Below are 68995 nucleotides of genomic sequence, written 5' to 3' on the forward strand. Positions count from 1 at the left end.
AGAGACGTCAGAATGCAGCAGCCCAGGGCAGATGGTCAGCTGTGCTCACAGAGTCCCTGGGTTCCAGAAACCTCCTGTTCCCTCAGCAGTGGCCCCCAGGGTCACCATTCCAGCCAACGGTCAGGAATCGCCTTTTAAGCAAGTGATGGGCCATTTGCACTCGTCACTTCTCACATTTCTCTAGCAAGAACCCAAGCACAGGTCCCCACCGAAGGGAAGGTAGCCTCGTTCAGCGGCCACATGCCCCGCAGCCACACTGTGACAATGGAAGAAGGGAAGAATGACTAGGGTACCACCCACCATCCATGGCACACGATCCGATCTGGTAAACAAGAGCTCCGAGGAGCATGCAGGGAGGCTGAAGCTGTAGGTTGAGCCTGGGTGAATGTGAACTTAGGTGACCCGTGGGAGACTGTCACAAGCCCCAGGGAGAGCAGGGTAGCAGAGCAACCGGGCTCTGGAGGTGGAGGCTCGGTCCAGGCGAACTGTGTGACACACTGGCCGTGCAACCCGGGATGGGCTACATACTGTCCCTGAGCCAACGCCACCTCCTTTGTAAGCTGTGATAACTTTGTGATCGTTTTTATACCGAGTCCCAGTAAATGGCAGAAATTCCAGGCGTCAGGTCACCATGAGGGGGGCCCAGGTTGATTTCAGACCAGATCAGGACGTGAGTGGGTACAAACTCTGCTCACTTTATTTGCCAATTAAGTGAACCCTTTCAGCCCTTTTAAAATTCCCATTTAGCAGTTCAGACAGGTAAAGAAAGCAAGTGCCATTGATGGGAGTGGGCGAGACAGACACCGCTCCCCTGGAGACTCCGAGAGGGGTCCAGGCTGGCAAACCTCGGGACAGAGGTCGGGAGTGCACTTCATTTAACAAGCACTTAGCGGGCTGCTTCTAGCATCTGCTCGGTGCTGCGAAATGTTCAGAAGTATGACCCCTGACCTCAGGGAGCGCCCATTCTATTGGGAAGCCGGAAACCCATAACCATGATAAAAGCACAGGCGAAGGCTACAATCAAGGCTTGCGGGCAAGCAGAGAGGTTTGCAAACCCCAGAACTAGTTCCGGGCAGGGGGAAGTGAGCAGAAGAAGGACTCCAGGAGACAGTGCTCAGCCTGGGTTGGAGCCGCTCAGCCCCAGGGATGGGGGAGTCACCCTGCAGGCACTGCCCACTGCTGGCCTCGAGGGAAGGCGCCTTCTAGGGGGGGGGCAAGGGCGCAGCTTGTTCAGGGACTGGGCTGCCGAGCACCAAGGAAGAAGAAAGCTGGGGGAAAGGGGGCCAGGAGGAGGGGGAGTTTGGGCTTTTTCCTGAAGATGATGGAGCCACTGAAGGATTCTGGTCTAGAGGAGACATAAGTGCTACCCTCAAGTCCTTCGGGAAGAGGTTTGAAAGGAAGTGAAGCGGGAGGCAGACGAGGATGTATCCCTGGAATCCAGGGGGTGGGGTGCTTGGCACCAGACAGCAGAGCAGAGGCTCTGAGCGCTCTCAAAGGGGAGAAGTCACAGGCTGGGGGCTGGAATGTCACCAGCACCACTGGCTGCGCGTCTACTTCACAGATTCAGGAAGCAAAGGCGTCAGACGCATGCAGATGGGAGGCCCAGGCCAGACTTGGATTCTGGGCGGAGTGCAGGACCCCAGGCCTCCTGCTCCCCAGCCCCGTCTGCGTGCCAGAGGTGCCTTGATAAAGAGGGGCTCAGCCTCTCGCATCACAGTCACGAGCTGGTGCTTTCAGCGTGGCCTCCCGTGGGCAGGTGGGCAGTGGTCTCGCCGGGGAGCTGCTGGCGTTGCCCGGCCAGGCTCATCCCCAGGAGTGGAGGAGGTACTCGTAGCTGAGGAAGGTGACAGCGTTGACAGGAAAGGCGCGGGCACTGTTGATGGTGAGCCCCCGGAAGAAGACCCCCAGTCCTTCCTGCCGGGCGCTGCTCACAATGCAGTCCAGCAGCCCCCGGTACGCCCTCTGCTTCAGCCCCGCCATCTGCATCCGGGACTTGATCACGTCTAAGGGGGTGGCTGTGACCCAGGAGGTGATGCCGGCAAAGCCCCCTGCCACCAGCACTGTGCCTGAGCCTGGGGTAGAGGAAGCCGGGGGTGAGGGAGGGCAGACTGAGGAACAAAGCCTCCTCCCCCATCCGTAGGCTCCCTCCCCCTCCTCCAGGACGCGGGGCATCTCCCCTCCCCCACTCCTCTCTGTCCTCCACCCTCTCCTGCCACTTCACTTACTGGGGTTCTGGCCATGCGGTGTGAATTGGCGACACAGCCATTCATAGGTGACGAAATAGATTCCCACGGTGGGAGTGTCCCTCAGCGTCAGGGCCCAGGCTCCCCGGAACAGCCCCCGGGGCCCCTCGGCCTGGAAGATGGAGGTCGCACAGTGCACGGGCCCCCGGTACCGGGGTGGGGGGCTCCCCGGCTTCCCCCTGGGCTCTGTCTGGTTCTGTAGCCGGACTTTGATGAGGTCAAACGGAGCCAAGAAGTAGGCCTGTAGGGAAAGAAGCGTGAAGGGCCTGGGTGGAACTTTGGGCAGGAACAGTCCTTCCCTGTTCTGTTAACGGGAGGAAGGCAGTGGGCAGACCGGGCAGCGTCCTCCTGCAGGACCTCGACCGCTCTCAGCCTCTCCCACGTGCAGCGGGGGATGCGCCTGCCAGCAAGGGACACTACCGCCCTCCTCGGCCGAACTTGCTGGCATGCAGATGAGGCTACAGCTAAAGAAAGGAAGTTCCCTGGCGGTCCAGTGGGTAGGACTTGGCGCTTTCATTGCCATGACTCAGGATCACGGGTTAAAAAAAAAAAATAGATTTGGTCCTTGCCCACGAAAAAGCAGGGGGCTGACTCCTCCCCAGGGTTAAGGAAGTCACCTCACCTTCATAGATTCCCCCTCCCCCACATCCTGCAGGACACCTCTCAGAGGCCCCTCGGTAGGGAAGCACCTCTCGCAAACCCCCAAGCAACAGGGTCCCAACAGAAGGTGGGTGTCAGGGTGGGATCTGCGGGTCCTCAAACTTTATTACCTGGCTGAGGCGGACAGGACACAGACTCGGGGTAATATTGGTACTGGGTGTGCGGAGGGAGGCTGTGGGGAGGGGCCAAGGTGTGGGTCAAGGATGCAACTAGGTCAAGATCAGCTGTGAACGTTCAGGCGCGAATTGATGTCCAAGCAGAGGTTAGCATATCATTTACGGACTGTGTGGTTTTTGTTTCTTTCTTTTGTGGAAGGTCCACAAGCTGAGTTCCTCAGCCCTGGAGACGGCTGGTGGGCGGTGGAGTCTGGCTGTTGGCTCTGGTGATTTTTATAGGGTGGCAGTTTGCTTACTTCCTCCCCTGCAGGAAGGGCAGTGGGCTGGGGTCCCGCCCTGTGAGATGGCGCCCTGGCGGTACCCTCCCAGCTGAGCCTGCGGGCAGTGCTGAGCTGAGGGCGGCTCCGGGGGGATGGGCTCCTAGGGGTAAGGAAATGGCTGGGCCAAAGGCACGGTGGCAGGCAGGGGTGGGCTACGGCCTCTCCCCTCCCCATCCTGTGCCCACAGGGGCAGCAGGGGCTCCAGATGCTGCTGCTCTCTTCCACGACGTCAGCCTTAGCCGAGTCAAAAGCAACTTTTGTGCACAAAAGAGGTTGTCATTCCCTGCCCTGTGCTAACCAGAGTCTTCCTCCCCACCTCCACATACAAATTCATTTTCTGCTCCAAGACCTTGTTAACCAGAGCTGTGGGCTTGGTGGCAAACGGGGCTCCAGCTGGTCCCTGGACCCCGTCCCCATCAGTGACCAGACAGACCCCAGTTCTGCCATCTGTTCTGCTTTCCAAAGAGCTGGAGGGGAGGGGAATGGAAAAGCTGGGTCCAGCTGAGCCTAAATCAGGCCACTTGGCCTGGGGGCTCATCCTCTTTGATCTTTTTGTGGGGTGCAGGTCTCAGGGCTTGGGAAATATGCAGGCATGAACCCTGCACAAGGGGCAGAAGCAAAGCCAGGACCTTTTGGGTCTCATGAATTATTAATTCACTTAGTGAGCTCCGGACTCTGTCCTTTGTCCTGGCTGTCTGCCCTGGGACGTGTACAGAAGCATCAGGGCAGGTGTCGAGTAAAGAGTGACCTAGGGCACTGGCTGGGGTGTGGGATGGAGCCAGGCACACACGCTCTGCCTCTGAGCTCAGGCCCCCACTTAGCTGGGGATCCCCCTGGTGCCTGGAGGCCCCTCTTCCCTCCACCCCGCCCCTCGGAAGCCCAGTACTTAAGCCCTGAGGATGAAGACCTGAACCAAATGATTAGAGTCACTTAATGATTAACACCCTGAGCGTCTCCCAGCGAGATCTGTGGACCGGCCCCGGGTGAGGCTCACTGGTGGAAGCCGACCCCTCCAGAGGTGGGCGAGCCCTGCCAGCCGCACAGCGGGGCACCGACAGATCCTCCATCACATCGTCTAGGCCCTGTCTCCCCGCCCCGCGGCTCTCTCTACCTCTCACCCCCTCTGTTCTCCAGGACCCTCCCCGCCAGGTCTGCAGCCTGGAAGGCCAGAGCGCAGCCAGGCCAGGTCACAGGGAGCAGCCAGGAGCAGGCCATTTCCCCACAGCTCCTCGGATTCCACTTGGGAAGACCTGGGGTGTGCAGCTGTGGGTTGCCAGAGGGGGCTGGGAGGGAAAGGAGGGAACCGACCATCACTGTGCCTGTGTGTGCGTGTGCATCTGTGCGCGCGTGTGTGTGCTTGCCCCAGCGTTTGCTTTGCCCCCTCACCTGCAGGAACCCCCCGGTGCAGCCAGCTATGAAGACGTGCGTGTAGCTGGGTGGCTGGACCCGCCGCTCCTGGTGGGAGGTGGCTGTCAGTGCCCGCAGGGCATTGCTGTAGACCCCGAACAGCACAGAGTTGACCACAGCTATGCTGGCGATGGGGAAGCTCATTCCCTTGAAGAAGCCCAGGAGCTGCAGAGACACACAGGATGCTGGCTGGGTGGGGGCTCTGGGAGCCTCACCTTTGCCCTTTCCAGGGCAGGGCCTCCTGTGGCTGGAAATTGGTCCTGGGCCTGGCCACAGGGAGATGGAGGCAGGCTAAGGCTGGGGGCGGCCTCAGCTCCACTTTGAAGGCACAAGGCTACTGCCCGGCCCCCCAGGGACCCCAGATTTGGGTCTTCTTTCTCTCTTCCGAGGCAGAGCTCTGTGGGGAGGATGGAGGAGGAAGCTGGCACCGACTGCCCTGAGGCCTCCCACCCCAAAGCCCCCCGAAAAGCGGGCCACCCACCGACTCATGGCGGTAAGTCTTGACCATACAATCAACGATGCCCCGGTATGTGGTCTGGGTCTGCAGCCGCACCTGGACAGGGAGGACAGAGCAGGTGGGCAGGCCAGGCATCCAGCCCAGCTCATTCCTTGGCCCCTTTGAGCGGGACACCAGCAGGGCAGGAGAGAGCCAGCAGCCAGGCCCTGCTCTCTCCCTGACGTCTGGGTCAGGCGACATCTTTCATTCCATGGGTACCTCCCTGAGACTCACCTTTACAGTGTCAAAGGGGTGTCCCAGGACCAAGCCCAGAGCTCCTGTGGTAACAAGAAGGTTCTATGAGTGAGGCCTTGCAGATCAGGCCGAGGAAGCAAGTTTGTGCCCAGAGGCGAGCAGGATTTGGGCAGGAAGAAGGGGGACAGGGCCTTCCTGCCAGACTCCAAAGAAACGCCAGCTGCCCCCTTGCACCCTCCTCCACGCCACGCACTGGGCTAAGAAGACGTGGGGACAAGGCGATAGTGGAGAGAGCTCCAGCCCTGTCTGGAAGGCGCACAGGCGGTGGGGAGGAGCCAACCCCAGACGCACAGTGTCCTCGCCCAGACCTGACACCAAGCATCTTGCTGGCTTATCTAACTGGGAGCCTCCAGGGCTCCTGCCTCCCTGCCAGCTCCACTCCCTCCTTCTGCTGTTCAATGCTGGGCCCTGATACAGGCCCGGCCCTCCCAGCACTCTGCCCCGCAGCCGGCAGTGCAGAACCGGGGGCCCTTAGAGGGGTCTTGCTGGCACCAGGGGAGGGAGGAGGGCCCAGCCCCCAGCATCTCCCCACCTCCTGGTCCTGCCCTACATAGCGGATGCTGGCCCAGGAGCTCTGGCCAAGGTTGTAGCCCCTCCCCTCCAGGAGGCAGAATCGGATGTCTCTTTCTCCAAAGAGAAATGTCACCCAGACGCTGGACCAGGTCCACAGCACAACTGGCCTCAGGTCATGCAGCCCAGTGCCAGGTAGGGCAGAGGCCCACAGGAGAATGCAGGACAGCAGGTGAGGTCAAAGGTGAGCCCTGGAGAGTGGAGCTAGCGGTGCAGGTGCATCTGGGAGAGCGCTCACCGTGACTTCTGCTCTGGGCAGGTGTCCAGGTGGCAGGGTGGCGTGGGGGTGGGGCAGCCTTGGGACTGGGCAGCAGTACCCGTCCACCTGCACCTGCCTCTCTTCTCCCCTCCAGCAACTCCCAGGAGGCTCCGGGATGGCTGGCTCTGGGCGCTCCAAGGCCACCATGACTTTGGCTTCAGCTCCTCCTATGTCACCCACCTTCCCCAGGAAATGACCCGCAATTAGGATTGATAGGACAGAGGAAGAAAAGTGTCTCACCGGAGATCCAGCCGGCCACAAACTCCTCCACGGGCATTGTCTGGCAGGGGCGGGCACTGGTGGCTCCAGCAGCGGAGAGGCTGGTGAAAGTGTAATTCCACCCTCCCCCAGACCCTGGACTGATAATCCGCTACTAATATTTAACCCTGGGTGAGGGCCCAGTGCCAAAACCTCGGGGACCCGGACGGGGAGCAAGCCAACTCGGAGGGCCTGGCGGACTGAAGATGGGCAGGGTGTGAAATTTCAAGGGGCAGGGAGGATGGCCCATGGTGGCCTGGCCCCTCTGCTGGCCAGCGATGGCCTCACAGCGTGACCAGGCCCTGGTTGGGCCCCTCCAGGGTTGCCTCCCTCGACAAGGGTTTAAGGAGCCATCCTGGCCCAGCCCACACTCCCACCAGTCCCCAGGGCCCCACACAGCATGCTACCAGCTCACCCCAGGGCAGGGAGGCCAGCAGAGGTGGGGCCTGACCACCAGGAGGCAGGCCCAGAGGAGAGGAGTGACTCACCAGGGCCGGAATCCCTGGGTTGTTTACGACGGACTCCCCTGCACGTATCAGAAACAGCCTTCCTCGCCGCCTCCTCCCTGAGCCTCTTCCCAGGGGAAAGCCGGGGACTCGATGTATAAAGGGTGGTGTGTCTCTGTCTGGGGGTGACTGGGCTATGACTTCCTACCTCTCTTCGGACGACAACCCAAATGACGGGACAGGGACCTGAATCCCTCTCTTCCCCTCTGCTTCCTTAGACCAACTTCTTCTGTCTCCAGTTCATTAAACGTGCTAGAGCATGCAAGATTATTCCAGTCACCTTCCTGCTCTGTTATGAGCTGCACATGCTTAAATACACTCACTCTTTGCTGGTTTGTTTGTTTGTTATTGTTTTTTATAAATTTATTTATTTATTTTTGGCTGTGTTGGATCTTCATTGCTGTGCATGGGTTTTCTCTAGTTGCAGCGAGCGGGGGCTACTCTTCGTTGAGGTGTGCCGACTTCTCATCTTGGTGGCTTCTCTTGTTGCGGAGGACGGGCTCTAGGTGCACAGGCTTCAGTAGTTGTGGCTCATGGGCTCAGTAGTTGTGGCTCGCGGAAGCTAGAGCGCAGGCTCAGTAGCTGTGGCGCACGGGCTTTGTTGCTCTGAGGCATATGGGATCTTCCCGGACCAGGGCTCGAACTCATGTCCCCCGCATTCTTAACCACTGCAACACCAGGGAAGTACCACTCTTTGTTTTGAAAATGCCATTTTGTATCATTTAAACATTTGTTGCCACTTTGCTGTACACCAGAAACTAACACAACATTGTAAATCAACTTAAAAAAATTTGTTACCTCTTCTTATAAATCAGATGATTGCTCGTGTTTTCCATAAGTGTCTGGTACTTTTATCTTTCCTACTCTCTCATCTCTCTCTGCCCTAGAAAAGGGGCAGTGTACATGGAGTGGAAGCAGCACGGGCTTTGGCATCTTCTAAATCAGGTTCCAGACTCAGCAGCCCCCGCTGGCTGGGTGATCTGTGGCCAGTCCCACACTTTCTGAGGTTCTCTGCTCTCATATCATTTGGGAGGCCTGGGAGGTCATCAAAGGGGCTCTCCAGGTGTTGGTGCTGTCAACGAAAATAATCAATAAACAATCTATAATAGAAATTGGGACTTCCTTGGTGGCACAGTGGTTAAGTATCCACCTGCCAATGCAGGGGACACAGGTTCGAGCCCTGGTCTGGGAGGATCCCACATGCCTCAGAGCAATGAAACCCATGCACCACAACTACTGAGCCTGCGCTCTAGAGCCCAAGACCCACAACTACTGAAACCCACGCGCCTAGAGCCCATGCTCTACGATAAGAGAAGCCACCACAATGAGAAGCCTGTGCACCACAATGAAGAGTAGCCCCTGCTCACTGCAACTAGAGAAACCCCATGCTCAGCACAAAGACCCAATGCAGCTAGAAATAAATTAAAAAATTAATTAATTAAAAACATATATTAAAAGAACAACGGGGACTTCCTAGGTGGCGCAGTGGTTGAGAGTCTGCCTGCCAATGCAGGGGACATGGGTTTGAGTCTTGCCCCGGGACGATACCACGTGCTGCAGAGCCGCTGAGCCCCTATGCCACAACTGTTGAGCCCATGTGCCGCAACTACTGGGGCCCATGCACCTAGAGCACATGTTCTGCAACAAGAGAAGCCACCGCAATGAGGAGCCTGCACACCACAATGAAGAGTAGCCCCCTGCTCTCCACAACTAGAGAAAGCCCGTGTACAGCAACGAAGACCAGACACAGCCAATAAATAAATGATAAATTTATAAAAAACAAACAATAAAACAATCTATAATAGGAATTGAAAAGAGTTTTATTTCAACTAAACTGGGGAGTATAGCCTGGAAGACAGCCTCTCAGGTAACTCCAAGGAACTGCTCCAGAGAAGCATGGGTTTCAGCACAGTTTTATGTCTTGTGAGAACAAAGAACATCAAACAAGTCAGTGATACATTCCTTCAAGATTTCAGAAAAACAGATCATCACGTAGATAGTGAGTCAGCATGGTCTTGGCGCCTGGGAAGGGAGTCTTATCATCGAAGGAGCACCAGCACTGGCATCCCGGGAGGTGAGGCATTTAATCTTTATTTTTAACATAGACATTCTGTACTTCTCGTCAATGCACCTTTTTCTCTAATAATTAAAGCAGATGTACAGTGTATGTGTGTTAGGTCACAAACGGGCTGCTCTAGTTAGCATAAAATTCAAGTTAACTCAGGTATAAGCCAAAATGACTTCCCCACACTTCAATATGTGAACATTCCTTTTGTCAGTGTCCACATTCAGGACCACATCATCCAGGGCTGTGTTTCTGACTTTCTCTGTCAACCTCACGTGGATTCCTATGAGGTACGGCCTGGGAGACAGCAGTGGTGGGGATGCGGCGGCCAGGTGGGATGCCTGCATGCTAACAGGACATGGGGCAGAGCGTGGGGACAGATCCGTGGATGTAGACAAGGTGCGGACTGCAGGTTTGGCTGCAAACGAGGAGCGTGTGGTGGTGTACAGATGTAACATGTTCTTCACATGGACAGCCTTAAAATATTCTGTCAAATTTCTACTCTCAGGAATGCTAGGAAGTTGGGGCCTGACGGGGCAGGGGTTGAGGAGGAGGGAGGGGGTCTTTTCTCAAAGGCACGGAGGTCCAGGACTCAGGCGCCACTGCCCAGAGGAAGCTGTGAAGGCCCCAAATGCAGCACCAGCCCCTGGAGTCTCCTTGACGCCTACCTTTCTCTCAACGTCACCACCATTCCAGGAGGAAATTGCGTTCATGTTACCCTCCAAACAGATCCCGAATCCAACCCCTCTTCACCTCCTCCACTGATCCTGCCTTGGCCCGAAGCCACCATCACCTCCACTTGGATTTCTGCCTGTAGCTGGCCTCCCTTCCCCTGCCCCATCCCCTCCCCAGCCATTTCTCCTTCCAGTCTGTCCTCCATGGCAGTCAGAAGACACAGTCGCATTTGAAGTAGACCATGTCTCTCCCCTGCTCCGTACCCTGCAATGGCCCCGTCCTGCTCAGAGGCAACACCAGAGCCTTCCAGGGACTTCCCTGGCGGTCCAATGGTTAAGACACCGCGCTTCCACTGCAGGGGGCATGGGTTCCATCCCTGGTTGGGGAACTAAGACGCCACAAGACACGTGTCATGGTAACAAACAAACAAACAAAAACAAAGCCGTCCTAGGCTCTAGGTGCCCTTGAGGTGCCGTCCCTACTCTCTGACCTCCTCTTCCAACAGGCTTCCGTCTCCAGGCCTTCACGCTGGCTTCTCCCTCCTCCAGTTGGCCTCCTCTTGCCCGGGCTCAGACATCGCCTACACAGTGAGCCCGCCCTAACGGGCTCACTGAATACTACCATCAGCCCCACCTATCTAGTATTCTCGGCGCCTCTTCCCTGGCCCAACCTCTTCTTTCACTCATCACCTCTGACACACTATGCAATTAACTTGCTGTCTGTCTGGGCAGGGATCTCTGGCTGTTTTGTTCACTAATGTTATCATAAAGGCTTAGAACTATGTGTGGCACAGAGTAGGCAATGAAGGAGAAATGAACGTGTGGACAAGTCAGGGAACAGCATTAGTGGGCTGCCCTGAGGCCAGCCCTGGGTCTCCAATTCTCTCTCCCCATCTTCGAAGAGCCCCAAAGAATGTAAAGGCTTCCAAATACCCCCAACCTGCCCCTCCAGATCTCTTATAGTTCTCAGTTTCCCATCAGATGCCCAAGGGCCAGTCCTGCTGACCTTTCTTTTCTCCTGCTGCTGCCAAAGCAGAACGCATTCCCCCCACCACTTTCTCGTGGGCGGACAGGCTCTAGGGAGCAGGGTTCCATCTCTGATCTCCTCCTACCCTGGAGCTGCCCGCAAAGACCTTCCGAAGCACTGGCCTCTCACGGAAGGCTGGGCTATTATCCTAGTTCTGCAGCTCGTTGTCTCCTGCGGGCAGTCCCTCAGTAGGCCTTTATTGTTTGCAAAAGTGAGGGACCAGCTCAGCAGATTGCTGAGTCTAAGGCCTCTTGGCTCTAAAGGTCTTCAGGCTGCCCTGTCACTTCAGAATGGGCCCCACTCTCTTCTCTAATCCCACCACACCTCCCCAGTTCAAGTGAGGCCCATTGCCACTCCCCAGAGCCTGGCAGAAGGGCAGCCCCACCTCTGACTATCTCTTCTCCAGTCCTCCAGCAAGTTCCACCAGGTCAACCCTCTGCCTGGCAGAGCAGAGTGCTGATCTTGACACGCTCTAGCTCATAAACTCCAAGATGGCCTCACTGCCTGCCTGTCAAACCCACCACATCCCTACCCCTGGTGTTCATGCCACCTCCACCCCCACCAGATGTCACCCCACCTTCCCACCTGCTGTGCTCTCATTGCCCAGGGCTTCCCTGGTGTCCTAACCACGCTCCTGCAGCTCCCGTTACCTGGAATGCCTTCAGGAATCCCTTCCAGCACCCCTCCTCACCATCACCGCTCCTCATCACCACCCCACATACTGCCAGACGTCAGCTTTGTTACTGAACGTTTCTGATCCTGTTTTCTCATAAAATGTAAATATAACACTCACCACTTCATGTGTTATAAAGATTAAAGCACTTAGAAAAGGGTCTGGCACATTGTACGTGCCACACAAATCGCAGCTACTATTATTCTTATTCCCACTCACAGGGTCCATGAGGATGACACGAGGAAACACACTGGAAAGGTGTGTCTCTAGCTCATAGTGGGTGTTCAGGAATCGAGGATCCTGCTCTTCCAGTTAGTGACATTTTATAGCTCTTAAGGCAATTCTGTCATCTTATATAGCTTTTTTTAAAAATATTTATTTATTTATTTATTTGGTTGCATGGGGTCTTAGTTGCGGCAGGTGGGCTCCTTAGTTGTGGCATGGAAACTCTTAGTTGTGGCAAGTAGGATCTAGTTCCCTGACCAGGGATCAAACCTGGGCCCCCTGCATTGGGAGCTGGGAGTCTTATCCACTGTGTCACCAGGGAAGTCCCTTATGTAGCTTTAAACATGCATCTCTCCTGGACTTCTTTCCCTCTCCTCTCTCCCTCCACTCCCCAATGAAACCATAAGCTTCCTGAGGGCAGGGGCTGTGTCTCACCCAGGTCTCCATCCCCTGCCCCAGCCCAGGGCCCACACCCAGTAAGCACTCAACACACTGAACAGTGTTCACACTTCACTGGTTTAGGGAGACCACCAAGCCGTTGTGTCCTGTCCCAGAGCTGAGAAGCTGGAGGGAGATGCTGATTCCCACTGCTCACATCTGAGCTTCCTTGAGTCCTTAGGTCATTCTGGGAAGGAAGATACGATGTAATGGGCCAATTGTGGGGCAGTGTGGGTCCTGGAGGGCAGCAAGAGCCGCTTCAAATACTGAGGAAACTTGGACTGGGGTAGGAGCTGGAGCTGCCTCCCAATGCGCTGGAATCAGGGCAGGGAGAGCCTTCTACCTCCTGCCCCCTCCTCCCCCCCCCAACACCTAGCCCACTGTTGTCACTTGGAACAACCCCTGGCTCAGGAAGGCGCCCCATGGACCTGTTTTTCTCTCTGAGGCACCTCTACACCTCAGGCACACACATGCTGGCCTTGCCAGGACATGTTGGTGACCTGACCCTGGGGATAAGTAGTTTCACACCTGCCTCTTTGGGGCCCCAACGCCTCTCCCAGCCTGGGAATGCCGCAAGGTGTCCCAGGCTGTGTGTCTAAGATAGTGAAGAGTCATGTGACTGCTCCCTGGAATAACAAGTGTGCCCAGCCTAGCTTTCTAACATGTAATTTGAGGACCTCTGGAGGTCATCCAGTCCAACCTCTTCATTTTACAGAGGAGGTAACTGAGGCCCGAAGGGGAAGGGGCTTGTCCAAGATGAGCCGGGACAGGGACCCTGTCTCTTGACCACCGCGGAGAGCCCATCACCCCCAAGGCCTCGAGGCGCCGCAGTACAGGCGGCTGCCTGCATCAGCTTTACCCAGCGCCCAGCACAGTGTGGCTCCGTGATACGCCCCCACGAAGCATCTCCCTTTTACAGGTGAAGGGACCGGCCCAAAGTCACACGCGTGTGAGCGCCAGAGCTCGCGCCCCCATTTGCGAGTTCCTTGAACCTTCGCCACACCCTGTTACAGGCCAACAGACGGGGCCTATTGGGGGAGCAGGGGGCGGTCACTGGCCCCCCAGTCACTCGGGTAGGTGGCGAGGCAGTTCCCTAACGCGGCCACCAGAAGCGGGAAGTGTGCAGCCGGGATATGCGCGAGCGCGCGAGGAGGGGTGAGCGCGCGGGCGGCAGGCAGGGCGCGTGCGCGGCGGCCCCGGGCTCCGATTGGCTCCCGTAGGCCGGAGAGGCGGGGCCGTGCGCGCAGTGTTTCCACCGCCTCGGCTTCCGCGTCGGAGACCCGGGAGCTGGAGCCCGAGCGGCGTCTTGAGACCCGGCCGGCCGTGAGGCCCGAGCGGCACTTGGGGTCCAGGGTCAGGGCAGGAACCTGGACCGAGGCGGCGGGCGCTGCGTCCCTGCGAGGTGAGAGAGCGGTAACGCCCTGCATGGGCCCCCGTCCGGGTCGGGGGTGCGCCGTGCCGTACCTGGGCACCCCGGCGAGCCGCGCTGGACCCCTCTGCTGACCACCGCGGCCCCGACCCCTAGTTGACTGAGGACTCCCACCCCTCACCCCACTAGTCTGCACACCAGTGCCTCCAGCCCTGGTTGTTCACCTTCGTAGATCACCCTTCCTTCCTCAGTGAGAGCTTGAAGGGCTCCCCAGCGCCCGCATCCCTGGACCCTCCAGTAGCTGCGCTTTTCTCTTTCCCTCTGCAGATGGACGGGCCAGAAGGCAATGTCGGGCAGCCCGGCCCCGCTGATCGGTCCCATCGAAGCAGCGTGTCCTCCGTGGGAGCCCGAGGTGAGTCCCTGTTCCCAGTCTCCTCCCCGCCGTACCTTCCCAGGACCCCAGCCCTGAGGAGGTGGCCCTGGCTTGTCATCTCTTTCATTGAAGAGAATCTTATTTATTAATTAACACATAAAGTCTGTTGAGGTGTGGAAAAGCAACAAGTCAGTCTGAGGACCTGGGCTCTGGCACGAGGCTACTGGCCGAGTTGGGTTCTCTTCTTGACTCTGTTTCCTCACTTGTAAAATCTTAGCCATGAAATTTAAGGGAAATCTCATGAATGAAAAATGACATGTTCACTTTCTTTGTTTGATAAGTAGCCTTTTGAAAGAAGGAATCATTATTTACATTTTATAGGAAGGAAATTGGGCCTTAGAGAAGTTAAGTCACAGGACACCAGAGCCTTCACTACCCCAGATTTCCCTCTGAACTTCAGCCTCCTGGACATTATTTTATGATCTCTCAAGAGAGTAGCTGTTAGAGCAGAACAGACTGGGGATCCAAAAAGCACCTGCGTTCGTATTAGTGATAAACTATACCTTTGCGTTTCACAGGCTTCACCTCGTTTGTTAATACCCCTCACAGACGCTCTGTGAGGGGTATTAACCGTACTTTGCACCTAAGGCATCTGAGACACTGCCTTGCTGAAGTCAATCAACTAGCCAGAGGTCAGGCAGGATTGGAACCCGAGTGCACTGACCTCAAAGCTCAGTGCTTCTTCACGGTACCTGTGGTTCCAGTGATGGAGATATGACTCTGGCTGCTCTTTCAAGGCTCTGCTTTTGGCTCCAGGCTCCAAATAAGCACCCCATGGGCTGTGACAAGGGAACACTCAACTTTTGGGGTTGTACTTCTCCTGGCCTATTTAACACTGTCCTGAAAGGCCATCGTGTTGAGTCCTGAGGCTTGAAGAGTCCTAAGGACGCTGAGCCCTGAAACTAGCTTTACCCTGGGGTGGCCTTGAGAATCCTCTGTCCCCACTTGTTAGCTTGGGCCAAAGGAAGATAGTGATTTGCTTAAGGAGAATAGTGTCACCAGCTCGCTCCTTCCCTGCTTGATTTACCAACTACTGTAACCTCAGGGTGGGTTCAGCCGATCTCTGCCTCAGTTCCACCTGTGGAATGTTCTCCTTCGGGGGGGAAGCACACCAGAGTCCTTGGGGTATCCAGGGGAGTGTGGGGGGTGCAGTGGTCAGCCCTAATTTGAACCTTTGGGGGTTAGGGTGGGTCTAGGCTGGTCCCTGGGCTGGAGTTGCTGGGTTTCTGGGTGGCTTGAGGGTCTCCAGTAAGTCCTAACAGACAGCACTCTTCACAGGGTCCTTTGGGGATGCTGGGGCTCTGCCTCTGGAGTGTAGCCTTGGTCACCCCAAGGGGTACAGGGCAGGGACTGCAGCCCCAGCGGGGGCGTGGAGGGTACCTGGTTGGCGTGCCTGGGCAGTGGGCCCAGCTGACCCTGCCTGGCCTCTATTGCAGCAGCCGACGTGCTGGTGTACCTGGCAGATGACACGATGCTGCCCCTGGCCGTGGAGAACCTGCCCTCGCTCACTGCCCATGAGCTGCATCGGGCTGTCCGTGAGGTCCTGCAGCTCCCAGACATCGCCCAGGATGCCTTTGCGCTCTGGCTCGTCTCCCCTCTGCTGGGTAAGGCTTGGCAACGAGAAGCCCAGGCAGGAGGGCTGGAAGGGCGCTGACCGGTGGGGAAGGAGGGGGCAGCTTCTGGAACCTCTGGCCACTATACATCAGAGGACTCGTGTGTGTCCTGGAGCTGGCCATGGCTTCCAGGACCCAGAGCGCTAAAAGGATGCCTGGCTCCTCTGCCCCCACCTCCTTTCTTTGTGCTGGTGGCAGAGGAGGTGCCCCTCAGGCCTCAGTGCTGCTAGAGTCTGAGCATCAGGGGATCAGGCTGGGGGTCAGGGAGGGAGGGGGTGCACGTTCACACATGGTTTGTGCCACAGCCTGAGCTGGCATTTTGCAAGCAGAATTTCACCTTATCCTCATGGCCCAGCCTGGTCATGCAAATAAGAAATTGAGGTTTGGAGCGGCCGGACCAGCGAGTGGTGGGACCAAGATCAGGAGGGAAGCCTGGGTGGCCCCCAGCTGGCCTCTTTGAACTGTATCCTGCTCCATGGGGGCAGGGAGGAAGGTGGGACCTGGCCCAGGAAGCAGCTACTCCTGAGGATGACTTTTCCTCAGGGTGGGGAGGGTGAGTGGGAACCCAACTTCTCCGCAGGGGACCTCCAGCCCTGCCTGGTTTCTGGCCCGTGATCACCCTGTCCTGCCCTTTCAGCCTGAGATCCCAAGGCAGAGGTGGAGCAGGAGTGAGGGCAGGGGGGCCTTTCCAGCCCTCAGGCCTGGGGGATGAGGGGAGGGGGAGCGGGGAGCTCCCTGAGGCCTCAGAATGGGGCTGCTAGCCTGCTGGCTTGGTCAGGAAAAGGGCCAGGGGAGAGGATGCCCCAGCTGGTGCCCAGGCCAGGCGTGTTCTCTGAGCTTAAATATTCTCCCCCTCATAGAGGAACAGCGTCAAGAAGGATGTGTCTGGTCCCTGGGCCCCTAGGGGTTTGTGCCTGTGCCTGCAGGGAGGATATGCCGGCTGGGTGCGAGAGGGAGTGCCTGTCTCCCCACCCCCACCGGCCAGCGGGAGCTTCCTGCCCAGCTGCTGCTCTCGCCCACCCTCTTCCTGCTGACCAGTCTCTTTTGGCCGCACCCACCCAGCTCAGCGGCCCCTCCTTCACCCTTCTGGCTGTTGGTCAGGACTGCGGGCCCCTTGGCTCGTGTCTCTGGAAAGCTGGGGGTGGTTTCATGGCCCCTGCCCTGCCTCAGGCTCCCTGTCCCGGCCGTGGGGCAGCTTATTTCCTCCCCCACTCCCTCCCCGTCACATTCCTGCTCCCCCGTGGCAGGAACATGAATGGGCTGCCTGTGTGGCCGGTGGGTCACCCTGGGGCACGCCCCGTCCTAGAGGCCCCAGCACGGAGTCAGCGCCCACTTTGTTCCCAGGCTGGGTTCAAGAGGCTTAAAGGCCACTTCAGCTTTGACTAGGGCTCTCAGAGCTCTCGGCCCCGCACCACCCCCAGCGTGGGGGAGGCAGTGACAGATGCCCCAGGGCCGCGAGGCAGGGAAGGGGTACCGTCTGCTGGAGCCGCCCTTCAAGCTGGATATTTGGGAGGGTTTGACCTTCTCAAGGCCATTGTTACTCTGCATGGAACAGGGCTTCAGGGACTGTCGGCCTCGTTGGGGTGACAGCCTCCAGGCAGGAAGGCCCCATCTGGAAGTGTGGGACCGCAGGGTCAGCGGGAGTCCTCTGAGCTGCCAGGGCTCAGGGGGTAAGCCTGGCTGGGGCTGGGCGATGGGCGGAAGGAAGGGCACCCTTGCCCCACATCCGCCTCCCCCATAGTGTCCCGGAGTCCCAGGTAGCCAATTACCCCATTCATCTCACAAATATGTGCGGAGCACCCCCCCAACTTTGTGCCACGCGGGGATCTAGGCGCTAGGGGTCCGGTGGGGAACAGGACTGAAGATGTCCCTGCCCGCAGGGACCTTGTGTGATGGAAAGGCTCGGCAGGCGCAGCTCTGTTCCTGGTGGAGCCACTGATTCTGGTGGCAGCTGGATGGCATGGTCTTGAGGCAGGGAGCTTGCAGGATAGATCAGGTGGAGCCCAGAGCTTCCGGGGGAGATGCTGGCATGGGGGCTGGCGAGAGAGAGGCCCAGGCAGGGCCAAGAGCAGGGGAGAACAGCCCCTTGGGCCTTTGGGCCTCAGTTACCAGCTTCAGGCTCTGCTTCCTAACGGCAGTGCTGGGGCCATCTGTACCTCCACCCTCAGCACCTTCCATCTGCTACAGCCTCTCAGCTCCAGCCTACCCTGGGCACTCACTGTAGGGAACAGTCAGAGACTGACTGCCTGGAACCTGACCCCCACTCACTTGCTGTGTGACTGTGTTTTTGTTGTTGTTGTTGTTGTTTTTGGCCGTGGCATGCAGGATCTCAGTTCTCAGACCAGGCATTGAACACGCGCCCCCTGCAGTGGAAGCGCGGAGTCTTAACCGCTGGACCACCAGGGAAGTCCCTGCTGTGTGACTTTGGGCAAGCAGCTTAACCTCTCTGAGCCTCATTTTTCCCTATGGATGAAATGAGGGTAGAGTTATTGCAGGGCAGTTGCCATAAACCACTTGAAATGATTCTGGATGCTTCGTACCTACTTCAGTTAACATCGGCCATGACTGCGTCATTGCTGCTGCAGTTGCGTTGCTGCTGCTGTCGGTGTGGCATTGTCGTTGTTAGTGGGTGGCTGTTGCACTGGTTGGGACTTCATGGCCGCTTCCCCTCTCGTCCTGCAGAGGTGCAGCTGAAGCCCAAGCACCAGCCCTACAAGCTGGGCCGCCAGTGGCAGGAACTGCTGCTGCGATTCACCGATGCTCCGGACGACGACGTGGCCGTGGGTCAGTGCTGCTGCCTGTGCGTCCCTGTCTCGGGGGCCCACCTGGGTCTGGAGCACAGACTCCGGGCCCCGCCGGGCCTCCCCTGGCAGGTGGAGCTGCCCTGGCTGAGGGGCAGGGCCGGCATCTCCCCCAGGGGAGGGAGGGACCCCCGAGGGGACCCCCAGGACGGGGTGGGCTGGGGGGACAGCAAGCAGCGTGAGCTGAGCCACGACCCCATCTCTGGACAGCCCTGGGGTTTTCTGAGTGGTAGTGGAGGAGGCTCGGGGACTGGAGACTGGGCCAGTCGGGAGAGGGCAGAGCTGGCTGCATGGGGGCGGCCGGTCAGTGACCCCCTCCTCTCTCCCCAGATGAGCCTTCCCTGCAGTTCCGGAGGAATGTGTTTTTCCCCAAACAGCGGGAGCTCCAGGTGAGGCAGGAAGCCCCAGGCAGTACCGCCCAGGTCTGGTGCCCTGTGTCCAGCCTCCCCTTGTCCCTAGACCCCTGGACACTGGTGCCCGACCCAGCTGAGCCGCCCCTCCCTGCCACACTGGCCTGCAGATCCACGACAAGGAGGTCCTGCGGCTGCTCTACGAGGAGGCCAAGGGCAACGTGCTAGCCGCTCGGTACCCATGTGATGTGGAGGACTGTGAAGCCCTAGGCGCCCTGGTGTGCCGGGTGCAGCTCGGGCCTTACCAACCTGGCCAGCCCACTGCCTGTGCCCTGAGGTGAGGGCCAGCGTGACCTGAGACGGGGGCCCATGGTGGGGAGGGTGGCCTCGGAATCCTGGTTACCAGTGGTCTTGCCAGGTCCTGGAGTCAGGAGGCCCTGACCTGCGTGACCTTGGGTGAGTGACCTTGGTCGGGTCACCCCACCTCTCTGAACCTCCTTTTCTTCATCTGCTCTGGGCTGAGGGGTCTGGGCAGTGGGAGATGGGTGAAGGGACGCCAGTGAGGGGACCCCCAGCTGTGGGTGAGGGTGGAGCCCAGCCTCCGCCTGAAGTCGGGGGGAGTTGGGTTTGTTCTTTTGGGGGTCACAGCCAGGGACTGACCAAATACTGAATCCCAGTTGCCGGTGATAGTCTAACTTAGTCCCAAACTCCAGGGACAAGGCCCCATTTCCTGGACGCTCCAGCACACCGGCTCTGTGCTTCCCACCCGTCTCTCTAGAAGCCGTGCTCTTTGCTGTGTGAATTGGCAGGGCCTGGGGTCATGACGATTGAGTCTGCCCTGGAAGGAGACCAGGACTGTCTCTGACCTCCATGAACAATGATCTTGAGGTTTGGAGATAATTCCAATGAAGATGAACCTTGAACACAGCCTATCCTAGACCCAGGGCTCCTCCCCACACCGGCCCTTTAGTGTACGGCTGTGTCTGGGGGGAGAATGCACTGACAGGGCCTGTGCCAGGGCCCAGCAGGGGCCACCCCAGGCTCAGTGGAGGCTGAGTACTCCCAGCGGAGCTGGCTTGAGGCTGGTGGCCCTAGAAATCCTGGCTCTCATGGGCACGTCTTGTCCTATTGCAGGTGACAGCAAACCCAGCTCAGACTGTTAGAACTTGAGGGACTTTGTCAGGAAATGGATGGGTCTGGGGTGACTGAGGATCAGGGGATCCGGTTAGGTCCCCACCCCTGCCTCCTCTAATCCTGTCCTTGCCCTCCTCGCCCAGCCCTGTGTCCTCTGGGCCAGCTCGCACTCAGGCCAGCTCTTGCCCCATGGTGGCCAGATGGCCACAACAGTTGCACGTTGGCAAGGAGAGGTCTCGTCCCTCACGTGACCAGAGCCCCCAGACTCATCTCATGACTGATGGCTGGACCCAGGTCCACCCAAAGGAATCAGAGTGGCCAGGGCACTGATTGGCTGAGGCCCAGATCCTCCCTTGGGACCCGCCATGAGCCTGCACAGACCCTGAGGACTGAGGGTGGGAAGGCGGGATTTCCAATGACGAGCGGGAGCTGTGGCTGGAAGCAGGGATGTGGGGGACAGATGATGAAAATGCCAACGGCAGCCCCCTGGGTGCCCCTCCTCATGCCGCTCTGCAGTTAGGCCTCTCTGGGCATCAGGTTCCCTCGTTGCATCAGCCCTGTGGCCTGGGATGTTGGTCCTCCAGCAGCCCCCGCAGGGAACCCCCCGTTTTGGTAAAAGTGACAACCTCGCCATATTTGTTTGGCTTCCACCACTTGTCAGGCACATGCCAGCGCCCGTCCATGTGAGTCGGGATCCGTGTCCTTATTTAAACGTGGAGAAACAGGCTTGGCGACGGCACTCACTGCTCGTAGGCAGGACCCCGGCTGCATCGACCTGGAAGGGCTGGTGCCCGGCCACAGTCAAGGAGCTGCCTGAGGGGGAGACACAGTGCAGTCACGCCAGGATTCTTTCCTACTCTGTGTGTGTGATTGAAAATACCCTTTCCTTTGCGAACCTGTGCTGATGAGTCGTAGATTGGTAGGTTTTTTTACATCCCTATTTGGCAGAACAGAGCATTGATAGCTCTATGTCACTTGGACCATTTTTTGGTTGTAAAATCACTAGTTTGGAAATCGAAAGCTTCCTGACTCGGTGACACTGACATCGCTCTGAAACCCTCTGGCCAGAGTCTGGTTCTGGGGTGGGCCCGGTTTTGGCTCTCATCCTGCTCTCATGACTTTTCTTTCAGGCCTCTTGTGCTGCAGGGGTCGCAGCAGTGGGATCTCTAGGGGTCTGTGTCCAGGGTATCCACTGCCCTCCCTGAGCCCTGGGGACCTCAGCGCCCCCCAGCCCACAGGCACGGAGCCATCCTCATGCCGGGCCCCATCTTCCTTCCTCCACAGGGAGAAGCTGGACTCCTTCCTCCCTGCCCACCTCTGTAGGCGGGGCCACGGGCTCTTCGCTGCCCTCCGGGGCCGTGGGGCAAAGGCCGGGCCGGGCGAGCAGGGCCTGCTGAACGCCTACCGCAGGGTGAAGGAGACGGCCGGCAGCAACAGCAAGCCGGAGGCCTCCCTGAGCCCCCACTACCGTGCCTACCTCTTCAAGTGCCACGAGCTGCCCTTCTACGGGTGAGCGGCTCCCTGGCTGCGGCCACAGCCCTGGGTGCGCTGTCCCTCCCCTGCGGCTAGTGCGCCCGTCTCTGCCTCCACTGAGCTCTGTCCTCACGCGAGGTGCCTCTAGATGCCAGCACCTCAGGCCCCGAGGGTCCCAGGCCAGGACACCGGACAGGTCCTCTCCTTCCTCTGCCACAGCCACGTGGTCCGTGGACCTGCTGACCTCCCTCCCCTTCAGCCAGCTCTAGTTCACGCAGGCGCATCTGGCCGATAGCTCTTGTGTACCTACTGTGTGTCAGCACCCTCTAGGGGCTGGAGACAGCTCGGTGAGCAAAAGAGACCTTAGTCCCTGCCCGTGGAGAGGCTGTTCTAGTGACGAGAGAGGCAGCGAGCAGGGCGGGCAGGGGAGCATCCGGATGACCCATGAGGACAGGAACCATACTCCAGAGGGTGGTGAGGCTCAGGCCGGATGGTGGTACCTCAGGAGGGGAGACATGGCCCGGTTCCAGAGATGTTGAGGGTGGAGTCGGAGGAGCTTGCTAGATGGGCGGTAGAGGAGGTGAAGGAGAGCAGGCAGAGAGGACTCCGGTTTCTGCCGGAGTGGCTGGAGGCTGGCGTCACCATCAGCTGAGACGGGACGGTGTGGTGGGGGCAGGTCAGGGAAGGTCCGGGGCTTGTCCTTGGATGTGTTGATTTTGAGATGCTCTCTAGAGACCCAGGTGGCCATGCTAGCAGGCGTTTGGGTTTCTGCGTCTAGAGTCGGGTAATTGGTTAAGTCATCCGCATGCAGGTGCTGTTTGGAACTGGGAGCCCCAGGAAGTGAGTGTGGACCAGGCAGAGGTGGACCAGGCAGAGAAGGACCCGGGCCAGCAAGGCGGGGGGGTCTACACCAGCCCAGTGAAAGGAGGTGTAGAGGAAGAAGTGATCAAACCTCAGGCGCTGCTGCTTCGAGGTCAAGTTCAACACGTCCCGAGGGGCTGATAGTTGACGTTGACTCCAGCATCTTAGAGGTGGCAGTGGGTGGAGGAGCTGCGCCGTGAGATGGAGCTCAGAGTTGGAGCAGCAGTGTGCGTGCGGGGCAGGGAAAACAAGATGCGTGTCTGCTGACAGGGAGGCTCCAATAGAAAGTGAAAACCTGAAGTGAGGGCTGGCGAGTGGCTGTTGCTTCAGTTTCCTCCACGGAGTGGGAGTCCCAGCCCTGAGCCGAGCCTGTGGGAGTCTTCCTGGAGTGGGAGTGCCGGGCCGCACTCGGGGCTGCTCTGGGAACCGAGGGTAGAGCGTGTTTGTCTCCAGTCCCGGCCTCGGGGCTGCAGGATTTAACTAGGGCTCTGGCTAAGCCAGGTCTAGGGGGCGAGGGGCGAGGGCCCAGGGCAGCAGGAGGAGTGGGAGAGCCCTTGGCGAGGCAAGAGGGGGAGAGGGCAGCTGAGCGGGGGGCAAGGCCGCTGCACCCTTCCCCTTTCTCAGTGTCAAGTCCTGAAGCTGCTTCCCTGCCTGGGTAGCCCCTGAGGAGCGGTGGGCAGCGGGGCTCTCCCAGCCTCCAGCAGCCCCAGCCCCTGAGCCCTTGGGCTCCTGGCCATTCCCTGAACATAACCTGTTCTGTCCTTCACCCGGGTTTAGGCTCTGCCCTCTGCCTGCGGTGCCCACCCTTCTCTGTGCCACCCAGTTCCTCCTCCTGCCTGTTCAGACCCTCCTGTCCCGCCTGATCAGCTCAGATGCCACCACCTCTGTGAAGCCTCCCTCTCCCCTGCCCCCTCAGTTTTTCCCTCCCCTGAGGTGGGTTTCCATTTACCCTTTAGTCACCCAAACAGCTTAAGCTTCTCAGGTGCCTGGGACAGGGCCTGGCCAGAGCATTCACTGGTGGGTGAACCCAGACCCTGGGCCATCTGTTCTCGCTGCTGGAGGGGACAGCCTAACAGCAGTTTCCCTCCCCAGGTGTGCCTTCTTCCACGGTGAGATTGACAAGCCAGCCCAGGGCTTTTTGCACCGCAGTGGGCGGAAGCCAGTGTCTGTGGCCGTCAGTCTGGAGGGTGTGCATGTCATCGACAGCAGGGAGAAGGTACCTCCTGCTCCTGCAGGGTGGGACCTGGAGTGGGGGGCCTCATTGGAGCGCAAGGGAATGCGGTCTTTACCCAGGCCTTCCTGGTTCCCTCGGTCCCCTGGTTGGCCCCGGGGCAGGGCGGGTGGCCCGTCTGGCCTTCCTTCCTCTGATGTCCCCGGGGCTTCCACTGTCATCCTGGGGGTTTCCCTGGGTCTGCTGTGGGTCAGCTTTTCTGCCCAGCCTGCTAGGCAGGGAGTGGCCAGGGCGGGGGGAGGCTGCGGCCGGTGGAGGGAAGCTGGCAGGGCCTGGCTGCTCTGCCTGAGCAGTGGCTGGAGACTAGCTGGTGGTTTTCCAGAAAAGCCCCACGACTGGGAGCCCTCCTGGCTGTCTGAGTCCTGCTCCTCCTCCTGCATTGGGCGCTGGCTGTCTCGGCTGCTTGTGTAGAAGGTGGTGGCAGCAGCCCACCCTGTAGGGCAGCTTCTCTGCACCTGGGCAGGATCCCTCCTAAACCAGCAGAGGCGTTTAGGGGAGACTTCCAGTTGTCCGCAGAGAGGGATCCGAGCCCTTCTTGGGCATCTGTGCCCCCACGTGCCCCGCCCAGCTCCAGCCTCCTGCCGAGATGCTCTTACCCCGTCCCCACCGCTGATCTCAAGGGAAAGGTCTCTCCTCCCCACCTGCCTTCCCCCGAGTCACTGTCCCAGCTGTCAGGGGCTTGATCTGCTGGTGAAAAGTGTGTGGGTTAGGGGGTCTCAGCCTCCCTGGACCACAGCTCCCTTTGAGGGTCTGATGGAAGTGGGACTTCTCCTGAGAGAAACTCACACCTGAATTTAGGCTCAGCCTTGGAGGTAAATAGCCTGGCCAGGTGTCCCCTTCTGGTGATGCCCCTGTGGGATGGGGCAGGGGAGCAGGCCTCTGACCAGAGGAGTCCAAGCTCTGTGTCTCCCGCTGGCCAGCACGTCCTGCTGGGCCTGCGCTTCCAGGAGCTGTCGTGGGACCACACCTCACCCGAGGAGGAGGAGTCTGTCCTGTGGCTGGAGTTCGATGGGGACAACGAGGGCACACCGGTCAACAAGCTCCTCAAGATCTACTCCAAGCAGGTAGTGGTGGGTGTTGCCTGCACCAGGGGTGGGGTGGGGTGGGGTGGTGGAGGGTGGGCTCAGGGGGTCCTAGGCTATCGGAGGCTCCAGGCTGGCTGGCAAGGAGGTGAGAGGGCTGCTGAGGCCCTGGGGACCAGGGAGCTGACTCCTGCTGACCAGGAGCCGCCCTTGTGGGGTCGGAAGGCCTGGCCAGGTGGTGGCTGCAGGCAGCTGCAGTCGGGGCAGCGGTTCGTCGAGAGCTGCGCGGTGCTGTGTGACCAGCCCACACTGGCTCCCTCTGTCCTCGAGCCCCCGGTGAGCTGGGCTCTCAGGTGACAAGCAGGCATGAAAGCGTTAAGGCCCTTCATCCATCCATTCAGCACCCTGTCTTCCCACCCCAACCTCCACCCCTGCTCCTTCTCCTCCCACCCTGGTTTCTCCAGGAGGGCCCTTCCAGGACTGAGGGCCTCGCTGCTCTCCTCCCCAGATACAGAGACGCGCTCCAGGGACTCTGTCTATGAAAGCACGTGTCCCCTGCTGCCACCACCTCGGGCCCCTAGACTCTCCACAGCCACGCTTCTCCCTCTGCTCCCTCTGCACCTCCCTTCCCACCCCTGCACCCACCGCTCCAACCCCAGCAGCCTCTGCTCTGCCACACCCAGTGCCCAAGTGCCTGTCCACGCTCCTGCAGGCTCCTCTCCTGTGCCCTGCAGGCTCCCCCCGCCTCCTGCTTCACCCCCCACCCCCACCCGACCCCGTCTCCTCTGCTGGGCCTCTTTTCCAGGGCCTCTCCAGGGAGTTCTCTCCCTGTCCTAGCTCTTCCCTCTTGACTATCCCAACCTTCATGCTGATGGTATCACATTTTCTACATCACTGGTCTAGACTTTTTTTTTTCTGGCCATGCCACATGGATGTGGGATCTTAGTTCCCAACTAGGGATGGAACCTGCACCCCCTGCAGTGGAAACGTGAAGTCTTAACTACTGGACCACCAGGGAACTCCCCAGACTTCTTTTTTAAGTAAACATTTTATTGAATTTATAGTATACATGCAGAAAAGTGCCCAGCTCTTAAGCTCAACAGATTTTCCAAACGAAACCCATGTAACACGTTTCCAATTAAGAAAGACCCCCTCGAGCCCCATCCCAGCCCTGCCCCCCACCAAGGGACCCCCTGCATCCAGACTCGCGTCACCCCAGAGTCATTCTGTCTGGTTTTGAGCCTCACGGCAGCAGGTCCCCACAATGTGTTCTGCTCTACCCGGTCTCTAGCACTCAGCCCTGTGTCTGTGAGCTCCGTCCTCATCCCCACTGCAGGTGGCAGTGCTTTTGGTCTTTCCTGCAGCTCTCGGGTGTTCCCACGTGTGAATTTACCTGTCTTGACTTTTCCATCCCATTGCTGAGGGCGCTTGGGTCTCCAGTTCGGGACTGTTGCACACGATGCTATGTGGTCAGCCTTGCATGGCGTGGCCTCTGTGCGTGCCCCCAGGTAGGCGCCTGGGAGCCTACTGGCCAGGTCGCAGGCAGTAGGTGGCCGGGTGCCAGCTGCTCCAGTAGTTAGTATTGTCATCTTGAATGTTCAGCCACTCTGGTGGGGGAGGAGGGGTATCTCCTTATGTTTTTTTCCTTTATTTTTGGATCAACTTTATTGAGGTATAGTTTACAATAAGAGTGAGCTTTAACACGGTTCACACCCCCTTGTAACCACTGCTACCACAGGCAAGGTATGGGGCTGCTTACTTGCCATCCACGTATCTTCCTAGAGGCAAAATGTCTGTTCACATCTTTTGCCCATTTTTTAATTGGCATTATTTCCATCACCCCCAAATCTCCGTGTGGTTTTAGTTGGCAAACCGCCCCCACCCCCTACTAATGAGGTTGAGTGTCTTTTATGTATGTACCCCTTGGCTATCCTGTTTGTTGAAGTCTTTTGCCAGTTTTTCTTTGGGGTTGTGTTTTGTTTTGTTTTTCTAATTATTTTGTACATTTCTGATTTCAGACTCATCTCTTCACCTGCTTTTTGGCACCTCCCCTTAGCTATCTCTAGAGTTTGGCTTTCTCCAGAATGTCATGTAAACACACGCATCATATTTACTCAGAAGAAATGGAGATATATGTCCACACACAGACTTATGCTAAGATGTTCATAGCAGCTTCATTTGTCATAACCAAAGAATTGGAAACCACATAAATGTCTTGTCAACCAGTAGATAAACAAACGTGGTCCAGCCCTGCAGTATATATACTGTGTGCAGCCTTTTGACTCTGGCCTTTTTCACTGACCTTCATGCTCCTGAGATTCAGCCACATTTCGTGGTATAACAGTTCGTTCCTTTTGATTGTTGAATAGTATTCCATTGTGTGGATATACTACAGGTCAGCTCCTCACCGCTGGAGGATGTTTGGGTTGTTTCCAGTTTGGGGCTTTTGTGAATAAAACTGCTCTAAACATTCGTATACAGGCTACTGTGTGGGCATATGCCTTCATTTCTCTTGTGTAAATACCTAGGCATGGATTACTGGATTGTATGATAAACACATCAGCTTTACTAGAAACTACCAAACGGTTTTCCAAAGTGACTGTACCATTTTGCCATCCCACCAGCGATATCTGAGAGTTCTAGTTGCTCCGCATCCTTGCTCAGCACTTGGTGTTGTCAGTTTTTGTTTGTTTGCTGTTCTAATGACTGTATAGTGGTGATAGGTCATCGTGGTTTTAATTTGCATTTTCATAATGACTAATGATGTTTGATCATCCGTCCGTGTGTTTATTTGCTATCCATAGGTCTTCTTAGTTGGAGTGTCTGTTCAAATCGCTTGTCCATTTTTTAAATTGGGTTATGTGTTTTACTGAGCTGTAAGAGTTCATTATATATTCTGCATACCAGTCCCTTGCTGTGTCCCGCCGCCTGCAGCAGGGTAGACACTTCATAAACGCGTGTTGCCTAAGCGGCGCCACCTGCTGGCAGCTTTCTTTCTGGGGCTCTTTCTGTCTTGGGATGTGCCAGCCCCTGCTGTCCCTGTCACATGGTGCCCAGACCATGCCTGCTGACATCTGGTCACATGACCTTTTATGTCAACATGTGTAATGTTTCGAGTTTGTTGAGAAGGCATCATTTTTAAAGAATGTGCTCAGAGGGAGCTGTCTACCCCGCCCGGGTGACCTCACCCCCGCCTTCTCCGTGGCTGCGGGGTCTTCTCTCAGCCAACGCACATGCCCAGAGAGCCCTGCACTCCTCCTCCCTCCCAACCTGCACCTTCTAACTAGAACGTTCCTTCGTTCCCACCCCATCTCTGACTCCTGAAGTCACCCCACATGGGGTGCCTCCCCTGCCCTCTGGCCCACAGAGCACACCCCCTCTTCCTTTCTTGCGTAAAGGGTGTTTGTTTCCTCATCTGCCTCCCCCACCAGAGGGGGCTGTGGGTCTGGTTCATCTTGCTCTGCAGCAGGTTGGGAGAGGTGGGCCTGGGCTGGAGCTCACACCCCCAGGCCTCACGCGGCCCCCTCTCCTCCCCAGGCCGAGCTGATGAGCAGCCTCATCGAGTACTGCATCGAGCTGAGCCAGGCCGCGGAGCCCGCAGCCCCCCAGGAGAGCGCGGCCAGCCCCGCCTCGGCCCCCGGCTCCTCCCCACCCCCCGCCCAGCGCCCCCAGCTGCGGAGGCAGGGCAGTGTGGTGTGCAGCCGGATCCAGCATCTCTCCACCATCGACTACGTGGAGGAGGGTGAGTGACGCCACGGGGAGCTCCGGAGGGTAGGGAGGAGGGGAGCAATCCCAGACCGGGTGAGTTAGCTTCCAGCGGCTGGACCTGGCTTGGGTGGGGGGCGGGTTGGGGAGCTGGGCACGAGAGCATCCCATCGTCTGAGCTCTGCGACAGGGAATCTGAGGCCTCTGGGGCCCCATCTGTAAGAGTCCTTCTCCGTCCCTTCTCACTGCTGCATCCACAGACGTGTCCAGATATGAAAAATTGGAAACCACTAGTGTCTGGTATTAAAGGTGTGGGTACAGGAAGGATGGGCCCACACCCTGTGGGGTCCGTGCAGCTGGTAAAGATGCCATACGTACCCTAATGCACTGTGGTGTCTCAGATCGGGTCCTGAACAGACAGTGGACATTGTGGAAGAATAGGTGAAATCCACAAGTGTGCAGCTTAGTTAGTAAAGCTGCACCGTGTTCTATGACACAGACCATGGTCACAGATGATGTTAACACAGGAGAAGCTCATGAGGATATGCAGGAACTCTTTGTATCATCCTTGGAACTTTTCTGTAAGTCTAGAATTATTCCAAAATAAAAAGGTTGGTTTTTTTTTTTTTTCTCTCCTAAATGGCAAGATGTTCACAAAATAGCACTGAGTAGAAAAAATCAGATACGAGTACTAGATACCTGGTGCCTGTCCACATGCGAGATGGCGTCCACATGTACAAGAAGGGAGAGACCCCTCTGCAGCCATCAACTGCTGTAATTTTACTTTTTTTCTTTGTGCTTCTTTCTGGCACTTAAATTTTTACAAGCAAGGCATTTTTATCATCGGAAAAAGCAAAATAATTTTTCTCTGACACATTTGCTACCGCCGTTGCCGTCTTCCTTGCCTAGTGAGCTCAGCCCCTTTCCCCTACATCCCCGCTTGCTGGACGTCATAGTTACAGCTGACCCTGGAACAAGACCAGTTTGAGCTGCGTGGATCCACTCACACGCGCGTCTTTTTCGGTAGTAAACACTACAGGACTACACGATCCGTAGTTCGTTGACTCCGTGGATACGGAGGAACCACGGGTATATGAAGGGCCAACTATAAGTTATATTCAGATTTTCGACTGCACAGAAGGTTGGCGCCCCAACCCCTGCGTTGTCCAAGGGCCAACTGTATTTCTAGTTCTCAGCTACTACAGACAGCATACCTGTAGCCAGGTCGTTATCTGGAATCTGAACTGTTTCCTCAGGATAAATTCCTAGAAATAGGGTTGCTGGGTCAACATGTGTGCCCACTATACCCATCCCAGGAGAGAAGGAGGCACCTGCCTTCTGCACCCTCACCCACGACGTGTGTTACCGTCCTGAGGGGCAAAGAACTCGTTGGAGCTGGTGTTTGGACGCTGGTGGTGAAGTGCATTGTTTTTACGTGATTACATACAGTTTCTTCATGCATTACTGTTCATTTCTGTTGCCTGTATTTCTTCTGTTGCTTGAGTTTTTAAATTAACATCTTATGTTAATACGGTATATTTGTTAGAATTAATGAACCGACATGATATTATTAACTAAAGCCCTTAGTTTTAACCTTATGTCCTTTTTCAGCCCCAGGGTCCCATCCAGGACACCACACTACATCTGGTTGTCATGTCTCCTTAGGCTCCTCTTGGCTGTGACAGGTTTCTCAGGCTTTCCTTGTTTTTTGATGACCTTGACAGTCTTGAGGCATACTGGTCAGGGCTATTGTAGGATGCCCCTTTATTGGAATTTCTCTTATGTTTTTTCCTGTTATTAGGTGGAGTTATGGGTTTGGGGAGGAGTCTTTTTAGGGACTTCCCTGGCAGTCCTGTGGTTAGGACTCCAGGCTTCCACTGGCAGGGGCCCAGGTTCAGTCCCTGGTCAGGGAACTAAGATCCCGCAAGCCTCACAGTGAGGAAAAAAAAAAAAAAGTCTTTTTATTTCATTGAGGGTCACCTTCAGCCAGTAGTACATGTTATAGGTATTTTGTGGTTTTGGTCTGTTCTTTTTTTCTTTTTCTTTTTTTTGTAATTGAATTATAGTTGACATACAGTATATTATATATTATATATATAGTGATTGTGACAGACATAGTGATTCAGTATTTTTATATGTTATGAAATGATCGTAAGTCTAGTTACCATCTGTCACCATACAGAGTTATTACAGCATTCTTAACCATATTCCATATGCTGTAGATTACATCCCTGTGACTTATTTTATAGCTGGAAGTTAGTACACCTCCCTGGTCTCTTTTTTTTTTTAATTTATTTTATTGGCTCTGTTGGGTCTTCGTTGCTGTGCGCGGGCTTTCTTTAGTTGCAGTGAGCGGGGGCTACTCTTCGTTGTGATGCGCAGGCTCCTCATTGCCGTGGCTTGTCTTGTTGCACAGCATGGGCTCTAGGTGCGTGAGCTTCAGTAGTTGCAGCACATGGGCTCAGTAGTTGTGGCTCACAGGCTCTAAAGCGCAGGCTCAATAACTGTGGCGCACGGGCTTAGTTGCTCCGCGGCATGTGGGATCTTCCTGGAGCAGGGATCGAACCCGTGTCCCCTGCATTGGCCGGCGGATTCTTAACCACTGCGCCACCTAGGAAACCCCCCGGTCTCTTCTTAAACAGGTTTAGACAGCACAGCAGGCCCAGCATCAGATGCAAACCCTGGTGGCCTCTGATTCAGAGGCTGGCCACCCGCCCCACCTGTCCTGTTGCTGATGGGAGAGCTGGGGGCGGGGGGCGGGTGGAGTGAGGTTCACGAAGCTGGCGGGAGTGAAGAGGGGAGCTCTTCAGCCTGAACAGCTCCAGAAGGGGCTCCCCTGGGGCTGGGCCCGCCCCGCGGGGAGCCCTCCCCTCAGTGGGTCCCTCTTGCTCCCCTACAGGCGAGCAGATCAAGCGGGTGAAACCGAAGCGCACCACGTCCTTCTTCAGCCGGCAGCTCTCCCTGGGCCAGGGCAGCTACACCATAGTGCAGCCCCCCGACAGCCTGGAGCAGGGCTGAGGGCCACAGCGCCGGGCGGGAGGGCACGGGGGCAGCGCCCAGGCCTGGCTCGGCATCGTGCCACCTGGGGGGAGCGCTGGGAGTGGGGAGGCCTCGGCTTGTGGACAAGTCACTGCGTGTCTGGAACGCTGCCCGGGCTGGGCTGTGCAGAGCCGCCTGGGCTGCTGCAGGGTCCGTCTTGCAGCCTGCCCACCCTCCCCCTGGACTCCGGGCCCCGCTGCTGTCTTAGGACCAATCTGACCAGGCTCCCGCCGCCTCCTGCCACCCAGGGACTCACCTGTGTGCCCCTCTCAAGACGGGCAGTATCCCCTGCCCTGAACTCCCCACGGGCGGCAGGTGGCTGAGGGATAGGGCTTAGGACAATCAGGAGTCAGGTGTGTCTTTGGTCTTTCCCCTGGACTTTGGTGACCACATCCCCGCATTCTCTCTGCCACATTCCAGCCCGGGCCACCAGGCTGGGATGTGGCCCTGCGGGGAGAGGGAAGGGGGCCCCCCTGGATTGAAACACACCAGGAACAGAGACGGTGACGCCCCCACCAACCCCTCCCCAACTGGATGGAACTGGATGGCCCCTGTGCCCCTCACTCAGGCCTCTCTTGCGGGCAGGAGACACTCTGGCCAGAAGGAAAGTGCTTGCTCATCTTTGGTGATGTCACTGTGCGGGGAGGTGGCTGTCCTGTGGGCCAGCAAGCCCACTGGACCCACATTCCATACCCGGAGGGGCTCCCAGAGCCCCTTGGGCTTCAGGTTTTAGTTTTGATCTTTTTTTGTCTGCTTTGGTTCCATGAAGCCTGTGAACTTTGGCAACTCACGAGGATACCGCTGCAGCCTCGGAGCTGCTGGTGCTCCTTCCAGGATGGCGCTGTGCTTTCACCCCGCCTGACCCTGGACAGGAAGCCCCAGGACGCAAGCGGCCTCCTTTCTTGAGGACCTTGTAGGGAGGCCGGATGTGGCCTGGGCGTGGCTCTTCCCACTCCCTCCTACCTTCTCCCAGATGAGCTGGCCTCGAGGGGGGCCTCCCAGCCCTCGGGCTCCCTCCGTGGTGGGTCCCTGGCTCTCGTGGGCGCTTCCTGGGACTTTCCGCAGGCAGGAGGCAGGCGGGCTCAGCACAGGCTTCGCTTTGTCTTCCCTTCCCAGGGGAGAACGTGGGAGAGGAAATGTGAACCTCTTGTCTCCGAATGTCAGAGCCCAGTCACCTCCTTCTCCCTTTGACGCCTCTTAAAACACTCCAGATGCTTCGCCGTGGACTTGCCTTCCAGTGGCAGAGACCTTGTTATCTATCATAATAAATAGGTGTTTCCAGTCCTTTGGAATGTCCCAGCCGGAGGACATCTCATCTCTCCTCCTAGAGTCCCTCCACGTCACTGGCTCCCAGCCCTCTGGTTTTCTCATCCCACTCACTGATGTGATGCCAGGTGAATTCTTATCTGATGGGTCGAGGGGCCTGAGGGGCGTGTGGGGGTGTGTGTGTTTGTGTCCACAAATTACTTGTTTTGACTCTTCAGCCTCTTTTTCCTGTTTTCTAAGCACCCATTGTACCTTAACTTTTTCTGCCTGCCCTTTTGGGCAAAGCAGTATTTTACTAAGTGCCCTTTCAGTAGTCGTATCCTTTTGTATCATGTGACTTATTAATAATAAAATCAATTTCCAGCAAACTTTGGAGTGGTTTATGATATGAAATAATGAGAGTGTATTAATTACAGCCTGGGAGTGGATTGTGGACTGTGTGTTAGTTTTGTATTAAATATGCATGAAGGGATGCAGCCTGCTGGGCTTGCCAAGCTAGACACAGGTGGAGAACCCAGACTAAAGCTTTTCTGTCTCAGTGGTTGGTGAGGGACTCCCAGGGTAAGAAGGTCCAAGAAGGGTTTTGGGGTTCATGGTGGGAACCAAGGGGGCAGCTCCGCAGGGAGGCAGGGGAACAAGGAGCTGGCGGCAGGCGGGCTAGACCCTCTGTCCCTGTCCAAACTGGCCGAGCCTGTGGGACCCTGTGCTGCCAGCTTGCAACTGACACTCCGGGGTTGGGGCCCAGGGCCCAGTCTAGACGCCAGTGTCTCAGGGGAGAGGCCAGAGAACCCAGGAGGTCTGGGGGATTCTCCTGCCAGCCCTGAGGTCTCCTCATGCCCTGGGCCTGGCCAGGAGGCAGTCTGTTTCCCGTAGGTCCTGTTTTGGGCGGGGGGACACACTCCAGAGCACTGGGAGCCCCGTAAGAAGCAGCAGTGGTAAGTGCGGGCTCTGGCCCTGGAGGGTGGGCACTGTTTGGGGGGTTGGAGTTCACACTGAACATTTCAGGAGCTGGAAGGAGCAAGCCACGTGTCCCTGTGATAGCTTCCAGGACTAGGGTCCCTCCCCTCAGGCATCTGTGACGCGAGTGGGGTCCTCTGCATGGCGAGGGTAGCATGGCGCCAAGGTCGTGGGTGCTTCGGTGAGGCGCCAACCTTGAGCCTTTTTTTTTTTTTTTTGGCTGCGTTGGGCCTTCATTGCTGCGCGCGGGCTTTCTCTAGTTGTGGCGAGCAGGGGCTACGTTTCGTTGCGGTGCGAGGGGTTCTCATTGCAGTGGCTTCTCTTGCAAAGCACGGGCTCTAGGCACGAGGGCTTCAGTAGTTACAGCATGCAGGCTCAGTAGTTGTGGTTCACAGGCTCAGTTGCTCCTTGGCATGTGGGATCTTCCCAGACCAGGAATTGAACCCACGTCCCCCACGCTGGCAGGCAGATTCTTAACCACTGCGCCACCAGGGAAGTCCCAGAGCTTCTTCTTGATGGGAATGGTAATAGTAACCACCTCATAGGGTCACTGGGGTGCTTTAGTGTCTGGTGTTGACGAGGCCCTTGATAGGCGTTAGCTAGTTTCATCTCTAAAAGTCTGGTATCTGGAAAGCCGCGTGGGAGAATGGGATCCACCTGAGAGGCCAGGCCCTGCCGATGGCACAGACACCCCCACTGTGGTGGGAAAGGGTGGCCTGGAGCCCTTCCTTTCATCCAGGCCCCTCTGCCCTCACCACCTGTGTTAGTTTCCTCTGTCTGGTGTAGCAAATGACCACAATCTTTTTTTTTTTTAACTTATGAATTGTTTATTTCTGGAATTTTCCATTTAATATTTTTGGGTCACATTTGACTGGATAACTGAAACCGTGGAAAGTGAAACCATGAATGGGGGTGGGGAACCACTGTATTCATCTTTAGCAGCCCTTCCATTAAGAGTATGCTGGTTCAGGAAGCACACTGTTTGGAAAGGCTATGATCAGTTCTTTGAGAAAGGGTAGGCATACTTTTCACTGCTTGACAGATGAAAATCTCAAGGACCGGAGAGCGCAGATGCAGTGAGAGGACAGTGGTTTGCAGACTTTTATTTCTAAGCTCTCTTCCTAGAACCCAGTGTTCCGTCTCCCAGACAAACATACCCCTGGGAACAGCTACATCCTGCCCAAGCAAGTGGGTCTGCCACCACAATCTTTTATTATTTTTTTGGTCACTTGTGGGATCTTAGTTCCCTGACCAGGGATTGAACCCGGGTCCATAGCAGTGAACGCTCCGAGTCCAAACCACTGGACTGCCAGGGAATTCCCAACCATGGTCTTTTTGTTTGTTTGACTGCAGCACACAGCACATGGGATCTTAGTTTCCTGACTAGGGATTGAACCCGCGTCTTCTGCATTGGAAGTGTGGAGTCTTAACTGGTTACACTGGACCGGCAGGGAAGTCCCTCAACCATGGTCTTTTAAAACAACACACGGGGGGCTTCCCTGGCAGTCCAGGGGTCGAGACTTTGCCTTCCAATGCAGGGGGTGCAGGTTCGATCCCTGGTTGGGGAGCTGGGATCCCACAGTCCCCGCAGCTGGGAAGCCAAAACACAAAACAGAGGCAATGTTGTAGCAAATTCTATAAAGACTTTAAAAATGGTCCACATTAGCAAAAAAAAAAAAAAAAAAAAATCTTTAAAAACACAATAATAAAGAAACCGGCAGGGACTTCCCTGGCGGTCCCGTGATTAGGACTCGGTGCTTTCACTGCTGGAAGGTCCCCTGGGAGTCAGCTTCCTGGTCTGTGATGCACTCTGCCCCTGTCCCTTCCATGCAGGTGGGGCGTTTTCCCACTGCCTCCGCCGGGGGCACCCCGAGGTTGGGTCCTGGTTTACACATATCCGTGAGGCAGCGCTGGCCCACATCCAGGCTCCATTGCAGTGGGTGCCAGCAATGTGGGCGGGACAGGAGGGCAGCAGCAGCAACTCCAGGCCTCCCTCCCCCACCCTCTGCACACAGAGACATGCCTGCCCAGGGGCTGAGTCACCTGGATTGAATGAAGTTCAAGCTTCAGGGCTCTCCCCTTGGCAGGAGTGCCTTCCAAGTCCCTGAGAGGGCCTAGCAGTATGTTCAATGGTTTTGTAAAATTTGAAAAAGTAGGATTTAAATTTTTTTTGGCCATGCCACGCAGCTTGTGGGATCTTAGTTCCCTGAGCAGGGATTGAACCCGGGCCCCTGGCAGTGAAGTCCTAACCACTAGACTGCCAGGGAATTCCTCATCCCACTTTTTAGCAGATAATATGATTGTCCCCTCTTATAGATGGGGAAACAGGCAGAGAGCTAGTCACACAGAAATGAGGGAATTCCCTAAATAATTATTTTTTTTAAAAAGGAGGCCCCTAGGACTTCCCTGGTGGTGCAGTGGTTAAGAATCCACCTGCCAGTGTAGGGGACACAGGTTCAATCCCTGGTCCGGGAAGATCCCACATGCTACGGAGCAACTAAGCCCATGTGCCACAACTACTGAAGCCCGTGAGCCTAGAGCCCGTGCTCCACAAGAGAAGCCACCGCACTGAGAAGCCTGCGCACCCCGCGCACCACAACGAAGAGTAACCCCGCTCACCACAACTAGAGAAAGCCCAAGCTCAGCAACAAAGACCCAATGCAGCCGGAAAAGAAAAAGGGAGGAGGGCTAAAATTATTTAAGCTTCAGGCCATACAAGTCCTGGATTGGTTCCTGCGCACCGGACACACTGGCTCCACTTGTTTCTAGAACACTCCCTGCAATCTCCCCGTGCAGGGGCTTTGCTCTCCAACTGCCTTCCCAACTTGGCTTCTCAGCACACCCAGCTCATTCCCTTCACCCAGGCCTGTGAGACTGGATGGCAGTCCTCCCCTGGGAACAGACTGGTCACTCAGTCACCTTATTCATTGTTTGTCTCCTCTATCCCTGCTGTGCAGCCTTTGGCAAGTTATATCACATTTCTGGGCCTCCATTTCCTCATTCTAAAACAGGATCGTACCACCAACTTCTTCAGGCCAGTGGGAAGTATGATGCTTGTTCAGTGGTTTCTTCTTCCTCCGAGGGCAGAGCGCAGTGTTCTCACACATCTGCAAATGAAGGCAGGCACCTGGTTTCCAGAGGCTGGGGAGGTGGTCACCAGGGTGAACAGTGCCCTCACCATTGTGGGGCCACAGGTCAACTCTCTGACCTCAGTTTCTTCATCTGTGAAATGGAGACAGTCACCCCTGCTTCCCAAGGTTGTGGGCGACATTGGGTGACAGATGTGAAAGCATCTGTGGCCCACATGGCTGCCTCTGTGGGTGATCATGTCAAGTTCATTCAGTCACTGATCCCTTAAGACCAGCCGCGTGCCAGGGGTCATTTTCATGCATCCTTCGTTCCCACCTGCATGAGTTTCCTGAAGCTGCCATAACAAAGCACCTCAAACTGGGGGCTGAAAACAAGACATTTATTATCTCAGGTTCTGGAGGCTAGACATCCAAAACAAAGGTCTTGGTTGGCAGGGCCACGCTCCCTCTGAAAGCTGTAGGGAAATCCTTCCTTGTTCCTTCCGAGCTTCTGGTGCTTTGCTGGCAATCTCTGGCCTTCCTTGGCTTGCAGCTTCATAAATCTGACCTCTGCCTTTGTTCTCATGTGGCTCCTCCCTGCGCATCTGTGTGTCTTCACATGGCCCTCTTCTCATAAGGATGCCAGTCACGTTGGATGAGGGGCCCACCCTACTCCACTTTGTCTTAACTAATTACATCTGCAAGGACCCTATTTCCATTTCAGGTCACATTCTGAGGTCCTGAGGGTTAGGACTTCAACATCTTTTTTTTGGTGGGGAGGATACAATTCAGTATACCACCCTAATGGTTTATTGTCCCTAATGGTTTATCGTCTTGGTCTTCTTCTTTTTCTTTTTCTTTTTCTTTTTAAATTAATTATTTATTTATGGCTGTGTCGGGTCTTAGTTCTGGCATGCAGGGTCTTTCGTTGAGAGGCGCCGGCTGTTCCTTGCAGGCTCTGTAGTTGAGGCACACGAGCTCATAGTTGTGGTGCATGGGCTTAGTCACCCCACAGCATGTGGGATCTTGGTTCCCTGACCAGGGATCGAACCCAAATCCCCTGCATTGGAAGGCAGATTCTTTACCACTGGACCACCAGGGAAGTCCCCTGTCTTGGTCTTCTTTGGGGCTTTTGAGAAGCAGGAGTGGCCTACCCCAGCCAGCCTGGCGCACACAGCCTGGCTCAGCCAGCATCTGGCTCCAGTGGCCCCCAGACCAGAAGAGGCCCAGCCGAGGCTGCCCAGTGGAGGTCGGGGCAGTGGGACAGGGTCTTCCTGGCCCTCGGGCACCCCCTACCTTTTCAGGTAGCAGAGATGACTAGAACAATCAACACAGGCAATCCCATTGGCCCTCCTGAGGCTGGGGCATTTCTGGGTCATTCTCCACCACTTACAGCCTCTGGGATACTCCTGTAGGCCTTCCCATTTGTGGCCTGTCTGGGCTAGCTGGGCACAGGCCGCCCTGGCCACAATGCAGCTCACCAGGAGGACAGCTCAGACCCACCCAGAGGAGGAGGGCTTTCTGACACATCGAGAGATCCACAGGAGGCCAGAGGCCCCACTGGATCCAGAAAGGCTACAGCTGGGGAACCAAGGAAGCTTACACGCTCAATCTGAAAAGACAAAGGCCCAAGAGACAAGATCAGATAAAGCTGGGGAGGAGAGGGCTGGAGGGACCGTGCCAGGGACCTCTGATATGTCAGTGAGTGAGAAGGATTCTACATGCTTCTGCACAGGGAGTTACAGAATTAATGACCAAGTTGCCCAAGAGGGTGTCAGCTCAGAGTTCAGTCAGCTTTTCACAGGACATGGGGTATGGGACCACAAAGGACCAGGAAATCAAGCCATTTGGCACATTCATGATACCCCTGACAGATGAGCAGGCCACACCCAACACAGGACAAAGGGGAATAGACAACAGATGGGGTGGCAATCAGTGATCAAGGAAGGCTTCCTGGAGGAGGGGGCCTGAAATGTTCAGTAGGATAGAGACAAGTGGAGCAAAGTGAGAGAGGAAGGGGGCAGGGCAGGGGAGCCCAGCAAAGCCTGGCTGTGCCTTTGATGCTGATGGACACTGAGAGCCCTGAGCCAAGGAAGTGCAGACCTCTGGACAGATTCTCACTGCTCCTCCTTTTCCCAGGCCAGAAGGATGCTTTAGAGCCACCCAGCCCTTTCTCCCTGTCCAAATCATCCCATTTCAGAGAAGGCACCACCCAGAACTGGGGTGTTAGGGCCCGGCCTGGGTCAGAACTTCAGTTTTAGGCAGCAAGTCTGGTGCCCCATGGTCCCCTGCTTTTCTTGCCCCCACCAGTTGACAATTTGGGGTGGGGGCTGTGTTTGCACGGGAGTCGGCCACAGTCACTGTCTGTAGGGTGCTGGTCCAGCTGTGGCCGGCAGGGGGCAGCTGAGCCCTCCCTTTCCTCCTCCAGCTCAGCTGCAGAGGCCTCACCGGCACTTCCTTTCTGGATCTACCCAGCCTGGAACCCAGAGCAGAATTTGGGGTCTTTGGGTCTTGGTGCTGCAAGTCCACCCTCTCTCAGAGCCGGCCCCCTGGGTCCTGACCGCTGCCACCTTCCTCTGGTCCATGATCGGGGGTCCTGGACCTCCAAGAGCACCAGACACAGGGGTTCTCCCTGTGGTCCCCAGTTGGTGAGGGGACCCACATCTTCCAAAGATCAGGATCCACGTCCCCAAAACAGATTCTGCTTTGGCATTTTGTTTGTTTGTTTTTTTGCGAAATGAAAACCGAGTCAAAATATTTAAAACTAGGGCTATATGGGGGAATCTGGGAGGTGGGGTGGGCACACCCTGGGGCGGGCACACCCTGGGGCTGGCACACCCTGGGGCTAGTCACCTCCTTCCTGCTCCACCCCTTGCCCACAGGAGCTGACTCACTGTCCCAGGCCCCTTCCCAGCAGTCCCACCGCTCTCTCAGCACCTCCCCTCCCCCACTCACACTGAGCCCTCCAGCTATTTTAAACTACTTGTCATAGGTATAATTTGCAAGTGGGAGAATAATAATAGTCCCAGCTCTTCCCTGGACTTCTGTGTCCCCTGCCTTGTTGACCTTGGCGTTTGGTGGGGGGGGGGGGGGTGACTGCTGACTTTCTGGGTCAGTAAGAGCACAGGCCTCCATCACAACATCAAGGTCACCAGCCTCCTGCTGACCAGATGGACCACTCCGAGGGGTTGGCTCTGCCCACAGAAGCCCCAACACCACACACGCCTCTCTCCAGGATGCCGCTCAGTCAGACCAAGGGGAGTCAGAACAGAAAAGTCTCCTTCAGAGGTTCAAGGACAGTCAGGACAACCAGCGCTCCAGTGGGGTCACTGTGGGGAAGAGACGTTCCTGTCCAAAGGGACGCAGCTGAAGTGGGCGCCGGCAGCAGGGGCTGCGGGCGGGCCTGGGAGAGGGAGAGGCTTTCTTGGGGGGCTATGCAGACCTAGGTGTGGGAAGTGGTGGGTGTCAGCATTGCCAGGCTCCTGACCCAGAGGGGCTGTTGCCAGGATTCCTGGTGGGTGGGGCTTGGGGCAAGGCTGGTAAGATGGACACAGGCCAAAGGGTGGGGCCTACAAAAGTTGGGACTTGCTTAGTCTGCAACAGGGAGGCTGGCCGAGGAGGTCTGGGGGCCACTGGTGGGGCAACGAAGGTTGGAGGGGGGCAAGGCTTGTGGGACCAGGTCCCTCATTCCACAGGCCTTCCCTTTGCTGGGGGCTGGGGGCTGGGGAGTGAGGACACAAGCGCTTGGCATGGGGTAGGGGTGGGGGGACAAGTGAGTCTGGTGAGCCCTTAAGGGCAGGACTTCAGGACACAGGGAGGTGACCATGAGCCAGTGAAGGAGCTGGCAGGAGAAGGGCAGTGTGAGCTCCAGGCAGGAGGCCAGCTTGGGCAAGGCTCAGGGATAAGGAGGGAGGGTAGGAGGGCTGGGGCACCAAGGGCCTGATGCCCTTGTACGTGGCAGGGAGTCGCAAAGATCAGGATGCAGGAGACTGACACCATCAAAGTTATTTCCTGGAGGCATGGCCCGAGGCCCGAGGCCTGGCCCTAAGAGCAGGGGGGCTCCCGGTTAGAGCCGCCCAGCAGTGGGCAGGAAAGGGCTTCAGGAACCCAGAGCCCACAGGCCCTGCGACCCCCAAAGGAGGCATGGGTCACACGTGTGAGATGCCGTCTCCTAACTTAGGGCCCCCTCCCTGCTTCCCCCCTCTCTTTCTGACACACATGGACCCCCAAAATGAGAGCATGCAATGCAGGTGGGCTGGCCCGCTTCCTCCTCTGCCTTATAAACCAGGGTCTGGGGAATATCCCCACCCCACCCCGACGCCCTCTCCCTCAAATGCCTTCTGCCAGCGTTGGCCCAGAGAGACTCCCCTGGTCCCCTTAACTGCGCCAGACACTTCATGTGAGCTGTTGGGCCCGGGGCCACAGGGAGAAGCCCCTCTCCTTTCTCCTCCTCTCCTTTCTCCTCCTCTCCTGACCAGGGGTTGTCATCAAGTTTGTGGGCCTGCTTCTGACTTGCGAACTCATTTCCTTCTTTCAGTCCGTCCGGAAACACAAATATTTACTGAGAGCCTCGCGGTGGACAGTGACCTTTACTGTAATAATTGTTTGGTCACCACATTTATGGAGGTCTGCTCCATGCCAGGGCCATTTCAGGGACTGCCCGGCACAGAGCTCCAGGGAAGGACAGAACAGACAAACCCCTCCCTCAAGGAGCTCAAGTCCCAGTCGGGCAGGGTAGGGGGTCTCAATGAGAAGGTGACCTCTGCGCAGAGGCCGGAAGTAGCTGAGGGAGGGGTAGGCCAGGCGGCCACTGGGTGAAGCGCTTTTAGGTAGAACAGCATTCATCAGAATTATGAAGTGAGAACAAGAAAAGCACACTGGGAGAGGTTAAGGGCCTGCCAGGGTCATGCTGCAAGATGGGGGGTGGGGGGGGGGGACCAGGCCCTAACCCAGGCTGAGGCCCCGCTTCCTGCCAGGGCAGGAGAGGCCAGTGGGGGCTGGGCGGGGAGTTCCGGGTTGTTGTTCCTACTGGGCTGCTGGGAAGTGAGCCAGGGCAGGAAGGGCTCATGGTGACTGTGCAGTTCCTCACCCAGGCTCACCGAGGCCCTGAAACCAGAGGCCTCAGGGCTCAGAGGGAAAAGGCCCCAGACGAGGGTCTCCTGTGAGTGGAGAGCCCAAGGTGACCCAGGAAACCATGCCTCTGAAACTGGACCTGTGAGGGATGGAGGCAGGGTTCTGGCACATTCTCTAGCAGCAGCAGCAATACTGTCATGCTTCTACCCATCTTGAACCTGAAGTACCACTCCTTTCTCACTCCTCTTCTCCTTTTTTTTGGCCGCACTGTGCAGCTTATGGGATCTTGGTTCCCTGATGAGGGATTGAACCCGTGCCCTCTGCAATGGAGGCATGGAATCCTAACCACTGGACCTCCAAGGAAGTCCCTCACCCCTCTTCTTCTGTCTCCTGGGTCGTTTCTCAGGCTGGTGTGTGTTTGGAAACAACAGAGCTGAGATGGCTTCAGAACAAGATGGCGAGGCGACCATGGCTGTGAGAAAAGACTTGGAGCCTGGCCCCTGACCCTGAAATCTAGATGTTGCTAAAGGGGTCCTTTCTGTCCTTTTGCCTCCAACCCTGAGCCCCTAAGTGGGCTGCCCAAGAAGGAGCCAGCCTGGTGGGGGCAGGGCAGACCCAGCCCCACCCAGCCCCACCCAGGGATCCAAGGGCCTCTTGTTTACTGCTGCTTCCTGGAACAGCTTGTTTTGATCTAGAGAAATCCGCTGACTCACTGGCTGCCCTGCCCTCCCCCTCTGTCAGGGGGTAAGTATTTTTAGCCTTATTTGCAGAGAGAGGCAGAACCCAAGCCCCACATTTGTCCACCTTACTGTGAGTACTGCCTCGGCCCCTCAGGGCAGGACAGAAAGGTCCCTATGTGGTTTTCTACCCTCATCTCACCTCAAATAGGTTCCATCTCCAAAGAGCTCTGAGGCCAGGAGAAACTGAAACCAGGACCCACTGAAACTGTGCTACTCTGTCCTTGAAAATGGAGTCATGCCCTCCAGACACAAGGGCACAAAGGCCTTAGTTCCTTTTGTGTTGGGAGTCCTAGCTTTGTAGAATCTTAATGCTTTGTGTGCTAATTCCACTTAAGCCTGCGCTACATCTAAGACAGTTTGTTTCTGGAATTTGGGAAATAATATGTGTGAAGGAGGAAGGCTATTAGACCAGGTAGAGAACAGCAAGCTAAGACATTAAGTTGAGCCTAGGAAGCTGACGCACAGCAGTGACTACCACCTCTCAGGCGCCTTGTAGATAAATAAAGGGCTGAGCCCACAGGTTGGCACGGTGACGCAGCAGAGCAGGCACTTGCTTGGTATTACACACACCTCCCAGCCTTTCTAGAACATTCTGAGAGGCAATTCCCTCTTTCCACACTGTTCCTTCAGGTCGTCTCCCCAGCTCACAGCTGGAAATGTTGCCAGGACAAGACAGATGAGGCAGATCTTGGGGAAAAGTGAGGTGCCAGAATTCTTCCCTGGCAGGAGAGAGCAGCTGAGCAGCTCTGTGAACAAGCCTGGGCTTGTTACATACTCCATGTTCTGGGACGAGGGTCACATGTGAGTCACCAGTTTTCCGAGAACTCAGGGAGGGTGCGGCAGCTGGGCCCAAGCCCTGCCCGCAGATGCCATCTTGCAGAGGCAGGGGAAAAAACCTTCCCAGTTTCCCCCTCGTTGCCAAGGGAGCCTGTTGTCACAGGCGGGTTTGTTTGGGGTGTGGGCGGTTATCCTGGGAGGAGATTCCTGGCAGGAGTTGGTCCAAGAGGCCCTCCTTAGTTCTGGTTACTCTGACCACTGTCCTTCCATCCTGCGTAGGGGACCAGGGCTGAGAGGAGGCCCCTGGGGATCTGGGGCTGTGGGTCCTCCTCACTGGGGCCCCACACTGGCAGGGGAGATGGCCAGCGACCCCTTCCAAAACTCTCACCAAGCACTCAGGTACTGCCTGGCCTTGGCAGAGGGGACCGGCGCTCACCGGTTTGCTTTTGCCTCCACTTTGGGAGACCCAGATTGGGGGCCGTGCCCCCACCACCGTCAGATGGGCTCCCCCGAGGCCCATCACAGACTGTAAACTGGCCTGGACAGAGTAGTCATGTCCCACCCCCGCCAATCCAAAAGGAAAGCTAGTTGAACATCTATACCCTTTTGGTCTTGTTGCCAGGCAATTACACGTATTTTTTTTCTGCATAAACAAGATGTTTCTTTTCATCACCTTGAAACTGCCTTTTTCCATTTAATACCTAATGAATAATCATAAAGTATTCTATCCCAGCAGGGACATCTTTTCTGATGAAATACTTCAAACTCCCAGACCCTTGGGAACAGAGAATAACAAAGCCATGACACACGCCCCTCAAGCTACCGAGCGGCAACGTGGGGGCTTAACTTTTTAATCAACTTTTTAATCAACTTTTTAAAACAAACATCACAGCAGGCTTTCTTAACCAGAGACACTAAACACAGCTGCCAGTGCAGTTCTCTAAAGGGCTCCTGGGTGCGGACGTGCAGAGGGTCCGTGGTCCCCGTAGTCCCCGTAGGAAGGTCCGGGGCTCCACCCCGCGGACCGCCCCTCCCCCACTCCCCTCACTCCCGCCCCCACTCCCTTCCCACTCCCCCCCCCTCCAGCCCGCGCGCCTCAGCGCTGACGTCACCGGCGCTCACGAGGCCCAGCCGCCGCCCGCGGAGTCACGCGCCGCCGCCCCACCCCCCCACCCAGCCGCCTCCTCGGTGAGTGATGCGCCCTCTGCAGAGATCCCTCCGCCGCCGCCTGGAATTTTCCAGACGCTCTACTGGCCCTTCTTTCGGGCTTTTTGGGGTCGGGGTGACCTGAGGTGACCTCAGCGGTCCCCTTCACCTCGAGAGCGCAGCCCCAACCGGCCTCCCCCACGCATACCCCCCTCTCAAGGAACGGGATGCCTCCCGGCACCATAACCGGCAGAAAAAGGGATTTTCTCCCTCTCCCTGTTGGAATCCGCTTCTCAAAGTGACTTTGAGATCTGTCGTTGATCTCAAGAGGCCCTTCCTAAGGGGAGTGGGGGGTAATTGGGGAATCCGAGAGAGGGGACACCCCGAGAGACGGGGAGCCACCCCGGAAGACGGGGAGCCGCCCCGAATCGTCTCCTTGGCCTGGGTCGGGGAGGGACTCTTTTTCCGGTGGCAGTGGAGGAATCGTCCCGTTGAGCCATGCCCCGGGTGACGCGGTCCAGGGTTATAAAAGCAAAAGTTGTGGCCCATCCAGCAGGAGTTAGAGACAGGGAGGGCCGGGGCCCTGGGCTTAGTTGTCGGGGAGGAGGTGGCCAGTTTAGGGTTTCAGGGGACAGATGGGGGAGATGGCAGAATTAGATGAGGCTGGCGGGCCGGGGGTGCCAGGAGAAGGAATGTTAAAAGGGAGACAAGATTTTGGGGAAAGTATGCTGGGGAGAGCTGCGTCCGAAGTGCCCGCAGTAACCCACGGGGAGGATAACACCCCAGGCCTGGCTGTCTCAGCTGCCTGCTGGAGAAGGGGAACTTGACCTCTGGGAGGGCGCCGCTCCTGCGTGGGCTGGGCGGCCCCCAGTACCCTGTTTTGTGTGGAGTAAGGTGGGGAGACGGCAGGAGGCTGAGGGTCTTGCCACCCTTGCTGGAGGCGGAATCGGGCAGGCGATGCCATGAGAATGAGTAGAAAGGAAGGGAGTGGGGCGCAGGTGGGCAGGGAGGTCAGAACTTGAACTTTGTCAATACCAGCAGCCCTCTTTTTTTCCAGACAAAGGGTTGTGAACCCGCCTGGGGATGAGGCCTGGTGTTGTGGAAACTGAACTTAGCTTCGCGGGGCTGACAGCTTTGGTCCAGGGTGGTATGTAATTCTGGCTCGTCCTGGGTCCGGGATCCAGCCAGGCCCAGCCTGGTGGAATCCAGGCTTGGGTGTGAGGGTGGCCTAGGGAGTGACTGAGGACATCAGGTGCTATTCTGAGCCGTTACTGGTGTGGGGCCTCGTGTGTCTGACAGGCAGGGGCCGTAGGCGGACAAAATTGACCCCCGCTTTATTTTCCAGGTGGCAGTGCTCCCCTTTGGATTTTTCCTCTAGGTTCCGTGCTAACCTCTTCTGTGAGCTCACTCTGCCCCTCCTCCTCCCTTTAACTCTCTCGAGGGTATCCCTTCACTTAACGTTGCTTCTGGTAAGCCGGGAAAGTTGCTGAAGTCCCTGTTGGAGTCGGTATTGTTGGTAATCGTGAAAGAGGAGAGGCATCCCCTGCTGAGACTCTGGGTGGGCGGGTTGGTCTTGCTTGCCGGTGGAGAGGGTGGGGATTGAATGTGCACCCTTGGGTGGGCCCGCAGCGATGGTACCCGCTGAAAGCTACAAAAATGCCTCATAGACCGTGGTTTGTTACTATAGTGTACATCATGGCGATCTGATGGCACCAGGAGAAATGGAGCCCCTGGCCAGTGTGAGTCCTAGCAGTGAGGAGGGGAGACCCTGGAGGAGACAACCCGCCTAAGTTGATGTCTACAGATTGAATTTCCAGAGGCTTAGGAGGAGGAAGTTCTCCAATGTCCTGTTTCCAGGCCTTGCTCAGGAAGCCCTGTATTCAGGAGGCCATCCTTTAAGGTTTTCAGATGAGCATATGAGGGGGCAATCTTTAAAAGTCCAAAGCAGATGCCTCCGGGGCCATCAGCAGATGTGTTGCTTTGAGTGTTTGATCCGGGAGCCACGATCTCTGGGCACGTGAAAGACAGCAGGCACGTCTTCAGTTCTGGGGTGGAGGTTTTCAGATGCTGCATCTTCTAAATTGAGCCTCCTGTTGTACTAGTTCTGTGCTACGAACTTTACTTCCAGAAGACTCTTAAGCTGTAGAACATTTTAACGCTGATGCCACAACCCAGAGTGATGCCTGTAGATGGAGCTTGCAGATGAATCCCAGTGACCCTCTCATCTGCCCGCCCGCCTGCCCGCCTGTGTGTTGGTCGGAGGAATTCTTAGTGTGATGATATAATCTGTGTGTTGGTTAAGTGTTGAAAATTGAAATGTCTTAGGCAAATACTTACACGAAGCCAACTGGCGAATTGAGGGGTCATTGTACTGTGCTACCGACTGGGAGGTACAAGATGGTCATGCCCAAATTGTGATAGGAATGGTAGGTCTAGTTTGGGCATTCTTGCCAAGAGAAGGGAATGGTCAGGGTACCAGTAGTGATCTTTGATTCATTTTGCTCTATGAGCTTTTTAACTTGAATTTTACGTGAGTAGATTTCAGAGTAATCTTAGCGTTCAAACGTGAGGACCCTGAGGTGTGAGGGGTGGTGGGGAGGGAACAGCCTGGCGTTGGAGCTGGGAGGGATGGGGGGGTGAAGAGAGAGAGGGTTGTGGTTAGGTGTGGGTTGTAGAGGGTGGGAGTGGTAGGGAGTTTGAGTTGAAGGGAATTCTGGAGAAAAGATCAGTAGGCAGAGCTCTGGGGAATTATATAGAGCTCATGGGTGAAGCAAATACTACTTAATACTGTTAATGCTAGTTAAATTGTTGCTTGGAAGCACACAGAGTTGCTTGAAAACTTTCTGAAATGCTTAGAACTCTGCTAAGTGCAAGGGAAAAGCAAAATTGTTTTGCTTCAATATGGGGAAGACTGAAAAGGTAATCAAAAACCTGATTATCAGTTGCTTGAAAGATTGGTGTTGGCAACTTGCTCCAGCAGATTTACACCCTTCACTGTTTTGCAAGCTTCTTAAGTGGTTTATCTGAAGGTGTGCCATATTCAGGAGCAGTCTTAGAAAAGACTTTAAGTATCCAAATTGTGGGCTTTTAAAGTATTTAAGTTTGAGGTTTTGGAGTGCACTTAAGATGGTTAGATGTACTCTTCCGGGTTTGTAACATTTTCATTCACTGAGGTTTTGCAGTTAAACTTGAGCAAAGTGAAGATGCAATGGTTTCTAAAGGAATTTTGTATGTTACTTCCCGCTTTATTAACACATCTCATCTTTTCTTTATGATGAGTATTAGTAACAGCAAGAGTTTTTACTTTTCACCCTCGTAACAAGAACCTAATGATTTTTTGAAATCACTGTAAACTTTCTGTAATACTTGGGAGCAAACCGTCCGTGTACCCTTGCTGAGGTTACAGTTAGTCATCCTCTGTATCTTTAGTTTGAATGTTTGTGTTTAAGTGATACAGTACCAGAGGGGAAACTCAACTAAAATCAGTTTGGGAAATAAGCAAAACTGGGGATGGGGAGGTGCTTTATTAGGTTATGGTCTGTCTGTAAAAATTCAGGGCAAGATCTGAACCCTTAAAGTAGTACCAATGGCTTTTTAATCATGTTCTTCTTCCTGTTGAATTTCACTTTGAGAATTTTAAATCCCCAATACTTACGACATTTGGGATCTTTCTGGGTTCTCTTTTTAGTGTTTAAAAAATACGACATGATGGTTCAGTTCTTAACCTGTGACTTGGGCGTGGTACAGTTACTGTCATTGGAATTTAAAGACTACTAGTCATGCATGTATGGGGAAATATGTTCGGGTAAGCTGTTGTGAAATTGAAACTGTAAAAGTAGGCGGAAAAAGTACTTTTATGTTTCTCTGTATGGTGAGAACCCGTCCTGTTGCATCATGTATGACTAATCAGTTTTCTTCCCCTTTACAGCACAAATAAAGGTTTGAGTTCTAAACACATTATAGCATTGTTGGTATCGCTATGTTATGTTTTTTTCAACCCTGAACTTGTCTGTATATCACATTGCCTTCATAATGAAGTTGAATGTACCCTTCATTGTAAATTTAGGCCTAGATTCACTAAAGTAGCTCCAGACTGAGGTCATTGAGTGGAGTGTGGTGACCTCAAATAGAACTGGTATGTCCTGAATGGTCTGCAACCTGGTGGATGGGGAGGGGCTCTGCTCACTGGGAGTGTGTGATGGTTGTGCAAAATGTGATCTCAAATCACAAAGCCAGTGAGGGTCAGTGTCAGGGTCGGGGAGGACTTGGTAACATCCTGGAATTTTACCTGGTTGTGTTTCCAAATGGTGTTGTCAAAAAAGGGACCTCTATTCCTATTTGCTTAGAGGAAACAATCTAAGTAGAAGGGACATGTAATATGTGTTTGACGTATTTGTGGTCTTTGGGAGGCTGAAGTGTATCTGGGATTTGGATTTAAGCACATAATTCTCATTTTATTTACTAAAGGATTTGACTTTGGCATAAATTTTTTTCCTTTGACGGATGATAAAAGAATTCGGGCTCAGTTGTGTTAAGTGCTGTGCTAAGCAGGCCAAGACTGCACGGAGGGCATGAGTAGGGCATTTGGAATCCAGAGTCCATGTTGTGACTCCGAGTTGGTCCTGTGTCCTGGGTGGGGAAGGCGCAGCAGCAGCTCGTCCTGGGAGCTCGTTCTTGTACTGCTGTTCTGCGTTCATTCTTTGGGGCCATGAGATTTTGCTTCAGAGGAGACAGACTTTGGGCTTGGGATAGAAACCGCTGCCAGCCTCTGCTGAGAAGGCTGTTTCCAAGGGGGTGGACAGGGGAATGGGACAGGCTGTGCTGTGACCAGAGGGCCGGGAGAGCAGCTGTTCTCCCTTGTCTCCTGTTGGCCCGGCTCTGTCCGCGTGAACCCGCATCTGTTTGCTACTGAGACTGGAGGTAGGTACCCACCAGTAAGCTGCCTGTTGGGGGCTCGCGACCCTGCCAAAAGTGGGCACCGCCGTGCAGGTTCAAAGATCCTTTTCCCCCGCGCCACCCTGTTCGATTTCCCCAAACAGTCTAAGCTTCCTTTCCTACCTTGCTCTTTTTGCTGTCCTCCTCCACCTGCTTTGGCCTCTTCACAACTTGTTTCTCCTCTTGTTTTTATACAGTGATTACTAAACTCTTGCTTCCAAACTTGAGGGTAATTGCTGGCAACGCCTCTGGGTACCGTTTCTTAGGACTGTGGTGGGCTCGTAAGGAATTTCTCCACAGGGGTGTAAATGTTTGTCACTGGCAGGGGTTGTGAAGTGGGGCCTGATAGTGCAGGCGCACAGCTGACCACCAAAGGCTTTGCCCACGCCCTCCCGGCCTCTGTCCTGTCCGGGGACTCTGCCTCTTCTTTACCCTCCATTGTCCTCAGGTCGGATGGGATAGGTCGCAGGTGTTGATGACAGTGTTGGTCATTGCAGGTGATGCATCAGCTTGCATCCTTGTGCGAAGATCTGAACTCGGGCAGGGGATGGTACAGTGAAATTCAGTGAGTGGACTTGTGGCAGTTAGGTAGGAAATGATCTGGTGCACGTTAAAAGGGACGCTATAAGAATGGCAAGAGTTGGATTTGGAAGTTCTTTCAGAAAGGAACAGCCTGAGAGGAAGTACTGGTTGAGGCTCCTCTGTGAGCCCAGGTTGGACACAGAGCTGCAGAAATGGCCTGTGTTGCAAAAGAAGTTGGACGGTAACTGCCCTTCCATACCCCCACTCTACCCTGTTGGGTGCCCTTGGTTTCTTTTCCTGACTGTGGCCGTGAAGGGACTCTAGGACCTCTTGTGCCAGGGCTAACCTCTCTGCGTGTACTGAAGTTTCTGGAGAAAATGTTAACCTCTGGCCTTGAGCAGTACCTGTTATTGTGGAGTGCTGATATAAAAAGGAATGCCAAAACAGGCTTCAGGTATTTGTGGTATGTTTTAAATGTTCATATTTAACACAAAAAAATATACTGATGCAGTATGGAAATGGCAAGAGGAAGATAGCAAAATAACCAAAAATAAGAAAGACGTGAAGATGTGTGTCCCACGGGGCGTGGTCTTTGACCCTCCTCTGGGTGAGGGCAGCCCCTCTACCACCTTGTCTTCTGGGTAGGACACTGCGTGCTGGAGGCCTCTACCCTCCCGGGCCCCTCAGCGCTGCACCGACTTCCCTCTTTTCTTTTAAATAACTCTTAGTTGAGTTATGTAAAAAGGGTTTATTGTAAGATTTACAAATAAAAAAATTGATGTAAGCAAAATCCTCAGTAATCTATTGACAACTGTTATTGGCATCTTTGCTTCTAGCAGTTTTTTCCCTTATGCATAGGAGAAAAGCGTTTTTATACAGAAGTGGGATTATACTGTAAATTCTGTTGTGCAACTCTTTTCACTTAATATACAGTGAACATCTTTTCCTGGTACTGGAAGCATCTTTTGTAGTGACATAAGGTCTATTGTATGGCTCTATCAATTTAAATCTCATTTAGATGATGTATAATTTATTTTCCAGCTTTTCTTTTCTTTTTTTTTTATTAAGTTTATTATTTTTTGGGGGGTACACCAAGTTCAATCATCTGTTTTTATACACATATCCCTGTATTCCCTCCCTCCCTCGACTCCTCCCCCACCCTCCCCCGAGTCTCCCCCACCCTCCCGGTCCCAGTCCTCTAAGGCATCCAGCTTTTCTTAGGAAGTAATGCTGTGATGACCCCTGTAGCTCAAACAATAACATCTGGTATTTCTTTGGGATACATTTCCACATGTGAATTGCCTATGTCAGACTTAAGACTTTAGGTCCATACTGCTAAATGGCCCTCCTGGGAGGGATTTTGTAAATTAGCATTCTCACTCTTGAGGTAAACCTAGCTGTCTCCCCTTTTTCTTGGTGTGGGTTGTATCATACCAAAAACCTTTGCTCCCTGGGTGGATCCAGGCTGCTTTACCAGAGGGTGTGAGCACTGCTAGTGACACTGAACCTCCCTGTTGATTGGCCATCTGCAGTGTTGTATGTGCGGGCTTGTGTGACTTTCCACTTAATGCCTCATTTTTCTATTGATTGTTTTGTAAAAGCACATGTTAATGTTTCATTATGTTTGATGCAAATATTTTCCCCGGTTTGTAGATTGCCTTCTCATTTGTTTATTGGGTTTCAAACATACAAGGGTAGTTTTTCTGAGGTTGTCACTCTTTATGGTTTCGGTACTCAACGTGTTATGCTTAGATCTCTCACACCAAAAGTATATACATATTAATCCGTGTTTTGTGACAATTGTATGGTTTCATTTTTTACATTTAAACATACAATCCAACTGGGGTTTATTGTGCAGTCTGTTATGTGTGTGTGGTAGGGGAGGCTTGCTCTCTCCCGGTGCCCACCTCCCTGTGGCCAGATGAGGGAGTGGCAGAGAGCACTGTCAGCTGGGAAGCTTGTCACAACGGAGGGTTCACGGAAGACCTGAGGGGCAGGTGGCTGTTGGGTTTAACTGCGTCCAGCAGGTAACCCTGGGTGGGGGCGGGGTGGTCAAAAGCAGGTGCAGACACACAGATGTGGTTCTGCCCTGACTGGGGAGCGTCAGCACTGGGAGTACCTTACTGAGCCTCGCCGGGCCTGTTTTCCCCACCTGTGAAATGGGGGAGGGGGATGTCTGTATTTCAGCCACTCCTCATTGAGCACGTACAGTGATTACGTTCTCTCCTTCGCCGCCCAGCCTCAGATCCAGCCTCTTCCTTCTGGTTCTCTCTCCTCATCCTCGAGTCGCCCGCCTTGCTCTGGGCCTTTTATGTCATGTAATTCGTGTGCATGTTCTGGACCCTTTTGGTTTTACACTTAGTTTCCACCCACAGTTCCCTGTATCAGTAGAGTCCATGAGCATTGGAAGTGGCTTTTTCTCAGGACTGTTAACTCTCCCCAGGAACTCCATGGAGGGCTTCTGGAGGTCTGAGTGCTCTGAGACTGTATATGTGTATTTTTCTGTGGAAAGGTAAGCTTGCTGAAGGGGTCCATGACCTCAGAAAATATCATGAATGGACAATTGCATTGTTTTATCCTGTTGTGCTTGTGCTGTAGGATGTTGAGACGGTGACGTAAGTTGTAAGCAATGTTTTGACTATTTTCGGTTGTGCTGCTGTAAGCATCTCTGTAAATTTTGTGGAAATATATAAATATGTATTGGTACAAGTGTATACACATCTGTTCTCTAGGGCGGCATTGCCTGGTCACTGAGCATGCGTGGTTTTCTAACTCCTGTCACAGACTCTCAGATACTCTCCGGAAACCTTACACTTTGCTTGTGAGTATATCCATTTCCCTTCATAATTGCTAACATCAGGTTTTTCTGTGTTATTTATTGCTACTTTCTACAAAATGTGTGGTAAAATATGCGTAACATGAATTTCACCATTTTAACCATTCTACCGTACAGTTCACTAGTGTTAAGTATAGTCACATTGTTGTGAATAGACCCAATCTCCAGAACTTTCTCACCTTGCAAACTTGAGACTCTGTGCCCATTAAACTCCTTGTTTTGTTCTCCCCAGCCCCTGGCAACCACCATTGTACTTCTCTGTTTCTATGGGTTTGACAGCTCTGGGTACCTCATATTAAGTGGCTTCATACAGTATTTGTCTTTTTGTGACTGGCTTATTTTACTTAGCATAATGTCCTCAAGGTTCATCTGTGTTGTAGCATTTTTTTCCTTTTTAAAAGAGTATTCCGTCATATGTACGTACCACATCTTTATCCGTCCATCCATCCATCCATCCATGAACATTTGGGTTGCTTCTACTTTTTAAGTTATTGTGAATTATGCTGTTATGAACGTGGTGTACAGATACCTTTTTGAGACCCTGCTTTCAGTTCTTTTGGTTATATACCCAGAAGTGGTATTGCTGCATCATAGGATATTTCTGTTTTTAATTTTGGGGGAACTGCCATACTATTTTCTGTAGCAGCTGCACCATTTTACACTCCTGCCGACAGTTTACAAGCTTCCACATCCTCACCAACACTTTTTTTTAGTAGCAGCCATCCTAATGGGTGTGAAATGATATTTGTGGGTTTTGATTTGCTCCTCCTTAGTGATTAGTGATGTTGAGCGTCTTTTCACATGCTATTTGGCCATTTGTATATCTTTGGAGAAATGTCTTTTCAAGTCCTTTGCCCATTTGAAAAAACGGTTTGTTTTTTGTTGTTGATTTGTGGGAGGTATTTATATATTCTGGATAGTAACCCTTTATCAGATATATGGTTTACAAATATGTTTTCCCATTCCATAGGTTGCCTTTTCACTGTTGATCGAGTCCTTTAATGCACAGAAGTTTCTAATTTTGATGTAATTCAGTTTATTTTTACTTCTGTTACCTGTGCTTTTGGTGTTATGTCCAAGAAATTGTTGCCGAATCCAATGTTATAAAGTATTTATTGCTACTTTAAAAAGTACTTCTGTAATTACTGTCTGGTCTATTCTACCATTTGATTTACCACCTGCATTTCTCCTCTTTGACCATGTACCATATAAAATTTCTATGTTGATGTTTTATAAAGATCATGAGTACCCTGTATAATAAGGAAGGGAAGCTTTTGCCAGTGATTGTCAGAAGTACTCTCATTTTTTTCCTTTTATATTTGTGCTCAAAAAGTATTATACAAATATTTTCTAAAAAATTGATGTAACAAGTCTAATAATAACTAGAAAGACTATTAGGTTTGCTTCTGATTAGTTTTTCTTCAGTAGCTAAACATGTGTGTACTCCCACGTTACAATAAATGCTCTTCTCCACTTAAGGAGTTATGAATCCAGCCAGGGCTGTTTATCTTCATTAATTACACTGATAAAGTTGAAATATCAGACTTTTACTGAGTAAACAGTGTCCTCGCTCTTTTGTTCCAGGTCTGTCAATATTAGCTTCTTGTAATTATCTGCCTGAATCTGCTTCTCAAATTTTTAGTCTCTACTTTTTGTTTTCTAATCAAACGCAATGACTTTTAATGACTGTTACAAATGCAATGAATTTTAATGACTGCTACTATTCATTATGTTATAAAATCTAGTAAGTGGAAGCTGTGATACTCCTCAAGGCAAGAATATTCCCCCCTTGTTGGAACTTGAGCACACAGAACTGGGTTAATCTTTGGTTCAAGACATAGCATGGCTCTCTTTTATTTGGTTCCTTGATTTTTTTAATGTGGCAAGCGTGTTTGAATCTTCTATGCAGTATATAAACTTGGACTTCCTCTACCTGTGTGGTCCTGGTTGTTTCCCCCATCTTCCTCCCTGTGTCCCTCTGGGCCAAAGTAGTGATCATGAATGCTAGGTTTATCTTGTACTTGCTTTCTTCTCATATAACTTTGGAAAAAGAAAAAACCTTACCTAAAGGTGTTTTTAAAACTTTTAGTTGTTTTTAACTATATTTATAGAAAAGGTATCAATCATGTTGTATATAAACTTCTAGAATTTTTCTCATTTAATGATATTAAGATTCATCCTTTACCTTGTGTAGTTCATTTGGAGTCTCATGTGACTGTGACGCAGTTAATTAATCGATTTTTTTCCCCATTGCTTCTCTTACTCTGGTCAGTGTAACTGGATAAGTGGTAGGTGGATGCGCTTGTGTTACACAGGATTAAAGCTTGACTGACCAGGTCGGCACTACCAATACGCACCCCACCCCTGCCCCCGCCCTGCTTGCTGTGTTTCCTGCCAGACCTTTTTCTATACGTTTTTATCCACATCTAATATTTAAAAAAAAGACTAAGCGGAAAAATGCTGTCTTATACCGTATATCATTATTGACTTAGCTTTTTTCACTTAGCAATAGGGAGATTCACGTGAGTACATGTAGAACTGCCGGCATTGTATGAAGCTGTTGTGTATTATTCCTTCACTTGGCCGTCCCACGATTTATTTAGGCATTCTGCTAGTGGTAGTTATTTACACTGTTTCCAGTCCTTTTGGATACTGTGATCACTGTCATATATACCCCATGTGCCCACACATAAGAGTAGGTAACAAAAAGTGGAATTGCTGGATCAGACATTTTGCTCAACTCTGCCCTGTCGTCCTCTGGAGTGGGCGTACAGATTTGCTTGCCTGAGTGTGAAAGTATCTGTTTGTCCATATCCTCTTGGACACGCTGTATACAAACTTTTATATTTCTGCCAGTTGCCTTCTGATCTGTCATGTATTCACAGTGACCCACTGAGTGTTTACTGGGTACCATGGGCTCTTGGCATCTGTGGATTTAACATTTGTGGCTTGATGTGGAGGGGTGCCAGAGTCTAAGGCATGTAACCATCTGCAATTTTCTTGAGGTGTAATTTTTTAAATTACTCATGTCATGAGGGTGTCCAGCCCAGCGCTCTGCTCCATGTCACACTATGGCTTTATTCTCCTCTTGTCTCCACATTGCAGCAGCTCTTGAAGGGACCAAAACTTTGCAGATCTAGGTAAGTTTATAGCTCACGTTACTATACCATGTACTGTAGTAATGGATGGGACTAAGGAGTGTGTGCTTGTGGCAGAATTTATTTTACTCCCTTTATAGATTACTAGTCTTGCATTTAAGTTTTAAACACTATGGAAAAACAATGTAGAAGATAAAAATTTCTCTATAGTTCTTCTCCCAGGAATGATTACTAATGGCAACTTCGTTTACATTCCTTCAGATATTTTTCCTCCATGGACATACAACAGTTTATCCTGTTACTAGTATCTGCTCTAAAATGGAAACATACCATATGTACTGTTCTGCAGTTGCTTTATTATTTTCATGACTCTGTAATATTTAATCTTGCACACGTTGGTATAGTCTTTTTAACCATTTTGCTGTTAATGGGCTTTTAAGGTTATTTCTAGGGTTTTCTGGCCATAGCAAACAGTGCTGCAGTGAACTTCTTATAAATACCTCTTTGTGCACATGCTATGCAAGCCCTCAGGTCATGATGCCTTCAGGAAGCGTGAGCTCCAGGCGTGCACTCCTGCTCCGCACAGCCCCACACCGCAGCTCTCCTGCCCTCATGCTGTCAGGGTCTGGGGCTCTCAGTCTTGTGAGGTGGGTTGCACGTCTCTGCTGTCAAAGTAGAATAATGCTGGCCTTCTCCTAATGTGCCATGGAATTCAGTTGAAACTGCTTGTCCATACCACATTATAGCTTCAGACGGTGTCTGACTTATTTAGCACTAAACAAGAACAGACCTAACAAACCTCATCGTCTACTTCCCAGTGTTCTTCCCCTCATCAGGTTGAAAACAAACTCTTCTAGGAGAGCAGTTGTGACATTAGCAGAAAGTAGCATTCAATTGTCTTATTTGTTAGCTTGTTTGGTCTGTTGAGAGCTTCTCACCTGGCATCTGTCTGTAGGCATTTCTGATCCTCAGGGGAAAGCAGTGCGTTCAGGTGGGGGCACAGTCTGCTCCCTCGCCTGCCTTTCAGCACAGCTTGGCTACTTTCTGCTTTAAGTACGTGCTTCCTCGCTCCTCTAAGAGGCCAACAAGTGCCAGAAGCACAGGTGTGAACCCGTTCTGTCTGTCACTGAGCTGCAGGGCGCAGGATGTATCCCAGCCTTATTCTCTGCCCTCTGCCTCTGAGGTGATCCATGCACTGTCCCTCTTACTCTTCTGTGGATATGAAAACTGTGTGACCCGCCGCCGTCTGTATGTCACATCAAGGCCTTGCCTCTGCCCCAAGCTGACCCCAAGGGCAAAGGGTCTCCTAATTCGTTTAACTTAAGGGTGTAAAAAATGTTCAAAGCAATACTCACACGTGTTAAAATTCAAACTCTGTAGGAGATACCGTGACATCTTTCTCTAACCCCTGGCCTCCCTTCCCACAGAGGCAGCTCTTGTGGCCAGTTAGTTGTTGGAGTTTCCTTCTGGAGAATTCTTTTTTTTATTATTATTATATATATTTTAAAATTTATTTTTTGGCTGCATTGGGTCTTCATTGCTGCATGTGGGCTTTCTCTAGTTGAGGCGAGCAGGGGCTACTCTTCGTTGCGGTGTGAGGGCTTCTCAGTGAGGTGGCTTCTCGTTGCAGACCATGGGCTCTAGGCGTGCGGCACGTGGCACATGGACTCACTAGTTGTGTCTCATAGGCTCTAGAGCACAGGCTCAGTAGTTGTGGCACACGGGCTTAGCTGCTCTGTGGCATGTGGGATCTTCCCGGATCAGGGATTGAACCCGTGTCCCCTGCATTGGCAGGGGGATTCTTAACCACTGCGCCACCAGGGAAGTTCCCAGAGAACTCCTGTATGCATTTTGCTGTGAGGTCCTGGTACACCACACGCCCTGTCTAGCACTTTGGATGGTTCAATTAACAGTACATCGAGGAGCTCTCTGCACATCTGTATTCGTGGTCTACAATGGCTCTTCAGTATCTGTGTGGTGGTGCACGTTTGAATTATCCATTCCTCTTTAGAGGAACAATTAAGATTGTTTCTAGCAATTTTTACTGTGTATAAGTCTATCCTGAGTTTTTAAGTATATAAGTCTGTATATAAGTCTCCCTGTGTTTTTATGTTTGTGGGGAACGCTTCCTTTGAGGGCAATTACAGGCCACGGCCCATGTGCTCTTCCAAACATGAGGGAAAGGGAACCACCAGCTACGCTCTGGGGAGGCTGTTCCAGTTGACAGTTCCCTACACCTTTACCCGACACTGCTCTTGAACTTGATTATTTGTCTGTGTGAAAAGTGAAAATACTATTTCACTGTAGTTTTTATTTGCATTTCTATTGGGATGTGTACTTAGGGATTTTTAAGAGCTCTTTACATATTAAAGAAGTTAAGCCTTAAATAGTTGGTCATTGACCTTTAAATTTTATGCTTTTAATTTTTTTGCTGTTCAGGAGTTTTAAATATATATTTATGCATGTTTTCTTTTATGGCTTCTGGATTTTACGAGTAATTCAGAAAGACTAATCCAGCTCAAGATTATTTTTTGTTAAACCTCGTGCTTTGCCCAGTTCTTTTAAGGTTTTATTTTTATTTGAATGTTAGCTCTATTTGGACTTGATTTTGTCATAATGAGTGACTTAGGGGTAATCAGCCTACCAGTCCCTACACCATTTACTGGTTAATACACCTGTTCGCCATTTATCTGTCTGTTCACGTGCCAGTTCAAGTTTTAAATATTGTGGTTCTGTGCTTTACTATATGGTAAGGATAGTCCTCTCTCATTATTTCACTTTCCTGAATTTTCCCAGCTATTCTTGCAGGTTTACTTTTCCTTCCTCGTGATGTCTTCATGCTGTTGTCTTCCTATGTTAGGATAAGGCATGGCCTCCCATTTACACATGTGTTTAATTTGGCTCTATAGGATGTGGAAAGCTGTGGTCAGTTAGGCTGATCTTAGTTTGGCTGCAATCACTATTACTTTCGTGGCTCCATAATACTCTTGCACATGATCGTATAATTATTTTAACCGTATTCCTATTAATGTGTGTCCGGGTGTCCTCACTCACCTGCCTCTTGAGAGCCCCTGACACCCATCCTAATGACCACCCCATCATAGCACTTCCATGGTTTTTTGCTATGCCTAATGGTTACTCATCACTGTTGAACTGACAGTGTCCAGCTCAGTGGACTTTACAGATGAAACGCTCTGAAACACACTGCTAACAAATGCCAGTACATTTGTGCAAACGCAGCATGGAGAATGAACTGGGCATATTCTAGGAGGTCACGTTCTAGGGGGGAAGTTTGGCCGGGAGGGTTTGCGTGCTAAACCTCTGCCCCTGTGTGGCTGACACCTGTGACCGGGATGGTCTGTGTACCTGGAATGTCTAAATGGAATCCTGTTCTGGTAACCAGCACTGACCCCAAACTGCCTTTTCCTCCTGTCCACACTTGATGGACTGTTTACAGAATGTCTCGCATGCTTTCCTGCCTTATCGAGGAGACTACACAGACCAGAATTTGCCTTTTCTTTGGTGTCTGAAGGCCACCATCCATGTAACGTCCTGTCCGGCACACACGGCAGTTGCTTCGGGGGCTGCTGAAGCAGCCTTTTGTCCCCTCACTGACTGTCCTCCCCAGCCCAGCCCTTCCTCGGGGTCAGCCCTCCCCCTCCTGTACCGGGCTTGCAGTGTCTGGGTGAACTAAAGATGCCTGAAGGTGAGACACACAAGCCTTCCCTTCAGTTATTTTACTGTTTCACACGTGTGTCAGCCGTGGCCTGGGTCTCTTCAGAAAATAACACGTATGGGCTTGTTTTTCAACCAAACACAATTCTGTTTTCTGATTATGATCTTTTCTCATTTACTGTTGAACTTCACTAGGATGGTTTTCTCTGTTTTCTAAGATATTGTTGTGCAGAAATCTGATTGTTTCCTTAAGGGAATTTCTCAGCAGTTGACATTACTGGGCTCAGGGGGCATGGCCAGTGTGAAGGCTTTTGACTCACATTGCTGAGTGGCTTCTTGAAAGGCAGCACAGCTCAGCCTGGCCCTGCCTTGTTTGTTTTTATCTTGTCTGCTTGGAACTTTAAGCAGTGTCTCAGTGTTTTAATTTGCACATTTTGACTCTGTAAAGCTAAATGTGCGCTCTCCGTGTTTGTTAGCTGATCCGCACATCTGCTTTGTGCGTCACTTTTATTTTCAGTGCTTCCTGAGAACTCTTTTATGTTGAGGACATTTACCCATAGATATTACAAAATGTTTTTCAAGTTTGTAGTTTGCCTTTTAAATTTACATCTTGGATCTTGCCGACAATTTAACGTTTTGTAACCAAATCTAATTTTATTATTAGGGTTATGTACTTTGGTGTCATGCCTGGTTCTTTCGTGGTTTCATTTTTGACATTTAACTTTTTACTCCATCTAGAAGTTGTTTTGGTCTACAGTATGAGGTAAGAATCTAATTTAGTTCTTTCAAAATGATTAACAAATTTTCCCACACTTTTACTGAATAATTCTATTTTCTCTACTAATTTGAAATGCCACTTGTTAATTATGGGCTAAATACTTTGAGTCTGTTTCTGAACTTTTCAGTCTGCTCCACTGATCTGTCTTTCCTTGTGCCAACCCAGTATTTTAAGTATTTTAGCTTTATAATATCTGCTTTTAATATTTGGTAATACAGGCCCCTGCCATTCTTTTTTAAAGTATTTGGATTTTTATTGAAATTGAATTGCATTTATAAATATACTGTGTTACTAGACTGCCCATTTAGGAACTGGCCTTCCTGTTCATTCAGGATAGAATGATTTTCATGTCCCTCAGGAATTTTAGACCTCTTCCAAGTTAAGCACATTTACGAAGTTTGTTCCTGGAAACGTTCTGTTCTGAATTGTGGCTGGGTAAGTTTTTCTATTAAAATTTCTGATTATGGTAGCACATGGTAAGACTTGTTTTATATATGTATTCTATAAATAAATATGCTGCACTTCATTACCAGAGCCAGTTGAGTGGCAATAATAGTATCTTGGCTAATAATGTAGGCTTTCGAGTCAGGTGGCCCTGCTTTCATGCTGGACCTGCCTCAATTCTGTGTGACCATCTCTGCCTCAGTTTCCCCATCTATAAGAGGGGATAATCTTACTAAGAAGTGGGATGAGGAGTCCTCTGGCGGTCCAGTGGTTAGGACTCTGGGATTTCACTGCTGTGGCCCCGGGTTCAATCTTTGGTCAGGTAACTGAGACCCTGCAAGCCGTGTAGTGCGGCCAAAAAAAAAAAGTGGGATGAGGGTTAATGAAGCAACGTGAGCATTGTGCTTGGTGCTCTCCTGACATGGAGTGAGCACTGTCCTCTTGGTTTCCAAGTAACTAACATCATCCTCAATGATTATATTATCCATGTGATTTATTCCAGTGTCGTGCTTTTCTCCTCTTAGTGGCGTTGGCTCTGATTACCTTGCGGTCTTGTTCCCATCTGACCCTCTAGTGTGATCCGTCAGCAAATGAAGGAGGTGGCTCAGACTGGACCCTGGGAGGTGCACATAAGCCCCCGGCAGCCCACATCAGGTCACCCAAAGGGGTGATTGTCCTGCTGGTGGTCCTCAAGACGAGTTGGGGTGATCTGATATACATTTTAAATTTTAATATTTATATAATTATTTTAACATGTATTTGAAAATTCCTTGTTTTCCACTTGTGGTGGTAATACAAAGTTTCCTTTTAAAAATAGATTTATTTTTCCTTTTTTAAACTGAAATGTTCACAATACCGTAAAATTCATGCTTTTGAAGTGTATGATTAAGTGGGTTTAGTATGTTCACTGTGTTGTGAACATGCCGTGTGTTCACTTTAGTGAACATACGTTAACGTTCCATTTCCAGAACTTTTTCATCATCCCAAACAGAAGCTCTCTACCCATACAGCTTCCCATCTCCCCCCCACCCTACCCCCGCCCCCGGCCTGTGCCTAGTAACCTTTATTATACTTTCCATCTCTGTGAATTTGCCTATTCTTGATACCTTGTGTAAGTGGAATCATATGATGTTTGTCCTTTTGTGTCTGTGTTATTTCACTTAGCATAATGTTTTCAAGGTTCCTCCATGTTGTGGCAGGTAATAATACTTCATTTCTTTCTATGGCTGAATTATATACCATGTTGGTTTATCCATTCATCAGTTGAACATTTGGGCTTTTTCCACTATTTCAGCCATTAGGAGTAATGCTTCTTTGAACGTTTGTGTACAGGTTCTTGTGCAAACACAAGTTTTAAGCTTTCTTTGGTGTATACCTAGGAGTGGAATTGCTGGGTCCCACAATAACTCCATGTTTAACTTTCTGAGGAGCTGCCACAATGTCTCTCAATGTAGCTGCACCATCTTACATTCCCACCAATAAGTTATGAGGGTTCCAATGTCTCCACATTCTTGCCGGCACTTGTTCTTCTCTGACTTCTTGGTTGTAGCCATCCTAATGGACATGAAGGTAGTATTGTATAATTTTGGTTTGCCTTTCTCTGATGACTAATGATGTCAAGCACCCTTTTATGTGCTTGTTAGCCATGTGTGTATCTTCTCTGGAGAAGTGTCTATACTGATCCTTTGCCCATTTTTTAATTGGATGTTTGTCTTCTCATTGAGTTGTAAGAGTTCTTCATATATTCTGGAAACTACACCCTTATCAGGTATATGACTTGCTCCTATTTCTCCCATTCTGTGGGTTGTGATTCTACTTTCTTGATATTGTCCTTTCAAATAAAATTAATTTATATTTTAAAAGTGAGTTAATTTAACGGAAAAAAAATGGGACTGATGAATTCAAATGTGGCAAAAAAAAGAAAATCTCAAGATGTTGTGTGAATTAAGGTTTGGGAGAGTCTTCTGTGAGCTGCAAGTGTTTGGAGGCAGAGAAAAGAGTGCGAACCTTAAATGAGAAGTGGATGAGGAGTGCTGTCCCTTTGTGTGTGATGTCAGCTGGCATCACGGCCAGATGCGCTGGGATCATGTTATTAGATTGTGAGGAAGTTTCTGTTGTATTTTTAAAATCAGTAGTAGATATGGATTTATTAAACCGTCTTTCCTGAATCTTTTGTGCTGAGCGTCAGGTTTTTCTCCTTTCATCTTCTAATGATTAGTTAGATTAATGGAATATTAAGCCCTCCTATGACTTCCAAAACAAACCTTTCCAGCCCTGGAGCTCTATTTTGTCAACAGAGAAATGAACTACAGGGTCCACGTTGACTCTCCTCAGGGCCTTGCCAGGCAGGCAGGTGTCAGGATCTCAGGAAAGGCAGACACAGCCCAGGGCAGTGCCTCTGAGCACAGTTCTGACAGCTGGTCCCTGTTCCCTGCTTGGCTGCTTATCCGCACATGTGGCCAAATTCCTTAAATTCTTGAAGCCAGTTTCCTCAGTGGTAAGATGGGGATGAAAACAGTGCTAGAATCTCTCTCCATCTGTGTGAGGCTGAAGTGTGGTGATGCGGGCGGTACAGGCGCTGTTATGACAGAAACATGCTACGTTTCTGGCGGGGCTGGCGGGACGACCAAGGGGATACAGGATGGGACCCCCAGGGCACCTGAAGGCCTCCTGGCTGTATTTTGGAAAGAGCTTATTGTCCTTATTTCATATATGCTTTGTGGTTTCAGTTCTCATGTGTTATTTAACTGTAGTTATGTAATCAATTTCTGGTTTACTGTATGGTTACTTTGAAGAAGTGACTGGAAGTAGTTCAGAAAAACTACTGATTTTTGACTCTGTGGCTCCCTTTCTTCATTGCTTAACGTGTGATTATTTTCATAAGCGCTCCATGGCGGTCGAGAGGTATTCTCTGCTACGGCCCACGTTCTGGATTAGTCCCTCCGCATGGTTTTCGGTCCAGTCCAAATCCATTACATCCTTATGTAGGTGAGAAGTGTGAGTACATCCTCATCACCGCTTCTGATTTTTTACCCCTTCCCCCAAGACGGCTGCTCAGTTCTGTCCTATGTTTCACTGAAGCGTTATTGGAACACCGAGATTCCGTGGACTGCTTTCTGCTTGGAATTCACTTTGTCTGATGTAGACAAGGGCGGACCCGCACCTTCATCCCACCCCCAGCCTGGCGGTGTCTTGTTTGCCTCTGAGTGGAGTACCTGTCAAGAGTTATTTTCAACTGAAATTTGAAACTATCTATTTTTACATCTTTCTGCTTTCTGCCCATCAATATGTATTTATTTTACATGGTTGTGATTGGTAGTTATCTTGCTTTTTCCACCTCAGGTTATATTGTGGGCACAGCTACCCTTATGAAATCACCCACCCGTTCTGGTCAAGGCCCTCTGGGGCATTCCAGGGTGTGAGCCTGTCACTGCTGCCTTGTGGGCCATAGTGGCCAGGTTCAGAATTTTGTAATCATGAATGAGGCTGTCACAGATGTCTTGGAGCAAATCCCCTTGCATACCTCATGGCTGCTTCTGGTTTGCATTCCCTACTGGCCAGAGGGAAGGGACAGTTGCTTAGTCCTCCATGCTCACTGCTCTGTGCCCTCCAGATGGCTTGAAGAGGCCACTGACACACTTAGATCTGCTCATTGACTGAGTGTGTGGTGGTTTCTTGAAGCTGTTTTAAATTTTACCCTTTTAGCCAGTGGCATATTCCCCCGCGTAGATCACTCTCTGGGTTTCCCAAAGGACAGACAGCGAGGGCCTTGTCACTAACATGTCGAATTAATTCTTCCTCATCTTACAGAGTGTGTTTTGACTACCCCCATTTCTGAGGCCTTTTAAGGTCAGAGCTTTGTTGCTTCGACATCAGGTTGGGACTTAGATGGCCGTGCATCCCTCTCTCCTGCTGCAATAAGTAAGTGCCTGCCCTTTGTGGTGTGTTTTGGGGGGTGAAGCTGAAGGGGGCTGTGAGGGGAAATGGGCTAGAAAGAGGGACAGGGACTTGAGGGAGATGGGCTGAGGGGGACGGAGGCTGGGCCCACAGGCCTGGCTCTGAGCCCACGCTGTGGGCCCCAGACCTCGGGGTCGGGGGTGTGTGTGTGTGAATGGCGTTAGCTCTGCTCACATTGCTCGGCCTGGCCTGATGTTCTGTGTGACCCTGAGCAGGTGTCAGCCCTCTCTGGGCCTCAGCCTCTCATCTGGACCTTGCTGGGAAGGGGCTTCTGAACTCCTCCGGGCTGACAGGAGGGGTACAGGAGCCCTCGCCCGGTGTGGGGGGTGGGGTGGGGGAGGTAGTGCACCCACTGGACCTGCCGTGGGCCCAGGGGAGGCAGAGCCTGGCCTGGGAGCAGTGGGTGCTGCGGGCAGATCCAGGGTGAGCTCCTGGTTCCTCTGGGACCCTGGGGACTGGGACCCGCCCTCCCCGGAACTTATACTCCTGCTGAGAGTCCGCGAAAGGAGAGATGCTGGTGGGGGCGCTGTGCTTCCGACTTCATTTTCAAGTAGTGGCAGTTCCCAGGAGGGATTCCACAGCTGACGGTGGCCGAGAGATCAGAGGACAGCAGGCGAGGCAGGTGGGCGCGTCTGTGTGACCCCATGCGGCTGGGGCACAGCAGACCTGGAGGACCGCTGGCATTCAAGCCAGGCCAGAGTGCTCGTTTCCCCTTGCTCTTAGATTTCCTGTACTAATGAAAAATTTAAGATTTTTGCCTTTAATTATAAAAGTAATCTGCATAGAGTTAAAAAATTCAAGCCATGGAAAAAGTATAAAATGAAAGTAAAATTACTTTCCCCCCACCCATCCCAGCGCTACTACACAGAGGTGACCTCTCAAGTTTCTTAGAGTCTTGGAGGTTTCTGTACACATACACATCTTGTCACTGCTGATACTGTCCTAGAACTAGCAGGACCATAACTTGTGGTTCAGTTTGCCCGTCTGATTTTATGTGCTCCTGCGGCTGGGCTGTGAAGCCAGCACAACAGGAGACACGTCTCCATGAGGCTGAGGGGACGCGTGTCCCCCAGCTGTGCCTTTGAATGGGGTGTCAGGGAGGGAGGAGTGAGCCTGGAGGGGCGGGAGGCATGGAGCCGCCGCAGGTGTTTCTTTTCCTGGATGCGGCTCATGGCCGCATTCAGGTTTTGCTTTTCACCTTTGAGTCTGTGAGAAAATGAGCAGGAAAAAGCAAAAGATGCTGGTGGTGGCACGCCTGGCACTGCTGGGCCAGGGTTCGAGTCCCTGCAGCATCCCTGCTTCCTTCCAGCTCCCCACTCCAGGCCCTTCCCACCCTATCAGGGGCATCGTGGTCCCCAAGGAGAGAGGTGTTGGGATGGGGCACCCAGGGTCTCTCCCAGGAGCCCTCACCCCTTGGAAGGGGGCCTTGCCGAGATGAGCAGACATGGACGTGGGGCTGGGCACTCAAGGCTCTAGGAGCTGCAGTCCCCATCCTCCCCCTGGGCCACATGTAGCAGGTGGATGTGGGAAGGGGAGGACAGCTTGGGGGCTGTGAACCCCAAGGCTGGGGGCCCCATCTAGAGGCCACACTTGTCAGAGTGTGCCCTCCACCCAGCCTCATCCACCCAGGGCTCCCAGGATCAACTCACCACTGCCCTCCTTTCTGCCCCCGAGGATCAGGACAGCTGTCCAAAGTGGCAGGTTGCAGAATGGCCCTGGGAAACAGGAAGAGAGAGGCCAATAAGCAGGCCCTGGTGCAGGAAATGCAACGGCCTGGGTGGCTCTGGGGGCCCTGAGCCTGTACTCTCCAGCCACCTGGGACCTAGAGGAAGGATCCCAGGAGACCCCCAGCTCAGGGCCCAGCAGGGGCAGCTGTGATCCTAGGCAAGCTCCCGCACAGGCTCTCAGCCTCTGAGGATCCCTCTGCCCCTCTCCTCCCTTCCCCCATCCCCAGAGCTCAGGGGGTCACAACCCATTTCACTGGTCCTGATGCAGATGCTGTCTGCACCCTGGAACAGGGCTGCTCAGGCTCCAGCCAGACCCCATGATTCCCCAGGGAGCCCCTGCACGTCACTGCAATAATCTCTTCCTTTAACTACCCACATCCCCTAAGAAACGGCTGGAAGCAGGAGGCAAGGTGTGCAATGTTGGCCTGGGAGGCAGGCCTTTCTCTCCTAGATGTGCTGTAGGCCCCCCACCTCTCAGAGCCCAGTTAGAACACCAGGTCTTCTCAGCCCAAACTCAAGTCACATGATGGCACAGGTCCTCCCAGGAGATCTGGGCTCCCATGGGGTGGAAGGGACACCACACCTGGACAAGCGTGAGGGGGATGCAGGATGCAAACCTGAGGGAGGGGAACCAGGAGACAGAGAAGGGCGGGGGCCAGTCAGCCTTGGTTGAGAGAACCCCTTAATAAGGGGCCTTGACTTGGGTCTCCTGAATGAGAGCAGTGGCTGCTTTGCCATCATCTGCAGTGCCTTAACCCCCCGGCAGGTTTCGGTGACAGAAAATCACCCTTTGGAGATGGTGCTTCTTCAGGATGGTGAGGGAAGGCAGCAGAGGCCATGGTCCCGCGAACAGGCTGTCCCGGCCGGGGTGATGAGATCTCAATGTTCACCAAGGTGCCCATTTAGCTGGAGTGTGGCAGCCACAAAGGCAAGAAAGAAGCTGCGGGACCTGCTGTCCTGAGACATGATTGGCCCAGCAGTGAGGGCTGACAGGCTTATGCTGACACGTAAGCAAAGGCCCTGAGGCGCCAGAGTGAATGACAGGAGCCAGCACGTGGTAAAAAGAGCAAAGGTCTCTGAGTCCAAGCTAGCCTTGTGAGACTCAGTTTCCCCATCCCCAAAATGGAGTCAGTGATACCTACCTTGCAGGGTTGTTGAGAAAATCAGGGATAACATTTATTAATTTGCACGTGGAAGGTACTCAAACATGGTTATGGTGTGTGACATAAAGGAACCCGGGGCTCAGGAAAGGCAGGACTGTGAAGCTGGAAACATGGGTCGGACTTGGCTTAGACCAGTTCTGCTTGCAAGGCTGACTCTGGGGCCACGAGAGCTGCTGAAAGTTTAAGCAGGAAAGACAACGGGGTCAGACCCAGGTTTTAGAAGCCTCACTACCCAGGCCGAGCGGGGGATGCACCAAAGATCACAGAGGAAGAAGCAGTTGCAGGAAGAAGACTAGCCCCGCATGGGGACAGTGGGGACGGAGAGGAGGGGAAGGTGCTGGGGTGGGGCTTGGTGTCTGATTGGTACAGACCACGTGGGCAGCTGGAGGCAAGTTTATGCCTTGGTGATCCCCTCTTCCATTCTCTGCTGGTTCTTTTCCATCCTTTTAATCCTATGAATCCCAGAACACCCCTCACCCCCAGCCTTTCCTGCCTCCAGTCCTTGTGAGATTTCATAGTAGAGACTGAATTTCAGCAGAAGGCATTTTGCTTGGCCATGTAGTTTTTTGTTTTTTTTTTATGTTTTTAAAAAATGTATTATCCACAGATGCACACACACACCCATATGTATAACATAAAACTTGTCATCTAATTTTTAAAATTGAAATATAGGTGATGTACAATATTACATTAGTTTCAGGTGTGCTATGGATACATAATGATTTGATATTTGCATACATTATGAAAAGATCACCACGATAGGTTTGGTAACCATCAGTGCCCATACGAAGTTATTACAATATTACTGACCATATTCCTTATGCTGTATATTACATCCCCGTAACTTATTTGATAATTGGAGGTTTATATTTCTTAATTCACTCATTTCACCCCCCAGACATTTAATAACTTTTAAGTGTATTATTCACTGGCATTAATTAATTCACAATGTTGTACAACCATCACCACTAATTCCAAAACCCTTTCATCACCCCAAACAGAAATCATATCTATTAAGCAGTAAATCCCATTCCCCCTTCCCTCCAGCCCCTGATAACCGCTAATCTACTTTCTGCCTCTATGAATCTGCCAATTCCAGATATTTCATAGAAGTACAATCCACAATCCTTTTGCATCTGGCTTCTTTCATTCAGCGTGCTTTCAGAGTTCATCCATGTCGTAGCATGTGTCAGTGCCTCATTCCTTTTTACGGCTGAATATTATTCCATTGCAGGAACATGCCATGTTTTTTTATCTGTTTATCAGTTGACATTTAGGTTGTTTCCACCCCTTGAATAGTGTGGATAATGCTGCTATCGATTGTCACATACAAGTACCCAAGTCCTTAGTTTCCATCCTTTTCAGAAGCAGTGAAATTGCTGGGTCATATGGTAATTCTACAGTTAGCTTTTTCAGGAGCCACCCAACATTTTTCCACAAGTCTGCACCATTTTACATTCCCACCAATACTATTTGAGGCTTCCAATTTTTCCATATCCCGACCAACAATTATTTCCCTTTTTTAAAAAAACTATAGCCATCGAGACTCCACGCTCCCAATGCAAGGGGCCTGGGTTCGATCCCTGATCAGGGAACTAGATCCCACGTGC

General features: G+C 52.9%; 2 protein-coding genes and 1 long non-coding RNA gene across 8 annotated transcripts; 2 read left to right on the top strand and 1 right to left on the bottom strand.

Annotated features, from left to right (window-relative positions):
• Positions 1-730: 730 nt before the first annotated feature.
• On the bottom strand, positions 731-7279 carry SLC25A45 (solute carrier family 25 member 45). Of its 4 annotated transcripts, XM_057728286.1 has the most exons (6): positions 6567-7279; positions 5477-5520; positions 5228-5299; positions 4726-4911; positions 2226-2484; positions 731-2072 (listed from the first exon to the last, which is right to left on the bottom strand). In XM_057728286.1, exons 1-6 carry the CDS (start codon positions 6601-6603, stop codon positions 1804-1806), a joined length of 867 nt encoding a protein of 288 aa, XP_057584269.1. In that variant the 5' UTR covers positions 6604-7279; the 3' UTR covers positions 731-1803. The 4 variants fall into 4 exon arrangements, with proteins under 4 accessions (XP_057584269.1, XP_057584272.1, XP_057584270.1 ...); XM_057728289.1 differs by lacking the exon at positions 5477-5520 and having other exon boundaries at positions 6567-6784; XM_057728287.1 differs by lacking the exons at positions 5477-5520; positions 6567-7279 and adding an exon at positions 6306-6432.
• Positions 7280-13457: 6178 nt separating this feature from the next.
• On the top strand, positions 13458-32850 carry FRMD8 (FERM domain containing 8). 3 transcript variants are annotated; one of them, XM_057729433.1, is made up of 11 exons: positions 13458-13594; positions 13889-13973; positions 15431-15598; positions 18290-18391; positions 18739-18797; positions 18929-19095; positions 21177-21401; positions 23319-23442; positions 24378-24521; positions 28017-28221; positions 31084-32850. In XM_057729433.1, exons 2-11 carry the CDS (start codon positions 13889-13891, stop codon positions 31200-31202), a joined length of 1398 nt encoding a protein of 465 aa, XP_057585416.1. In that variant the 5' UTR covers positions 13458-13594; the 3' UTR covers positions 31203-32850. The 3 variants fall into 3 exon arrangements, with proteins under 3 accessions (XP_057585416.1, XP_057585419.1, XP_057585417.1); XM_057729436.1 differs by lacking the exon at positions 31084-32850 and adding an exon at positions 28445-30981; XM_057729434.1 differs by lacking the exon at positions 31084-32850 and adding an exon at positions 28455-30981.
• An 11536-nt stretch (positions 32851-44386) lies between these two features.
• LOC130849997 (uncharacterized) lies at positions 44387-48207 on the top strand. Its single transcript, XR_009052816.1, has 2 exons — positions 44387-45719; positions 45938-48207. It is a non-coding gene; the product is annotated as an uncharacterized LOC130849997 (long non-coding RNA).
• The last annotated feature ends 20788 nt before the right edge of the window (positions 48208-68995 follow it).

The sequence above is a fragment of the Hippopotamus amphibius genome, chromosome 3 (genome assembly GCF_030028045.1).
Source record: "Hippopotamus amphibius kiboko isolate mHipAmp2 chromosome 3, mHipAmp2.hap2, whole genome shotgun sequence".
Lineage (NCBI taxonomy): Eukaryota > Metazoa > Chordata > Mammalia > Artiodactyla > Hippopotamidae > Hippopotamus > Hippopotamus amphibius.

Excerpts from the sequence above, each read along its gene's own strand:
- SLC25A45 (XM_057728286.1), bottom strand. The coding sequence starts at position 6,603 with ATGCCCGTGGAGGAGTTTGTGGCCGGCTGGATCTCCG. Across the intron at positions 5,300-5,476 it reads ACCCCTTTGACACTGTAAAG|GTGCGGCTGCAGACCCAGAC; the intron begins GTGAGTCTCAGG and ends CTCCCTGTCCAG. Across the intron at positions 2,485-4,725 it reads GCACCGGGGGGTTCCTGCAG|GCCTACTTCTTGGCTCCGTT; the intron begins GTGAGGGGGCAA and ends CTTTCCCTACAG.
- FRMD8 (XM_057729433.1), top strand. The coding sequence starts at position 13,889 with ATGGACGGGCCAGAAGGCAATGTCGGGCAGCCCGGCCCCGCTGATCGG. Across the intron at positions 21,402-23,318 it reads CACGAGCTGCCCTTCTACGG|GTGTGCCTTCTTCCACGGTG; the intron begins GTGAGCGGCTCC and ends TTCCCTCCCCAG. Across the intron at positions 24,522-28,016 it reads TCAAGATCTACTCCAAGCAG|GCCGAGCTGATGAGCAGCCT; the intron begins GTAGTGGTGGGT and ends TCTCCTCCCCAG.